We start from the raw sequence: 72,089 nt of genomic DNA on the forward strand, positions 1-72,089 counted from the left end.
ATTGCTTAAACCCAAGAGTTGGAGGTTGTAGTGTGCCATGATCATGCCTGCGAAGAGCCACTGCATTCCAGCCTGAACATAATGAGATCCTATCTCTAAAAAGAAAAAAAGAAAAAAGAAATCCAACTCTCTTTGTTCTAATCTCATATTTATGGAAGCATTCTTCTAGTCTATAATCTGGCAGATTTAGTGGACCTATCCCAAAATGAAAAGGTTATTCTAGCTGGCTTAGGCATCTAGTCTCAGGTCAGTTAAAACCACCAGTATCGTTTTAAAAGTAAATTTCTGCTGCAGCCAAGGTCAGGCCTGCAAAAGTCAGTGGACCAGGGTCTAATTCCCCGTGCTCCACAGTGGGGCCTCCCTGGGAAGCTACCCTGTTATGGCCTTACCCTGTCTCCTCACACACAAGAGTATATGCATGGGATTTTCTGTATATGCTTTCATTTGGAGACTTGTCTCAGCCACTCTTCTCCTAGGTGGGCCATTTAAAATATTCAGACAATTTCATTATGAGGTCAATTTTGAGCTGGACCTAGGATTTGCCTTCCTATTTGAGAAAATAGTAAAAGCAGCTGAAGACATGTTGCTGAAAGCTAGGGAGACAATAAAAATATAGAAATCTAACTCTTGCATTCACAGTCTTTTATTTTGAAAGCAAGTGCCTAATAAAATCATATCACCAACACCAGAGCTTTGCATGTGATAAATATTTGATGAATGAGTAAATGAATACACCAACAAGCAAATATAAACAAAAGCCATCCATGTAGAAGGAAAATGAATTTTACCTAGTGTGGGGTAGGCCCCTCAGTGAGCCAACCTTATCTTTTTGTGCACTTTTAGATTCAGACTTTTTCACAGACGAGTGACACACAGTTCCTGTGGTTAGAAGCAATTCACAGACTTCTAGTGCCAGACTTCATACGTTAAGACACATGAAAATATCTTCTGAATGAAAAGAAAATGAAGAAAAATCCTTTCTTTACAATATGTACTTTTGTGGGATTGTTATATCCTTTTAAGAAGCCGGGTTTTTTGGTCTGATACATATACCACACCTAATTCTCCAATAGCTTAGTCAACACATTCAGGAATTAGAAATATCTTCAGGAAATCATTTAGTTCATCCCTCAACCCCTATCACACTGCCCCTCCACCCCCATTTCTATAAAGAAAAACACCTAACCTCTTATAAACACAGGATTCTGATTGCATCGTAAAGGCCTCCAAGGAAAGAGATCCTATCACTTTTCTTAGTAACATTTTCCAAGGTTTTATTTATCAAAGTGAAATTAGAAATTATTAATTTGATCCCAGGTATTGGTGTTTATAATCATCATAATACATTATCATTCTATTGATAAACTAAAAATAATTTCCTTAATGTATTCTTTCTAATCTGAGTCAAATCTAAAATTAATCATCTATAATTATCAAACCTAATTTAATTAAAACTAACTGTTCACCATCTGGTCTTATTTGTATAAATTTAAGAATCTACCATTTCATAAGAAATTCCTCTATTTAACCAATTATGTTAAGCATCATTACTATGTAATTAATCTCAGTTCAAATTACATTTGTTGTCACTCGACAGAAAAGTAATTTATGTGATAAAAAAGCAGTTGACCAACTAATTACTTTGCCAATTGGGGTCTTTTATCTTAGTGTTTCACCTTTTTATTTTTTAAAAAGGTATTTTGTTAGAAAACATTCTTTTTGAAATATGAGATTAGCTTTTATCATTGCAAAGTAAACATAAGAAGTAATATTTGGAATGAATCATCATTATGTTTTGCAGTTTCAAGACCTTTATCTAGATAAATTAGTAAGCAGGGAAATAAATTAGTGGTAAAAACAGGCCACAAATTTAAAACCAAATGCACTAAGTGAAGAAAATTCATAAGGAAGTAGGAATTAGGTAAGAATGTATGTATTCCCAAAAGCAAGCTTTCTGCAGTATTCTTGACTGCAAGCTACGTTCATATATGTTTCCCTCTTTGTGACTGATAAATCTAATAGAAGAGATGAATAGTTACTGATTATGAAAAAGATACCTTTATAAATAATTCCTATTTCTATGTGTTTCCTTTTGAAGCCTTCAGAAAATCAATGATGCTATCGTAAGGAGTCTTAAAAAATGTTTGGTTGTTCGCCTTAAATCCTGTCATGTAAGATTTTGATCATTGAAGGAATGAGTGAATTTCTGAGTGAAAAGAAACAATTTTGAAGACAACACTTCCTTGCTTGAGTAGGAGCTGGGCAGAAAAACCAGAGTATGGCAGAAAAAAATAAAAGCATTTAGGATTCTTCCTCTGGCTCCAACCTTGCTCTAGATAAGTGGAGCCAAAGAGGGAAGGAGAGGAGTAAGAAATGGACATATGTCCAAATCTAAGAAACACTTTGTAGGATAAAGAAAGAACTTCTTTCTACAAACAGAGCTCAGTAAGGAGTCAAGTAATATTGTGTTCCTCTATTTGTTCTGTTCTTATTCTGTGCTATAAGCTGGTACAAGTGTACTAGGCATTCAAAAGTTGCCAAGTTTCTATAGAGGAGGAGGCCATGTAACAAGAGGGGCTATTAAAAATTTTTTTACCAACCTGATTAAGAGCAACCAAAAATATGGTGGCGAATTATTGTAATTTTAACACTGATTTTTAAGTCTTAAAATTGTGGGCTGGGTGTTAAATAATAGAATTAATCAATGTTAAATCTTCTGAACGTGATCATTGCACTGTGGTTATGTAAAATAGTATCTTGTCTTAGGAAATATACACTGATGTATTTAGAGTCAAATGGGGCACAATTTTTAAAAATTGTATATGTATATATGTATATTGTATATGTATACATGTAAATTATATATGTATGTGTATATATGGCGCACGCTATCTCTCTCTCTCTCTCTATATATATATATGGCAAAGTGCCAAAATATTAGCCATTAATGAACCTGGGTGAAGGAGTTCTCTGTGCAGTTCTTACAATTTTTTGATCATTTGGAATTATTTCTGAATAAAACTTTAATAAATAAAGAGTATAACCTCAAAGAGTTGTCTGCATCTGAAAAACTAACAATTAGTGATCAGTGTATTGGGCTAAATCATGTTAGATCTTTAGGTTCTGTGGTTAGAGCAGTTCTCATCTCCCTTTCTCCTAGCCAACCCCACGTCCCAGCCCTCCTCCATAGAGTGTGGAGAGCTTCTTAGCATGCCTGATGAAACAGAACTCTAACCAGGAAGGTATAAGCTATGAGAAAATTTGATGCAAAGAACACAACAGCTGATGCTCTGTCCCTAATGGGAGCAGAAAATGTTCAGTTTTTTTCTCTGAACACGCATCTCTGCAGTGAAACATAGACCCCCACTTTTCCACCGGCTTCCGTGAAAACCAGATGGCATCTCTCGGATAAAATACACATGACTACAAAGGTGGCATGTGGGTCAGCGCCAAGATGATCACTTACACGGCAGCTGCAGATGGTGGTCCACCACATCCTGAGGCAGGAATAATGAGAACAACATCCACTTCATCATCATCTGAATATCCAAACAAACACCAGGGGAAAGTTAATGAACACAGCAATGGGGCATGTCCCAGGAGAGGAGAGGGGGTCGGCTGGCTTACCTGAGATGAAATGAGAACTGCAGCGAAACATATGCAAAATATTGAATTTGGCTTTTAATTGAGCATCAAGGATGATGGATCTATAAAAAGAATATTGTAAAATGTAAAGCACTATAGAAAAGGAAAATTATTTCTGTCCACAAAGCTGAGTAATGAAAACAAATGTGTTTCTTAAATGTTGCAGCAGTGGGAAGAACTTCTCTAAGATTAATAATAAAACACTTTCATCAGGACAGATAGGGTGGATTTAATGTACTTTCAGAAACTAAAATGGCAGTTTCTATAATGTATAAAAGTAATGCAATGGGTAGATGAAACGTTATTGAATTAGTCTTGGTAATTATAGCTGATTATTTTCAGATAGGAACTACAATATGACAAACTAACTACATGAGTACCAGGACCATAGTAAATGATGTAGTTTACATTCTCCAACTTGCCTGAAATTCCATAATTATGTGCATGCTTGATTTCCAGTGTTATTTATTCACATCTTTCGATTATCAACAGGCAAGTAACTTTTGCTGGGCAGAAAGAACAAAGGGATTATAGGGTGAATGGATGGAAGAAGGGCAGGAAGGATGAATGGCTGGGTGACTGGATGGACAGGAGGACGATGAATTGAAGGTGGTTGGGTGTTAAAGTGGATGAATGAAAGAATGGACGGGTTGATGGGTGAATAGAAGGATAAAAGGGTGGATAGATGAAAGGATGAAAAGATAGATAGATGGAAGGATAGATAGAAAGAGGCTGGGTCTGATTAACATCGGCCCAATTAAAAGCCTTTGGATTTTAACAAAGCAAAATTATTTAATAGAATACAGTTCTCAAACGGTTCATTGTTCCTATAATAATAAAATTGGATTGACAGTCAACTCATTGACTCTTTGTCAGGGGAATGGCCATTGGTTTGGCAGAGGTTCTACTTTTATCTCAATAATATTTCAACTTCCATTTTCCTTTGTTTTCTTTCAGTTACTCAAAAAATGTGTCTAATACAATATTGATATACTGCATTTGTGAAAGTTTTATACCTGTATTTTAACTTATTTAGTTGAAGTGATCCATCTGCTTGTTTATTTGCTGTTTTTATTCAACAAACATTGAGTGTCTACTGTGCCAGGTAGTGTGCATGGAGGTATGATTGTAAGCATGTAGAATCATTCCTTGCCCTCACAGCGCACTAATCAAATAATAATTTAAATACATGCTTAGTGACAAAGTGTAGTCAGCATTATGATGAAATGCCATGTTGAAATTGAACAAAGTTTCTGAGAAATCAGGATGAAACATTCAACTCACAGTTAATCTACTGTTGTGTTTTTAACTAAGCCTGTCTTTGGTGAGCTGAATTTACACACCACATTGAAATGCTAAATTGCTTCTGTTTTCTAAAGTTTTGTGTATTACGGAGGTGTCTTCCATAATTTTGTGATGGTTTAGGCATGTATTTTATTATTCACAATCATGAAGCCATCTTAAGTATTTTGGTCCATGAAAGCAAATATGTTACAATCAGCTAAGTCAAGTCCATATTGTTATGGAGAACTGAGGGGTTCCAAGATGGCCTAATCTTGTAGACAGGTTCAGTCTACAGCTCCCAGCATGAGTGATGCAGAAGACGGGTGATTTCTGCATTTCCAACTGAGGTACCGGGTTCATCTCACTGGGACTTGTTGAACAGTGGGTGTAGCCCATGGAGAGTGAGCTGAAGCAGATCAGGGCATTGCCTCACCCGGGAAGTGCAAGGGGTCAGGAAATTCCCATTCCTAGCAAAGGGAAGCCGTGACAGATGGTACCTGGAAAATCGGGACACTCTCACACTAATACTGCACTTTTCCAACAGTCTTAGCAAATGGCACACCAGGAGATTATATCCCGCGCCTGACTCAGTGGGTCCCACACCCACGGAGCCTTGCTCACCCCTAGCACAGCCATCTGAAATCTAACTGCAAGGCAGCAGCGAGGCTGGAGGAGGGGCATCAGCCATTGCTGAGGCTTGACTAGGTAAACAAAGCGGCCAGGAAGCTCAAACTGAGTACAGCCCACCACAGCTCAACGAGGCCTGCCTGCCTCTGTAGAGTCCATCTCTGGGGCACGGTGTAGTTGAGTAAAAGACAGCAGAAACTTCTGCAGACTTACATGTCCCTGTCTGGCAGCTTTGAAGAGAGTAGTGGTTCTTCCAGCATGGAGTTTGAGATCTTGGAACGGACAGACTGCCTCCTCAAGTGGGTCCCTGATCCCTGAGTAGCCTAACTGGGAGACACCTGCCAGTAGGGGCTGACTGACACCCCATACAGCTGGGTGCCCCTCTGAGCCAAAGCTTCCAGAGGAAGGCTCAGGTAGCAGCATTTGCTGTTCTGCAATATTTGCCATTCTGCAACCTCCACTGGTGATATTCAGGCAAATAGGGTCTGGAGTGGACCTCCAGCAAACTCCAACAGACCTGCAGCTGACGATCCTGACTGTTAGAAGGAAAACTAACAAACAGAAAGGAATAGCATCAACATCAACAAAAAGGACATCCACACCAAAACCCCATCTACAGGTCACCATAATCAAAGACCAAAGGTAGGTAAAACCACGAAAATGGGGAGAAACCAGAGCAGAAAAGCTGAAAATTTTAAAAATCAGAGTGTCTCTTCTCCTCCAAAGGATTGCAGCTCCTCACCAGCAATGGAACAAAGCTGGATGGAGAATGACTTTGACGAGCTGACAGAAGTAGGCTTCAGAAGATCAGTAATAACAAACTTCTCTGAGCCAAAGGAGGATGTTCAAACCCACCGCAAAGAAGTTAACAACCTTGAAAAAAGATTAGACAAATGGCTAACTAGAATAAACAGTGTAGAGAAGACATTAAATGACCTGATGGAGCTGAAAAGCATGCCACGAGAACTACGTGATGCTTGCACAAACTTCAGTAGTTCATTTGTCAAGTTGAAGAAAGGGTATTGGTGATTGAAGATCAAATGAATGAAATGAAGCAAGAAGAGAAATTTAGAGAAAAAAGAGTAAAAAGAAATGAACAAAGCCTCCAAGAAATATGGGACTATGTGAAAAGACCAAATCTATGTTTGATTGGTGTACCTGAAAGTGATGGGGAGAATAGAACCAAGGTGGAAAACACTCTTCAGGATATTATCCAGAATTTCCCCAACCTAGCAAGGCAGGCCAACATTCAAATTCAGGAAATACAGAGAACACCACAAAGATACTCCTCAAGGAGAGCAACTCCAAGACACATAATTGTCAGATTCACCAAGGTTGAAATGAAGGAAAAAATGTTAAGGGTAGCCAGAGAGAAAGGTCGGGTTACCCACAAAGGGAAGCCCATCAGACTAACAGTGGATCTCTCAGCAAAAACTCTATAAGCCAGAAGGGAGTGGGGGCCAATATTCAACATTCTTAAAGAAAAGAATTTTCAACCTAGAATTTCATATCCAGCCAAACTAACCTTCATAAGTGAAGGAGAAATAAAATCCTTAACAGACAAGCAAAAGCTGAGAGATTTTGTCACCACCAGACCTGCCCTATAAGAGCTCCTGAAGGAAGCACTAAACATGGAAAGGAACAGCTGGTACCAGCCACTGCAAAAACATGACAATTGTAAAGACCATTGATGCTAGGAAGAAACTGCATCAACTAACAAGCAAAATAACCAGCTAACATCATAATGACAGGATCAAATTCACACACAACAATATTAACCTTAAATGTAAATGGGCTAAATGCCCCAATCAAAAGACATAGACTGTCAAATTGGATAAACAGTCAAGACCCATCAGTGTGCTATATTCAGGAGACCCATCTCACATGCAGAGACATACATAGGCTCAAAATAAAGGGATGGAGGAAGATCTACCAAGCAAATGGAAAACAAAACAAAACAAAAAAGCAGGGGTTGCAATCCTGGTCTCTGATAAAATGGACTTTAAACCAACAAAGATCAAAAGAGACAAAGAAGGCCATTACATAATGGTAAAGGGATCAATTCAACAAGAAGAGCTAAGTATCCTAAATATATACACACCCAATACAGGAGCACCCAGATTCATAAAGCAAGTCCTTAGATACCTACACAGAGACTCAGACTCCCACACAATAATAATGGGAGACTTTAACACCCCACTGTCAACATTAGAGAGATCAACAAGACAGAAAGTTAATGAGGAGATCCAGGACTTGAACCCAGCTCTGCACCAAGCAGACCTAATAGCTATCTACAGAACTCGCCCCCCAAAATCAACAGAATGTACATTCTTCTCAGCACCACATTGCACTTATTCCAAAATTGACTACATAGTTGGAAGTAAAGCATTCCTCAGCAAATGTAAAAGAACAGAAATTATAGCAAACTGTCTCTCAGACCACAGTGCAATCAAATTAGGACTCAGGATTAAGAAACTCATTCAAAACCACACAACCACATGGAAACTGAACAACCTGCTCCTGAATGACTACTGGGTAAATAACGAAATGAAGGCAAAAATAAAGATGTTCCTTGAAACCAATGAGAACAAAGATACAACATACCAGAATCTCTGGGACACATTTAAAGCAGTGTGTAGAGGGAAATTCATAGCACTAAATGCCCACAAGAGAATCAGAAAAAATCTAAAATCAGCACCCTAACATCACAGTTAAAAGAACTAGAGAAGGAAGAGTAAACACATTCAAAAGCTAGCAGAAGGCAAGAGATAACTAAGATCAGAGCAGAACTGAAGGAAATAGAGACACAAAAAACCCTTCAAAAAATCAATGAATGCAGGAGCTGTTTTTTTTTTTGTTTTTTTTTTTTTTTGAAACGCTCAACAAAATTGGTAGACTGCTAGCAAGACGAATGAAGAAGAAAAGAGAGAAGAACCAAATAGATGCTATAAAAAAATGATAAAGGGGATAGCACCACTGATCGCACATATATACAAACTACCATCAGAGAATACTATAAACACCTCTATGCAAATAAACTAGCAAATCTAGAAGAAATGGATAAATTCCTGGACACATACACCCTCCCAAGACTAAACAAGGAAGAAGTTGAATCCCTGAATAACAGCCAATAACAGGCTCTGAGATTGAGGCAATAATGAATAGCCTACCAACCAAAAAAAGTCCAGGACCAAACGTATTCACCAGAGGTGAATTCTACCAGAGGTAGTAAGAGGAGCTGGTAACATTCCTTCTGAAACTATTCCAATCAACAGAAAAAGAGGGAATCCTCCCTAACTCATTTTATAAGGCCAACATCTTCCTGATACCAAAGCCTATTAGAGACACAACAAAAAAAGAGAATTTTAGACCAATATCCTGATGAACATCAATGCAAAAATCCTCAATAAAATGCTGGCAAACTGAATCCAGCAGCACATCAAAAAGCTTATCCACCACGATCAAGTCGGCTTCACCCCTGGGATGCAAGTTTGGTTCAACATATGCAAATCAATAAATGTAATCCATCATATAAACAGAACCAAAGACAAAAACCACATGATTATCTCAATAGATGCAGAAAAGGCCTTTGACAAAATTCAACAGTCCTTCATGCTAAAAACTCTCAAGGACGTATCTCAAAATAATAAGAGCTATTTATGACAGACCCACAGCCAATATCATACTGAATGGGCAAAAACTGGAAGCATTCCCTTTGAAAACTGGTAACTGGCACAAGACAGGGATGCCCTCTCTCACCACTCCTATTCAACATTCTGTTGGAAGTTCTGGCCAAGGCAATCAGGCAGGAGAAAGAAACAAAGGGTATTCAATTAGGAAAAGAGGAAGTCAAATTGTCCCTGTTTGCAGATGACATGATTGTATATTTAGAAAACCCCATCGTCTCAGCCCAAAATCTCCTCAAGCTGATAAACAACTTCAGCAAAATCTCAGGATACAAAATCAATGTGCAAAACCCACAAGCATTCCTATACACCATTAGCAGACAAACAGAGAGCCAAATCATGAGTGAACTCCCATTCATAATTGCTTCGAAGAAAATAAAGTACCTAGGAATCTAGCTTACATGTGATGTGACGGACCTCTTCAAGGAGAACTAAAAACCACTGCTCAACCAAATAAAAGAGGACACAAACAAATGGAAGAACATTCCATGATCATGGGTAGGAAGAATCAACATCGTGAAAATGGCCATACTGCCCAAGGTAATTTATAGATTCAGTGCCATCCCCATCAAGCTACCAATGACTTTCTTCACAGAATTGGAAAAAACTACTTTAAAGTTCATATGGAACCAAAAAAGAGCCTGCATTGCCAAGACAATCCTAAGCAAAAAGAACAAAGCTGGAGGCATCATGCTACCTGACTTCAAACTATACTACAAGCCTACAGTAAACAAAACAGTGTGGTGCTGGTACCAAAACAGAGATATAGACCGACGGAAGAGAGCAGAGGCCTCAGAAATAACACCACACATCTACAACCATCTGATCTTTGACAAACCTGACAAAATCAAGCAATGGGGAAAGGATTCCCTATCTAATAAATAGTGCTGGGAAAACTGGCTAGCCATATGTAGAAAGCTGGAACTGGATCCCTTCCTTATACCTTATACAAAAATTAATTCAAGATGGATTAAAGACTTAAATGTTAGACCTAAAACCATAAAAACCCTAGAAGAAAATCTAGGCAATGCCATTCAGGACATAGGCATGGGCAAGGACTTCATGACTAAAACACCAAAAGCAATGGCAACAAAAGCCAAAATAGACAAACGGGATCTAGTTAAACTAAAGAGCTTCTGCACAGCAAAAGAAACTACCATCAGAATGAGCAAGCAACCTACAGAATGGGAGAAAATTTTTGCAATCTACCCATCTGGCAAAGGGCTAGTATCCAGAATCTACAAAGAACTTAAACAAATTTACAAAAAAAAAAAAAAAATCAAACGACCCTATCAAAAAGTGGGTGAAGGATATGAACAAATGCTTCTCAAAAGAAGACATTTATGCAGCCAAGAGACACATGGAAACATGCTCCTCATCACTGGCCATCAGAGAAATGCAAATCAAAACCACAATGAGATACCATCTCACACCAGTTAGAGTGGCAATCATTAAAAAGTCAGGAAACAACAGGTGCTGGAGAGGATGTGGAGAAATAGAAACACTTTACACTGTTGGTGGGACTGTAAGCTAGTTCAACCATTGCGGAAGACAGTGTAGCAATTCCTCAAGGATCTAGAACTAGAAATACCATTTGACCCAGCCATCCCTTTATTGGGTATATACCCAAAGGATTACAAATCATGCTGCTATAAAGACACATGCACACATATGTTTATTGTGGCACTATTCACAATAGCAAAGACTTGGAACTAACAGAAATGTCCATCAATGATAGACTGGATTAAGAAAATGTGGCACATATCCACCATGGAATACTATGCAGCCATGAAAAAGGACAAGTTCATGTGCTTTGAAGGGACGTGGATGAAGCTGGAAACGATCATTCTGAGCAAACTATCACAAGGAGAGAAAACCAAAGAATGCATGTTCTCACTCATAGGTGGGAATTGAACAATGAGGACACTTGGACACAGGGTGGGGAACATCACACACCGGGGCCTGTCATGGGGTGGGGGTAGAGGGGAGGGATAGCACTAGGAGAAATACCTAACATAAATGACAAGTTAATGGACGCAGTACACCAACATGGCACATGTATACATATGTAACAAACCTGCACGTTGTGCACATATACCCTAGAACTTAAAGTATAATAAAAAATATTGTTATGGAATAACAATATTGTTATTGTATATGGAAATCTAGTCTAAATTGTTAAATGTACATATTGCTTTTAATGTCTGACCCTTCTTTTCCCCTTGAGACTGAATCTGGGTCATTTTACAGCTTTTTCCACCTTGCCTTCAGAAGACTTTTTTTGAGGCACCTGATATACAAAAAGTTTTGAGAGAGCTTTTTTCTCTCCCTAGAATTTAAGAACATTTCCAACCATTTTACTCAAATTGTTTTTAAGTCCAAGCTATAGTTCATCTTTGTTTACATTAACTTAAAGAAATTTTTTAAGACCAATGTTTTTCCAGTTGCAGCCTCTCTCCCACCAACCCCAAACCTTACACATTACTTTCCACTCTAGGATTCAGCCTGTAGATTCCAATTTACTTAAATGTACTTTTTAATGGCATGTTGGAAAGAGCTCAGGATTCAGGATCTGGAATCTTGGGTCAAATCTATTAGTAATTCCACTAGTAAATGTTTATTAGTTGCTTACCTCTCTATACCTCATATGTCAAATGTAGATAATATCAATTCTTTCACAGAGCTATTGTGATAAATAAGGTAAAGTCTATTCTAATGCTATGAAAGTAATATGCCAATTTAGGCATTTAAAATGTAATTATCAGTTGATTGTATTTCTTTCCACTGCCTTTGCCCACTTTGGTTAAAGCAATTCAGCAGCCTTTGATGGAGTAGCACAGTGCCTGCCACATCCCAGGTACTCAAAAATGTTAACTTCCCTCCTCCTTCCCTAATAAAAATTTAAAGTATCAACTTGAATGTAGAATAAACAAAGATTAATGGTTTTACTAATTCCCTTAGTACATCCCCTGGCTGCAACTGTTTTCCTCCTTGCAGGCAGGCGGATAAATACAGTGTTTGGCTTTAGCTAAGCAGGATAGTAGCTAGCACATACAGCACCTCAGTGTAAATATCAAGAGGTCTCATTGTCCCAGCTCAGCCCTGCACTAGGGTGCTTGACAGGATTTGAGCATCACTAGCACTTAGATGAGTTCGCTTTGTTCAGTGCACTAACTGCACAACCACAGAAGGCAGCCCTGTAACCACTCTAGCAATGGGAGATTGGAAGCTTCTATCATTCAGCTATCACTATCACATCATTCATGCTGAAAATATTGGCCCAGCTATTTCTAATGATACAGATTTTTCACAGTTTCTTCTCTTCTACATCTGTTGACTTGAAACTATGAGACTCATATATATTAGTCTTGTAAGACAAGCTCGTTTGCCTCATCATGGAACTGTATCTTTTAAGATATTTTTCTTTTCGTTTTATACTACTACAGCCACCAAAATGGTGCCTTATAATTGAGCCAGAATTAGCTGAGATTAACAAGTGTGCTTTTCACTTGTTCTTATAAAAAGGAAAAATATTCCCTATATTAAAATAACACAATAATTTGCAGGGAAGGAACATTACACGGGGACTTCTAATTTACAAACTTCCCACTGAAAATACTAACTCATGTGTCTGTTTGGTCTGTGCCAGGGGAAAAAGTTTTTGAGAGGAAGGAGATATCCATCCAAGTCCTTTAATTACTTCCTCTTGCCCTTCCCCACATGATCTGAAGTTTCTTGGAGCTATGGCAGAGTGAAACATTCTTAAACGGTCATATCTCCTTATGGAAAAAGATAGTTGCTATAGGAGCAGCAGGAATGAATGCGATTCCACTACAAGGCTTACCTTTTTCAAGGATTCACCAAAACCCAAGCAGGAAATATAGACTGAATAGACAGGAGATGTGAACTCTTAGTGCTGATGTATGCTAGGTGAGGGGTAGGCAGGTGGGCAGATATTCCCAAACATGGATAGCTCCTTTTGAGCATGCCCTAGGGACGTGGAGACAACACAGCCACTGTCTGAGTCTCCACAATTCCTTCTTCTGATGTTCCAAGGAACAACAGTAGAAGCACAAATGGTCCCCAAACCTCTGCATCGAGACACTGTATGGAGTGGTTAGGGTCCCAGACTAACCTGCAAAAACTTGGCATTTCAGTTACTTTTGGGTAAAGCAGCCTTAACAGGGTGTGCTGGGGAACTTAACCACCATTTATAGCATTGTTTCTATGGGAAAAACATGCTGTGCATTTTAAAAACTAATTTATGAGTGGATTTCAGAGCACAGCACAGGTGTAGATCAGAATTTATTTTTAAAAATCATTCCCATTCACGGTGGAATTAAATAAACACTTAAATATGATTACAAATCTTCTTGTTATTCCTTACACATTTTGTCTGTCAAATTTGTTTTTAGACATAAGTTTAACCAAAATTGCTAACTTTTGGTTCTCAGCATTTTCCTTCTAATTAATATGAGTTAATATTTGCAGAGATAATTTACAGTATTTTAGTTCATGGAGCCCTTTGACATATTTGAAGTCTTCACAACAACAGTGAGAACTGAGTGACTATTGTTTTTTCCCATTTTGTAAGTGAGGAAACTGAGGCTCAATGAATTTGGCTTACTTGGGATAATATAGGATTAAGCGAATAGAACGGGAAGTCATCCCAGGCCTGATGGCAAATGCCATGAGGCTCTTTCCACAACATCCCACTGTATTGTACAAACCTTCTGATCATTACAGAGCGAGAGAAATCAAATAGTGCTGCTTCACTAAAGGAAAGTCCTTGATGACTTTTTCCAACCAGAAGACTGTTAACAGGTTGCTTCATTAACTAACTGGAAGCCTTCCCCTTTCCTTATAATCAGCACTTGGCTCACTCTTGCACCACCTCCTTCCCTTAGCAATCAGCAGCATGCCTTTGATGCAGAGCTTGGGCATTTTCTGAAAGCAGAAGTATGTTTTTGATAATGAACTATTCAAAACGGCATTTAAACCAAGAACTTTGGGTTTTTAAACAGAGTCTTAAAGTCATTTACTTCCCTTTGAGCAATATCCACATCCTTCTACAGTTACCAATAGACAAAAGAAAATAGAAACATTTGCCTTCAGCAAATGTACTAAGAGGTCGCCCACAGACATGGATCCCAGTGTGGAAACCAATTGAAACAAAACAGACTAGAGTAAATGGATCAGTAGGGACACTGAGTATTATTAGCATGGTTTTGTTTTAGTCCTGAATCTAGTGTTTATTTCATGAGTAATCAATTGCTTTTTAAAAAATGTTCAAGAAAGGAAAATCTATAAGCAATTATAATAATCTATTCCATTATTTAACATTATTTAATATTACCATCAACAAGCTCTTTTTCATTACATTTATATTTCTGCAAATAAAACCATATTTCTCAATCTTTTTATCTATGAGACTACCAGATTAGAAATTCAGAGTTCCTCTTTAAATAAATACTTGATATTCCTTTTTTAAATGTGAGAACTTTTTATTATCCTCCCTTCATCTTCATTGACTGTTGTCTAGCATATAGCAGACATTTGATAAATAGTTTTTGATGGAATGAATGTTGACATTACTTATTAATTCAGTAAGTATTTGTTCATATCAAACTGTCAGTTCATACTACAAGAGATATTGGAGGCAGAAAAAACAATAAGGAAGTTATTGTTACAGAAGCCGCGACAAAGTGGTGACAACGATAGCCAATGAAGGAAAGAGATATTGCAAAAGCAGAATTAGCTTGATAATAGACTCTAGGGCCTAAAAAAAAGGGAACAATCTAAGATAATCAATCTTTTTGAGCTTCATTGACCACGATAGGGAAAAGTGTTAGGAAAGTGTTAGGTTAGGAAACATAGGATGAGAAGCAGCTTTTACGATGGAGAGATAATTATTTTTCAGACCCTTAAGCTTGGAGTAGTAGTGGGACATCGAGGTGAAAATCTGGCAGTGGACTTTAAATGTGAAAGCGGAGCTCAGGGAAGGAGGCAGAGTGAGGCAATGATGCGGTGAGGCCTATCTTTACTGAGGTGTCTGCTATCCTGAAATTGCAGAAGATGGCCGTGGGAAAGAGCGCAGAAACAAGAGCAGTAGTGACACTGATGCTGCAGGGCAGAAGGAGGGAGGAGGGCCAGGGAAGGAGCAATCTGAGAGGCGGGAGGAGAAGCAGCAGAGCCAAGGGGCGTGGAAGCCAGAGGGAGACAAGCTGCCCAGGAGTTGCTAGGCAGCCGGCTGACAGGGAAGTGAGTGAGAAAATGCCACTGGGAAGGAGACCCAGGTGGCCTCTGCAGAACTGTCTCAGGAGATGATGGAAGCTAAAGGAGAAGCAAGGAAATCAAAGGTGAGGAGGTGAAAGGACCATGTGAAGACTCGGCTCTTGGATTGTTCAGAGGTTCCTGGAAAGAGCTGAGGGCTGTCTCAAGGATATTATTCCAGAATCCTGAGTCATATTCATCATTCTGAAGGTTTGCTGTCTTTTTTTCTTTAATCTTTTTTTTTTTTTTGAGACGGAGTCTTGCTCTGTCACCAGGCTGGAGTGCAGTGGTGCGATCTCAGCTCACTGCAGCCTCCACCTCCCGGGTTCAAGTGATTCTCCTTCCTCAGCCTCCCAAGTAGCTGGGACTACAGGCACACACAACCATGCCCAGCTAATTTTTGTATTTTTAGTAGAGACAGTGTTTCACCATGTTGGCCAGGATGGTCTCCATCTCTTGACCTCGTGATCCTCCTGCCTTGGCCTCCCAAAGTGCTGGGATTACAGGCACGAGCCCCCGCACCTGGCCTTTCTTTAACTTTTTTGAAAAGTCTTTTACAATCCCTTTAAATCTCTCTTTCTTCCATTCTGTGACTGGATAATTGCCACATTTACTATTCTTTTCCTGTAGCATTTCTAAAGTTCCTTTCTTCCTCCTCAAGATATTCTTCTGTAGTTATTTCCTCCCTTGAATATTGCAACATTTTGAATATTGAACATTTTATCTACTATTTTCTTCTGCTCTAGACTATTTCCTATGACTATCTGCTTACCTCTTTGGAGATGGATTCCACTTACAACTATACGCCTATTTAAGTCTGGTTAGTTTGTATACTAAATCTTCTTCTTAGTCCTTCACAGTTTAGCCTAAAAGCTCTAAAAAGTGATAAAATTTATTATTGACCTTTCTAGTTGTTGTGTTTGCTTTCTAGACTTTACAGAACCAGCATAATTGATATTTACTAGGAATTGAGTTTAGGCAAATATAACCTTAGAGATGCAAGTAGTAAGCTTTGTGGCATTGCACATTTTTAAAATTAGCTTACTTTCTCTCCTTAAGAATTGTTTGTAGACAAATAATACCACAAAGTAATATTATCTAGTTTTCCATGTAATGTTTATCCATTTTTTAATAAAAGAATAGCAAACATGGCATTCTGGAAAATAGAAATGTGGCAATCTATTAGTTTTGAGCTTTGTAGCATATAGTTTCGCTTCTTTAAAAGACGCATGTAATGCGCTCTTTACATCCTTTCACATTTTTTCATCTTTCAGTGACACCTTTGTCCGTGTTACCAATCTCGTTGGCAAGAAAACCATCTGCAGCATGACGGGTGGGATGAAGGTGAAGGCTGACCAAGACGAATCCTTGCCATGAGCCACCATGTTGGCTGCCCAGGATGTGGCCCAGGATGTTGGCTGCCCAGGATATGCAACAAGCTGGGCATCACTGCCCTACAGATCAAACTCCAGGGCGCAGGAAGAAATAGGACAAAAACTCCTGGACCTGGGGCCCAGACAGCCCTCAGAGTCCCTGCCTGCTTGGGTATGAAGGTCGGGCAAATTGAGGATGTCACCCCCAACCCCTCTGTCAGCACTTGCAGCAAGGGGGGTCACCCTGGTCACCATCTGTGAACAGGACTCCTCAAATTATTGTTCTCTATTAATAAGTGACCTTTATGTAAACTAAAAAAGGGATGCGTTGTGTATTATAGTACCAGGAAGATTGGGATTAATATTTCTACTACTGAAGTAGTTGGCACTTTGATTTTCCCTTCTTTAAAAGGAATATTTGAATTTTGTTTTTAAATAGTAACTTTGATTACTATTTTGTCTTTTGCAAGCACCCATGATTTTTCTTCAGTTTTTGGTCAATTTGACCAAGACACAGATAATGATGATTAGACATAGACAACCCTGAAATACTAAAAGTATGATATGGATAGTGAATACAGTATCTTAATAAGTACAAAAATGGCTAGATTGTACAAAGAATGCCTGGATTGTGCCCATATTATATAAATTCAGAAGTCTTTTGTAAATTTTTTCTCTGGGGAAAATTTCACAAAAGCACCCTCTTTCTACTTTGGATTAGCACTTAACAATTGTAAATGTTGATCTTTCACTTGTAAAGAGTAAAAAATCTTCCTTCCTTTTCCATCTCTGGAAACAGAAAAGCGTTTTTTTAAAAATCAGCTGCAGAATATATTCCAAGCTAGTTAAAGATACAAGATTTTCTGAAGAGTAACTTGCAGCCAGGGTTATCATTGGTTCGTAGTTTACTCTTAGCATAAGCTAATGAATTTGAAATAAACCTGGCCCAAACATGTTAGGAGACAAAGCTCTATTATAACCCAGCTCTAAGCTATCATTTATTCACTGGGAAAAAAAAAAAAAAACAAACAACAACTCAGGAAGAAGCTTGCCAACGAACCAGATGTCACCATCAGTAGACAATTATGTTCCACAGCTTGGCACCTGGGGCCCACAGTCATCATCCAAGAAGGAGGAGAAATAAAAAGTAGAACATTCTGGCAGACTCCAAACTGAAAGATTCTAAATGGCTCATGGAGAAAATGGAGGCTAAGGAGCTGCTTCTTTAATTCTCAGGAAGGAGACCCCAGAACTGAAACATGATCACTCTACCTACTGAGGATGTCATGATCCTGGCAGATATAGCAGAGTCTACAAGGGCCTGGAGTGCTCCCAGGGGCTGGCTCTGGAGCTGGCATGGCAGCATTTGTACACTGGAAGATTTACCACGTCACAGAGAAGATCTCATCTTTTAGGATGAATTACCGACCGAACTGAAAACGTTTCCTTCTTTGGCAAATTTTAAGGATTGAAAAGGACTTAGGATTTAGAGGTGATTTCGGTGAAGTACTGCCCAGAATGTACTGGACTGAACTGCATAAAATACATTTTCAAAATCTGCCTTATTCCATAATTAATCTATGATTAAGAAATTGGAGATTTACATGGAGAATCTCATCAAGGCCTCCTTTTTCTCACCTGAGAAAAAAATGAACTCCCTCTTTTGAAATGCATTTCAACCCAAAGTAGACACTTTGCAATCCTCAGATGGTTCCAAAATGAAGAGCCTAATATGTCTTTTCAACTTTTATGTAATCTAGGAATTAAGGATGTAAACGAAAGTTGAAATAACCAACTTTTAATAAAAGTTTTCTGAACATTTCTTTGTATATAAAGATTCCACTTAAACGGAAACTGCCCATGTTCAGACAAAAATAAAATGTCTACATTAGATTTATTGGTTCAGCCTGTAACTAAACAGAACAACTAAAATATTGGTTAAGTAGAAACTGCTTTTTCCATTTTTCTCTGCCTTTATAAATCACCAAATCCTGCCAAACACAAAAGAGATTGTAACTTAATTTAAAGATTATGTTTATTGTTATGTTTAAAGATAATGTTTATGTGTGTATGGTTATCACATATTTCCATGGTCAAAACTGATTTTTATAAAATTGAGGAAATATTTTTATTAGTTTTGAATAGTTATTAATGTTTTGTTAGGATAGAGCTAACTGGCCCACTTAAATTAGTCTATGAATCTACAAATAGTTCTTCTCCACAAACAAACCTTACCAAATATCTTAAACTATATATACTACATTTAGGGCAAAGGGCAAGATTCTTCTTTATGTATGATATCTATAGTGCTAATTAACTAGTTAATTAATATATATTAAGTGATATAAACAAATTACATATTATATAATTTATTACATAACACATATTTAATTGTACATTAATATTTGCCTAGAGTTTTGGGTTCCAGAGTCTATCTTTTAGACTTTTAATAGTTTTGATCATTCTTTCGTGATGAGGTAGCACATTAATTTGTTCTGGAAATGTGTTGCTTTTAACGGAGTGGTTTACTGATGTTTTGCTTTGGGAATCATTTTATTAAAGGTTAAAAACAAAACTATGAGCACATGTCCCACTGCCACCACCACCTCCTACTTCCTCTGCCTTTGGCCCTTCTTACCAGACTCTCTGCGGACATTACCAGAAAGAGCTTTCCTATGTATTTAAACGATACACATGAATAATGGCATTCTAGTTTGCCTCTGATGTGAACAAACAGTACAATTCTCTGACGGTTATAAATGTTAGTGCTACCAGCCCGTGTGTCACTCTTGATCAATGGGAAATTGTTTTCCTAGTGACAGGAAACAACAAGCTGAGAATCAGAAGTGGTCTCTGGCCATGCCACCCTGAGTGTGCCCAATCTCCTTGGAGAATCAGAAGTCCCCAATTCTATTGCAGGATTTGCATGATCGGATAGATAGCCTCTCTGCATCTGAGTTCCCTCAATTTTCATGAATCATTGTTATTCCTGTCCCTGATTCTCATCAGAGAGATAATAAATTCCATTCTCAGGACTGTGGAGAGCTACGACCCTTCTGCAGACCTGTGCAAATTGAGAAGGCATTAGCGACAAGCAACAAAGCAGTCCCTTTGTCTTGTTGCTGAAGCTTCTGCACTCCCACACTCTTTCTGACACCTATCTATCCTATTTCTAAAGTGGCAGGAAAAATGCCTGGAGTTAAGGGCCACACTCATTGCCAGCTCCAGCTGAATAACTTGGAACGGACGGAAAAATAAAGAAGTGATTTCTGTCTTCCTCAGCTCTCACAGGAGGTCTATGGTACTCTCTCAAGGTCAAGGAGAGAACTGAAGTGGGTGGAGAATTTCTGCAGAACACTTCAAGGCCCTTTGAAAACTGAAAGGGACATACTTCTATAATAGTCCATGCCGTACTGTAAACTCCTCTGCAAAGTTTCTTGACAGAAATGATGACTTTGATTCCTAGAGCTCAGATAAATTATCAAGACACAGTAGGAAAAAGGGTAAAATAAAAGAGAAAAATTTTCATCATTGATGTCAGCTTTTAGAAAATATTTGATTTAAGGAATATCTACTCTTAATTTGAGGATCCCTGGTCAATTTCTTTCTATAATTTATAATCCAAACTGATACTTGCAGTTCTGCTTCTATATAGCCCAACATGTCTTAGTAGGAAAGAGGAAATCCAAAGGAAAGTTCGCATAGCACTATATGCTCCAACGTTTCCTGGCATTAGGAAAGAGACTTTCTCAATTTTTCAGCTTCTTACCCTGCAGAATGGAAGCAATTAGTCAGCATAAATGCAGGGAATTCTCCATAGCATTCCCTGCTATGTAGAAAGAAGTAGAAATCAAGAGACCTGGCTTTGTTTCCAACTCATTACTAACCATCTGTATGCCATTGGGAAAGTCATATAACCTCCCCAGATTCTAATGTATTACTCTATAAAATAAAATAAGTGGCTTATTTATTCATTTGAAAACATTTGCTAAGCACTTAGTAGACTGAGGCACTGTGCTAGGCTCTGGAAATAAAAAGCTAAATAAGACACTGTCCTTGCCTTCACAGAGCATGCAGTCAAGAAGGAAGGGACAGAAGCATAAACAAGTGCAGGAAAGGGTAGATGTTGTCATGAGAAAGTTGAAGAGACCCAGGACAAGCAAAGGAGGCATATTGGTTGGAGTGGGCAGAAAGTAATTTCTAGGGTTTGTGCATCTAAAGTCAGGACTTTAAAAAAAAAGAGGATTTGTCAAGAGGACCTCAGAAGAACAGTGAGTTGGAGGATGCCAAAGGAATTTCCAAGAACAAGAATTACTAAGAGGAAAAACACAGGGGTATAGAACAGTCTGGCCTGATAGGAAAACCACAGGGTTCAGTGGAGACACAGAAGTTAGGAGCCAGATGGTGGAGTATACTAAGGAGTTTGGCACAGGTATGACCTTTAGTATATAGGCATGACCTTGAGTCTATGGCATAAGCTTCAATCTATAGCCATAACCTTCAGTCTATGGGCATAGACTAGAGGCATGGCCTTTAATCTAAGAGTGTAACCTCTAGTCTGTGGGCACGACCTTTCAATATGGTCAAGCAGAGCAGATTTATATGATCACTCTTGCAAAAAATATGGAGGATGCTGAAAGGGACAATTAAAAGGGGGCATTGTCTTAACTTATCCGCAAACCCTTCTAGGAGAAGCTGCCCCACCCACTGCCCCTGCTGAACGCAAATGCGCTATATTGTCTACCATGTGACACCACCCTTCACTACACATGATTGGGTCAGGTACAGGTACCTAATGCAAGCATGGCAAATCTTAGCTCTGGATGAAGTGACTTAAAAAGATGAGCTATATTGAGAGTCCACACTTGGGCAAAACTCAGAGAGCAGTATCATGAGTATTGATAAGGTTCTAGAGAAATGGGAACCCTCAGGCACTATGGGTAGAAATGTAAATTGGTAAGCCGTTCTGGAGATTAAGTTGGCTATATTTAGTACAATTAATTATGCATATATCCAGCAATCCAATCTTGTTTCTGTATATGTAAAGCAGAAGATGAATGCGACTAATTGTGACATTCTCCCTTAACAAGTCCATAAATGGACACATACAAGGTTGCTTGTTGTGGTATTGTTTTGAGAACAGGGAATTGGAGGCCACACAGACATCTACCACTATGAGAAAGGATAAGTAAAATACGATGGATGCATACACCAAAATAACCTGTAGCGAGCAGAACTAGATGTGTACAGAGAAACATGAAGTGTGAAAACAGTGTTGAGTAAAAAAAAAAATAGAGCTATAATATAGCATCATTTATATAGATTTTAAATGGAGACCTACACAAAGCAACACTATATATTTTTCAAAAACACATACTAGCCAAGGATATATATCACACATATGACAGTCAATGCTTTTGATGGAAATGGAAGTGGGAAATAGTCAGGATAAGAGAGAGAAAAAAACAAATAATTAATGTGGCCTTGTTTAAACGAATTATAGTGTGTCTGAGTAGAATGAATGCAATTCCATATACTTGTGGTCAGGAAGGAAAAGTAAAATGTGAGTTTACAGAGTCATATTGTCTCTTTAAAAACTAAGAAACAAGGCAAAAGTTTGCATTTCTAATGAGTTAGAAAGGGGTGTGGCTAAGTCACATTTATGATAAGATATCAGGATGAAGATCTGCAAATTTGCAAATTCTTGCTTCTGGTCTGCAGAACCTTTTTAAAGGCAGAACCACCCTTTAGCTCCCATTTTCTTGAGGTCCAACCATTTTGTAGCTTTTGAATAGTTCTCTTGTTCCTGCACTCAAAGGAACCAATATATATATTTTTTAACGTACCAGGAACATGACCAGAGTCAGAGACACCTGTCAGGACATTGCTATAACCATCCAAAGAAGTGTGAATAACCCAGCAGTGGGGGTGGGGGTGGAGGTCGGCACTAGAGATACAGATTCAGGGATCAAAAGATGAGAGAAGATTGTTGAAGTCCTATGTGAATGAGTGAGATCATGGTTATAAATGTGGAGAGGAGGGGAGAGTGTAAGACTTGTGTAAAGAGGAGCCACAGAAGAGACTGAAGAAGAACCAGCTGAAGAGAGGAACCAACAAAAGGGACTGAAAGGGAACAGCTGGAGAGGGAGAAGCTCTAGGAAGGAATGCCATTATGGAGACCAAAAAAGACGAAAGGAGCGGCCAATTTGATTATTTACTGCTAAACCATCAACTAAGTTGAGAAACAGAAAGGTTCCATGGAACTTCCAATTGCAAGACCATGGTGACCTTTCCCAATAAAGTTTTTGTGCTGTGGTAATAGCAGGAGTCAGTCCAGGGACTCAAGAGTAAATGGGATGCCACTCTGGCTAGTGCCCAGGATGAAGCTGGTTTATCCCTCCCCAAAGGGCAAAGCCCAGCCCACTGGTTTTCCTATGACAACACAAGGGAGAAAAACAACTGAGAGTAAATAGAATATAGTGAGATTAAATTAAATGAAATAAAGATGCTTTTTAACATAAAAATGACATCAAAATTATTTTAAGCGTAACTGGGAGATGAAGCATTGAAGACAGTCAATGTAGACTGTCCTTTATGGGTTTTGGCTAGGAAAGTTGCACTTCAGGTCTAAGCCTCTTCCAATTCTAATAGTCAATAATTACAGCTCATAAACTATAGTCCATGAACATAAAAATAACTTGATGTTAAAGAGCTAAATAACTTACTTCTCTATTTTAGGCTGCTTGTTGTAGAAGGAATCTGTGCTTATTGTAAATTTAAGCAATGCAGAAATATATAAAGTCAAAATTAAGTCCTCTCTTTCACATCTACCTCACCCTAATCTCAATCCCCAGAGACACCATATTTTCCAGGCACGTGCAAACATATATATGTACGTAATTTTTAATATAATGGATTAATTATATTTTTTGGACATTTTGTCTATAGACATGAGTGATACTAAAAAAATTAAACAATCAGTGTGATGGGGTAGCAGCTAATCAGAATGGTTGTCAGTGCTAAGCAGCTGGGTTGAGAGGTGTGCCATATTAGATTTAACCAGACCCAGCAGAGGAGCAGGAGGCCTGGCATGGTGGTGGGAGCTGCACCTCAGTGTCTAGCCACAGCTACACGGCCTCTGAGTTTTACTCTGACTCTCCAAGATTTTTCTATAAGGCACATGATATGCTTTAATAAATTCCCCTTTTTACTTAAACTAGTCAGAGTAGCTTGTTTTTTGCAAGCAGAAACCACAGAGGAATATAAAAAGAATTAAAAGTCAGGTTCTCATCCCATTTAAACCCAGAATTTTGATCACCAGCAAATTTTGTGATCTGTAACGATCTGCATGGCAGTAACCAAATCCCAAAGACTGGTATCTCTCTTTCCTCTTTTTTTCCACATAAAGAGTTGACCTATGGCAGCTGTTGAGTGCCAGACCCTAGGGGGAGATTGATCTATAATCAGGACAGCTCTTTTGCACAAAATAATTTCCTTCCTTTAAATTTTTCTTTAAATACACATTACCTTATTTTAGATTTTTTCTTTTGTAGTTTAAAAAGAAAAAGCAATCAAGAGAAAAATAAAGTAAGATCTTCATTTGCATATGTCTACTCTGGAGGAAAAATATACTCTTTTTTCATTTCTTTCTTGATTACATCAGCAAAAGGCATTTAGATGACAGTGTTTTCAAATTAGTGCTTCAGGTCCTGATTATTTTTGAAGTCTTCATGAAATATTATTTAAAGAAGGAAGATTTCTAAATTCTGTCAAATATACCAACTATGCATAAGTTAATGCTAAGAAAATAAACATTTTAATTTTTGATGTAATATAATACACTGAGAATTGTTCTATACATGAAATAAGAAGGAAGGGAGCATTCCAAGTGCGGAAATATATTTCATATGTTCGTTGTCTCTGGTTTGATATATGCATAACTATATTGCATTCTAGGAGCAGCTAATTTCCATATAAAGTGTAGCTCCTTTCAATTTTACTATGTCTTGTGTACAGAGGAAGCTTTGATTTGTGTGCCCTAGGCTAGATCAGAGAATGCATAATTTTCTTTAAGTTCCTTTCTGTCATGCACAATTGGTGAGTTCCAGCACTGATTATAACATGGATGTTTAGAAAGACATTACCCAAAAGGGAAAAAAATAAGATAAATTGCATCAAGAAAGGCTAGCAAAATCAAAGAAAAATGATCAGAGAGAACCTGATGGCAATCCTCCCGAATTGTACACATTTGGGCATTGAGGGGCAATGAACCTTGGCCTATTGCGGTGATTATAACAGCTATTTCAAGCCTAATAGAAGACATGAAATTCTACACTCATATCAAAGCATCTGCCATCATTTGGTCCTTCTGTGATGGCTACTGCACATTGGTAACCATCTTCTTTGTAGAACTGAAGGTGGACCAGCTGAGCTCACATGAGGTGTGACTTGTGCAGTAGCAGAAGACCTCACCTCCAAATATTTCCTCACTGACATTCATGAAGTTTTATCCTTCAATTCCTTTTGATGATGTGTGCTTTTGAAGTGGATTAATGAATTCTGTTACCTGGAGGAATAAAATCAAGTACTCATCCAGTATCAGCCTATGCTATAACCTAATTATTTTACCCGATTACCATTTAATGGAAAGAGAGGCAAACTAGGAATGGGGAGTTCTGAGTTCTAGTCCCTGCTCCGTGGCTGTGCACCTCTGGGAAAATCACTTCTCTCCTTTAGTCTTTGTGTTCATCTTTAAAATGATGAGATGATAGTAAAGGTCTCTCCTAGTTAGGAAATTCTGACTTCGTGACTAGATTATTACCATTTTAACTTAACACCCTAAAGGAATGGAAAAAAGAAGCAAAATTTTGATGGATTTGGGAATGAGAGAAGGAAAATAGGAGGTTAAGTCATTCCCAGGCCAAAAGTGAGTAGAGATTTGTTAGGGAAGAGATATAAGCATTGTATTAAAATTGGGGAAGAAAACAAACTTTTGATTCTACACCTGAGTCACATATTTTTGAAATATTTGTGTAATACTAAAAACATTGGATTTGATTTGCTTTTTAAAAAACTTATATTGACGTGGATTTATTAGTATAATTATAAAAATATATTTTTTATAATTATACTAATAACAACCTGATTACTATACCTCCTACAAGATAACTATTGTTAATAATTTGGAGTTTCTTCCTGCAGACTTATTTTTATGCCTATTACCATTAGTAAGGTTTTTTGTTTGTTTGTTTTTTGTTTTTTTGGTGTGCGCTTTTATTCAGCTGGTCTCAGGTCAGTGTACAGGTAAGCCCTGGCTGCTTCCACTCACTCCGAGGGAGACCAAAAGCCTTCATACATCTCAAGCTGGGGGACAAAAATGTGGGGCCACAAAGGCTGATCATTCAAAATAAAATAAAATAAAATAAAATAAGTATTAAGGCAAAGATGAAAAAACTTTTGCATTACATAATTTACACGAAAGCGATGCTATCACCTCCCGTGTGTGGACTCGGGAGAGGACTGGGTCATTCTCTTCAGAGAGAAGTGGGGTGGCTTTTAGGAGGGCAAGGGACTTCCTGTAACAATGCATCTCACGATATTTGGAATGACGATTACAAAAAGAACAATGTACAATCAAAGTCCTCGGCCACATGGTAGATCTTTGGGGGATGCTGGCTCCAACCAACCGCTGTCACCTTCACCGTTCCAGTTTTTAAATCCTGAGTCAAGCCAAAACAAACAAACAAACAAAAACAAAAAACAAACAAAGCCATGCCAATCTCATCTTGTTTTCAGCGCAAGTTAGGTTTTGGTAAGAAAGGGTGTAATGCAAGTAAATCACAGTCCACCTAGAAGCATTTGCAGTGGACGATGGAGGAGCAGGACTTGTCCTACTCCTGCTTGCTGATCCCCACCTGCTGGAAGGTGGACCTCGAGGCCAGGATGGAGCAGCCAATCCACACGGAGTGCTTGCGCTGGCGGGGAGCAATGATCTTGATCTTCATTGTGCTGGGCGCCAGGGCGGTGATCTCCTTCTGCATCCTGTCTGTGATGCCAGGGTACATGGTGGTGCCACCAGACAGCACTGTGTTGGCGTACAGGTCTTTGTGGATGTCCACCTCACACTTCATGATGGAGTTGAAGTTAGGGTCATGGATGCCACAGGACTGCATGCCCAGGAAGGAAGGCTAGAAGAGTGCCTCAGGGCAGCAGAACCGCTCATTGCCAATGATGATGACCTGGCCATCTGGCAGCTCACAGCTCTTCTCCAGGGAGGAGCTGGAGGCCGCCATGGCCATCTCCTGCTCGAAGTCCAGGGCTACATAGCACAGCTGCTCCTTGATGTCATGCACGATTTCCCGCTGGGCATGGTGGTGAAGCTGTAGCTGCTCTCAATGAGGATCTTCTTCAGGGAGTCAGGTGCTGGCCAGCCAGGTCCAGACGCAGGATGGCGTGGGGAGGGTGTACCCCTCCTAGATGGACACAGTGTGTGTGACCCCGTCACCGGAGTCCATCACGATGCCAGTGGTACTGCCAGAGGCGTACAGGGACAGCACGGCCTGGATGCCACATACATGGCTGGGGTGTTGAAGGTCTCAAACATGATGAACTGGGTCAACTTCTCCCGGTTGGGCTTGGGGTTCGGGGGGCCTCCGTCAGCAGCACGCGGTGCTCCTTGGCAGCCACACGCAGCTCGTTGGAGGTGTGGTGCCAGATCTTCTCCATGTCGCCCCAGTTGGTGACGTTGCCATGCTCCATGGGGTACTTCAGGGTCAGGATGCCTCTCTTGCTCTGGATCTCCTTGCCCACCATCACTCCCTGGTGCCTGGGGCGCTCCACAATGGAGGGGAAGACTGCCCGGGGGGCCTTGCGCATGCCCGAGCAGTTGTCAACGACAAGTGCAGTGTGGTGATAGCATCATCCATGGTGAGCTGGCAGCGGGTGTGAACTGACGACGCAGCGGCGAGGGCGAGGCTCTGTGCTCGCGGGGCATAGGCGGTCTCAGCAGTGTAAGGAGGTTTATATATATTTCTACAACATCTCCCCTACCACTACAGAAACTTGCTCCCTTTCTTTCTTCCTTCCTTTCTTTCTTCCTTCCTTCCTTCCTTCCTTTTCTTTTTTCTTTTCTTCTTTCTTTGTTTCTTTTCTTTCTCTTTCTTTCCTTCCTTCCTTCCTTCTTTCCTTCTTCCCTCCCTCCCTTCCTTCCTTCCTTCCTTTTTTTTTTTTTTTTTGACAGAGTTTCACTCTTGTCACCCAGATTGGAGTGCAATGGCATGACCTTGGCTCACTGCAGCCTCCACCTCCCAGGTTCAAGTGATCCTCCTGCCTTAGCCTCCCTAGGAGCTGGAATTACAGACGTGCACCACCAAGCCTGGCTAATTTTTGTATTGTTAGAAGAGACAGGGTTTCACCTTGTTGACCAGGCTGGTCTGGAACTGCTGACCTCAGGTGACCTACCTGCATTGGGCTCCCAAAGTGCTGGGATTATAGGCGTGAGCCACCATGCCTGGACTCCTTTTCATTTAATACTATAGTAGTGTGATCCTCTTTACCTATTACATAAAATACATCAGGTGAACATCCTTGTACGTGTGTTTCTGACACACTTTAGCAAGCTTGTCTGCAGGATAGATTTCAGAGAGTGAGATGGCCTGGCCAGGCACACACACTTTAAAGCATGTCAGCTATTACCTGCCTTAGCCCTGTTTCCTGAGGGCTTGTGATGAGGTCTTATGCCTACTTTCTGAGGAGCATGATCCCAGGGAGCAGGAATGAGAGATAAGAGTGAAGAGGGGAAGGAGGGAGAGTCAACACTAAAAGGCCTTATTGAGCTGGTTGCTGCTTTTATTTTATTTTATTGCCATTATTTTTTAAATAAAGTTTTCATAGTCTTTAATTGGTTATTTTGCTGGTTATTAGTTAATAAATTGGCAACGCAAGGAGGGGCCATGGGCGAGCCCCCAGCCAGGCTCCCAGGTCCAGGCTCAGGCAAGGATGGATGCTGCTTTTAGTTGCCTGGTTGCTTAATCCCACAGGAACTTCTGTGAAGCCAAAGGAAATATGTCTCAAGACTGTCAGAGAAGCCATATGAAATGTATTTCAGGACCATTCACTGTGGTGAGGAGGGGAGAGTGGGAAAGGCAGAAGCCTTTATCCATCAGGTCTGTCTCCCACTTATCAAAGGTTTGCCCGTGAGTTGTTCATTCTTCAGCACTCTGGTTTTTGCACATGTGTCAGCCCTTGAACACGTTCCTTTGGAGTCCATGTGGGTCATCCAAGAAGCCTGGGGGTGGGGCAGGAGATAAGTCCACTTGCTTTTGTGTGAAGCCCACCTGAGTCCACATTAAACCACTGCAGTCATGACTGGAATGAGACATAAGTGTTGTCAAGGAGATCTGAAGTGGTACATAAAAGATTTCAGATACACAAACAACCTGTCTCACAAAATGATACCAATTTACACTTTCATCAATCATGCAAAAGTGGCTTCTTTCTTTTCTTTAACAACAGTGGATCTTGTCAATAACTTGCCAATATGGTGGGTAAATATGGAAGTGTTTTCTTCTGTTGTGCATTTCTGTGCTATTGAGGTTGAATATCTTTGCAAATGTTTATTAGCCTTTGTATTTTGTCTTTTGTGAATTGTCTACTATATTCTTTGGCTTTTTTTCTATTAGGTGGTGCTTTAAGGCTTTTTTTAAACAGAGAAGACTATTTTGTGAAGTTCATGTTCATGAAGTTTTGTAAATACTTTCCTTAATAATCTAAAATATGAATATGCTGTTTTCCACTTGCCCAATTTCTAATACTTAGTGTGAACTGAAGACAGTAGTTAGTCACATATGTGTTCTTTATATTAGCAAAATTACTGTTTTTTTCAGTATTAGACTCAGAGCACAATATTCCATAGGTAATAGCATACATGATTTTTATTTAATTATGAAAGCATTTACTTACAAATGCTTTCCAGAACAAAGTCACGCTTTAAGCTCGTCCTTTCCTTTTTTGTCCCTTGGGATAATGATTGCATAGTCTCTTTTTTTCCTTGCAGAGAAGTCTTTTATCCTGTCATAGTCAACTTCATTCTTATTTGCTACTTGTTAAATGGCTTCTGAAAGAATACAAGGACTTTTCTATAACCTGCTCATGATTTCACTTCAGAACTAATAGTGCAACTGCCACATACAATCTTGTCATTCAGCTATCAACCAACCAAGGTCTTCTTGGTTTTATCCCTTGTTTTACAAACCTAACTTTTGTTCTTTTCTGCTATTTCCATTGTGATTATAAAGGATTAAGGGCCTGGAGTTTCAAGGGATGTACATTCATTGCAGTAATATTGCAGAAGATAAAAACAGAGGAAGCTACAATATGTTTTTATAAGTCTGTGTGTGTGTGTGTGTGTGTGTGTAATTCCAAGTATATTATGAGATGAACCTGATTTTCTAATTATTGGTCAAAACAAAACACTAGAGTAAATAATTATACGGGTACCATTTTTTAAAAGTAAGTACATTTCTAATAGCATGCGTCGTAGGTAAATCTTTCTTTGATAAATAGCATCTGTGACTATTTCCTTTTCATGGCCTAAAGAGGTTGGTTTTGACTCAGGGAAAGATGACTCTACCTCTAACTCCAGGTATCACCTTACTTGGTGTAAGGGTAATTCCATCTTTCTTATCTATTTTTTGTTCAGGAATGAACTGTGTCCTAATTCTGACTAATAAGACAAAAGGGACTTTATGCTGAGGGACTTCCAGGAAGAATTTCCTTCTTCCTGACAGGGAGCCAGAGGGAGAAACTTTCTCTCTTTTTCTCTGTGTGCTGCCATGTCTGGATATTATGCCTAATATGACTGTAGTTAATTCACTGGCAATTTGCAGATGAAGCCAATACTGAGAATAACAGAATGGGGACATGAAAATAACCTAGGTTTTTGACGATGTCATTGAGGCTGAAGTCTATGCTACTTCTAGATTTCCTGTGCAACAATACATCTTCTTCTTGCTGGAACCAGATTGAGTTGGGATTCTTCTGTATTACAAACCAACGCACCTTACTAAATCAGCTTCTTTCCACACAGGGACAGAGAATGTAGGCTCAGTCTGAAGGAATATATAGGCACCCTTTTTCTTTCAAGGTTCAGAGAGCCCATTTACTGAATCTGGCATATCACAAAGCTTGCAGAGAATAGAGTTTTCACACTTTTTCAAGGTAAGACCACAAGACTCACATTCTGTTACTTACGGGCTATGTTACTTGGGCAAATCACTCGAAGTCTCTGAGCCTCAGTTTTGGCATGTTTTTCAGGTGTGGTGGCATGCACCTGTAATTCCAGCTACCTGGGAGGCTGAGGCTGCAGTGAGCAGAGATTGCACCACTGCACTCCAGCCTGGGCAACAGAGCAAGACTCCATCTCTCTCTCTCTATATATATATATGTGTGTGTGTGTGTGTGTGTGTGTATGTATGTATATATATAGTTATAAAGTGTTTCCTCAAATCCAAGATTCTGTCAATTGTAAGGCCCTCTGTTAAGAAACAAAAAAATGCTGCCAATTAAACTATGCCTTAACATTGTGAATTCGTCATCTTTTGACTTTGATTTTTTCCCCATGTATTCCAGGGGACTTGGCAATACCTCCTTCAGTTGCACTGTTTGGCATGTGCTGGGCAGTTCTGCTGTATGTATCTGTGTGGGGGAAGCAGAACATAACTCAGCTTTGTCCACTTGTGGGGTCTTCCTTTCTTAAGTTCCATGAAGTACTTGGTGGTTGCTTTGCAATCAAATGGAGTTATGGTTATTTCTCCAGCAGTGAATATTTGCTTTATCAATATCAAATTTATGCCCCACGTTTTGTTTCTATTCATTTCTCTGTACACAAAATCTTTTTATTTCAATGTCAAATTATGCTATAATCTTTTAAAATACATTCAAAAACCACAAACTCAATATGAGTAGTAAAACCGCACACTATCAGCAGTAAGATGTCAAATGTAAAAACTTGTGTCTTAGAATTAAAACAGGGTATTTATGAAATGACTGTGGTAGAGATGAAAGAGGCAAGTAACAGGGATATATTCAAGCTTTTCTATTGTCCACTTTTTGAGGGAGAAGGTTCAAGTAATTGTATAAAGATGTTTAAAACGAATGTAGGTAAGTGATAGAATAAAGACAGTTTAAAGAAAGATACCGGTTTTTCTTTTTTCCTCTACTACATTAACAGAGACTCAGAAAACGAACAATATTCAATTTGGTGCAGAAAAAGAGAAACAGACATTTTCATTTTCTGCAAGTATTAATTTTTATAGAAAGAAGATCTGAGGCCCGCCTTACTTTCTTTTTTGTCTGGATATCTGACAGAATAATCTCTTTAACCTAATTTCTTGCTCTAATAGAAAAATACAGAAAAGTAGAGGTAATGAGGTAGAGAAAATATTAATAACTGGCACTAGGATTCTCAGGGAGAAAACAGTCTTTGGAAAGGTGCTCTCAGAGATGTTTGTAACAGAAGGTGCTCTCTACCCTCACCCCAGGATCTGGGTGTTGGCAGGTGCCATGGCTTTGAAGGGAGGGAAAGCTACTCTTTGTGAGGCAAGACGAGGGATGTTTTACTTCTAAAGGAAGGAAGAAAGTGGCAGAAGAGAGACAAGTGGGGAGTAAGGGAGGAAAGCCAGTGAGATGGAAAGCTGCAAGGACGTAAGAAACTTCATGGTGGCGAGGAGAGCACAGCACTTTGAGAATGACCACGACTTTTGTTTGTCCCAAGTTGTCTCCCTTTCCTCTCCTCTTTCTCCAGGAAATCTTCACTAAAGTCAGCTAAACCCACCAACATTTTCTATCAATGATTTTTTTATTGTAGCTTTCGAGGAAACTGGGAAAGAGCCCTAGGACGTGGAAGAATTGCCACGCTGTAAACCCAATGCCAGATGAGAGCAATTGGGAGGTAAAGCCAAGCACCCCCTGCCCCAGTCCTGCCCCAAGCCCTTCCTGGAAAACCTGCAGAAACTGGTGGGGATAGCTTTGCTCTCCTGCAGGCTGTGCATTGGGCAGGAGGGCAATTTATTCGTTCAATACTTACCGATCACCTACTATGCACTAGACATCATTCTGAGTAGCAGGAAGGAAGGAAGGAATGTAAACAAAGGAGCTCACATTTCTGTGAGTCAGATCATAAGCAGAGACAGACAATAACTATGATCTAATGTTCTATTTTCACAGCTGCTATGAAGAAAAATAAGGTAGGATAAGAGAGTAGAGATCGATGGAGTTGAGAGTGAATGCCTTTTGGGGGAAGTATTTTAGGCATGGACGGCAAGACAAAGGCCCTGCGGCAGAAACCCCCTAATGTGTGTAGAGGAAGGTCTGCCAGAGGTTGTGCCTGACTGACGTGGGGAGGGGAGAGTGGTGGGAGGCAAGGCCAGAGAGAGGCAGAAGCCAGTTCGCGAGGGCCTCCTGGGAAGAATACGGCCATTGGGTTTTATTCTGAGAGTAATGGAGGCATTTTTTTTTTTTTTTTTTTTTTTTTTTAGGGGGGGGGTCCCTTTTTCACCCCGGCGGGGGTGCAGTGGCCGGATCTCAGCTCACTGCAAGCTCCGCCTCCCGGGTTTTTACGCCATTCTCCTGCCTCAGCCTCCGGAGTAGCCGGGACTACAGGCGCCTGCCACCTCGCCCGGCTAGTTTTTCGTATTTTTTAGTAGAGACGGGTTTTCACCGTGTTAGCCAGGATGGTCTCGAACTCCTGACCTCGTGATCCGCCCGTCTCGGCCTCCCAAAGTGCTGGGATTACAGGCTTGAGCCACCGCGCCCGGCCTAATGGAGGCATTTGAGAAGAGAAGCAACAGGATTTGATTTCCTGTTGCAGAAGATAACTCTGGTATTGTGTGGCGAATGGGCTTAGGTGACATGGGTGGAAGCAGGAGAACCACATGAGATGATAAAATGATGAGGCTGGCATGGATTAGGGTGAAGGCAGAGAAGGTGGTGGGAGTGGATGTATTCTGAATGAGAAATTGACAAGACTTGCAGATGGATTAGATAAGAGATATGAGAGAAAGAAGAGAATAAAAATGACACCTAGGTTTGTTTGCTTGGTTTTTTAAATAAATAATTTGTGATTCAAATTATAATTTTAAGAGCAACACTTGTTCACTGTAGAAAATTTAAATAATGCAGAAAAATTTAAAGAGAAAAATAAATTACTCATAATTCCAGAATTGTAGACACTTTAGTATACAACATTGTGTGTGTGTGTGTGTCTGTGTCTGTATGTGTGTGTGTCAGTATATATGTGTATATATATATGGATATACATAGATATAGATGGATGGATGATCTGAATTTTCTAACTATACTTGTAGTTAGAATATATTTTGAGTATATTATTTTCTAGATTGCTTTTTAAAACATTTTATTTTAAACTATTTTAGACTTACAATATTAAAAATAGTTGCAAAAGTACTAGAGTTCCCATATTCCTAGTTCCCATTTCACCTAGCTTTTCAGGACATTAACATCTCACATACTACAATGATCAAAACTAGGAAATTAACACTGGTATAATATTACTAACTACACTACAAGTCTTACTCAGATTTCATCAGTGTTTTCCACTAATGTCCTTTTTTTCTGTTCCAGGATTTCACATTGATTTTGTTGTTATTTTTCCTTAATCTTCTCCCATCTGTGAGAGTTCCTGTTCTTCCTTGTGCGTGGCACTCGAAGAGTATTGATCAGTGTTTTTGTAGATGTTACTCAATTTGGGGTTTATATTTTCCCATAATTGAAATGAGGTTGTGCGTTTCTGGCACAAATGCTTCTGTGTCCTTCTCAGCACACATCATAGGTTCATGATATTGATACGATATTGATATGATATTGATATGATATCCATGATGTTGAATTTGAACACATGGTGAAAGTGGTGTCTTCTGGCTTTCTGTACTATAAAGTTACTATTCTCCCCTTTGCAGTTAAAATACATCTTAGGGGTGACAGTTTGAGACTATGCAAATACTGTTTCTCCTCAAATTTTCACCCAGCAATTTTAGATTCTGTCAGTGGATAATGTCTGCAAAAATTATTACTGTGCTGTTTACTAATTTGTGGTGATTTTCTATGTCTACTCTGATTTTCTGTTTTCTTATTTCTTCTATATTTACTAATTGAAATTATTCTGTAAGGAAGAGCTCTTCCTTTCCCCCCATTTATGTATTCATTTGATTATTCATTTAAATCAGTATAGGTTCATGGATATTTATTTTATTATAGTGGTTAAAATCCAATACTGTCAGTACTTTCACCAAATTTATTGAGATATAACTGACAAATACAAATAGCATGTATTTTAGGTGTACAACATTATGTTTTGATAGATGTATACACTGTGAAACGATTACCACAATCAAGCTACTTAACATATCCATCACCTCACATAGTTACCATGTGGGGGGTGTGTGAGTGTGTGTGTGTGTGTGTGTGTGTGTGTGTGTGTTGAGGATACTTAAGATCTACTTTCTTAGCAAATTTCAAGTATACAATACATTCTTGTTAACTATAGTCACCATCTCCTACATTAGCTCTCCAGGACTTATTCATCTTATAACAGAAAGTTTGTACCCTCTAACCAAAATCTTCCCATTTCCCCCAATTCCCATCCCATGGCAATTATCAATCTATTATTGGTTTCTGTGAATTAGACTATTTTTGGATTCCTCCTACATGTGGTAGCATGTACTATTTGTCCTTTTGTGCCTGGCTTATTCATTTAGCATAATGTCCTCTAAGGTCATCCATGTTGTCACATATGGCAGGATTTTATTATTTTTTAAGCCTAAATAATATTCCATTATATCTTCTTTATCCATTCACCCTTCAGGAGATACTTAGGTTGTTTCCATATCTGGCTGTGGTGAATAACGCTGCAATGAACATGTGGTTGTACATTTCTCTTTGGGATAGTGATTGTATTTTCGTTGTGTGATAGTGATTGTATTTTCTTTGTATATATATACCTAGAAGCGGGATTGCTGGGTCATATAGTAACCCTATTTTAAATTTTTGTTAGACACCTCCATGCAGTTTTCCATAATGGTTGTACCATTTTGCATTCCCACTAATAGTGTACAAGGGTTTTCTTTTCTCCACACACAAAATATAACACTTGTTATTTCTTTACTTTTTAACAATAGCCATTTTAATAGATGTGAAATGACATCTGTTTTGATTTGCCTTTCTCTGATGATTAATGATATTTAGCCTTTTAAATATACTTGTTAGGTATTTGTATATGCTTTTTCAAAAAATGTCTATTCAAGTCCTTTGGCCATTTTAAAATCAAGTTATTTGGTTTTATTTGCTATTGAGTTGTATGGGTCCCTTAATGGACATGTGGTTTGCAAATATTTTCTCTCATTCTATAGGTTGCCTTTTCATTTTGTTGACTGTTTCCTTTGCTGTGTAGAAGCTTTTAAGTTTGATGTAGTCCCACTTGTTTATTTTTGCTTTTGATGCCTGTGCTTCTGGTATCATATCTAAAAAATTATAGGCCAGGTACAGTGGCTCATGCCTGTAACCCCAACACTTTGGGAGGCTGAGGTGGGAGGATTGTTTGAGGCCAGAAGCTTGAGACCAGCCTTGGGAACATAGGGAGACTGTCTCTATCAAAAAAAAAAAAAAAAGATTTTTAAAAATTACCTGGGTGTGGTAGCACAATCCTTAGTCCCAGGTCTTCAGGAAGCTGAGGGCTGATATATCACTCTACATATATTTTTATTTTGATCCATTTAACCACTTTATGTCACTTGATGGGAGAATTTAATTTGTTTACATTTAAACTAATTGTTGATAAGTAAGGATTTATCACTGCCATTTTGTTAATTGTGTTTTAGTTGTTTTGTAGATTCTTTGTTTCTTTCTACCTCTCTTGCAGTTCCTTTGTGGTTTATGCATTTCTATAGTGATATATTTTGATTCTATTTATCTTTTGTGTATCTACTATAGGTTTTTGCTTTGTGTTTTCCCTGAGGCTTGCTTAAAACATCTTGTTGTTATAACAGACCATTTTAAACTGATAACAATTTTGATTGCATACAAAAACTCTACACTTTTATTCTTTCCATTTTATGTTTTTGATGTCACAATTTATATCTTTGTATATTGTATATTCATTTAAAAATTGTTATTTTAATACTTTTATCTTTTAACTTTTATACTGGAGTTATAAAGTATTTACAAACCACTATTACAGTATTAGAGTATTCTAAATTTTACTATATACTTACCTTAACGATGAGTTTTATACTTTCAAATGTTTTCATGCTACTAGCTAGAATCCTTTTGTTTCACTCTGAAGAATTTTCTTTACAATTTCTTGTAAGGTATTTATGAAGGGTAGATTTGCTGGATGGAGTATTCTTTGTTGATGTTTATTTTTCTTTCAGCACTTTGGATATATCGTCTGACTCTTTTCTGCCCTGGAAAGTTTCTACTGGGAAATCCACTGGTAGCCTTACGGAGGTTCACATGTATGTGCTGTTTTCAAATTTTTCTTTGTCTGATTTGTGAAAGTTATTGTAATGTCTCAATGAAACCTTCTTTGGATTAAATCTGTTTGGAAACTTCAGGCTTCATTTACCTGGAAGTCCCTGTCTCTCCCCAGATTTGGGAAGTTTTCAACCACTATTTCTCTAAATAAGCTTCCTTCTCATTTCTCTTTATTCTCCCTCTTTCAAATTCCCATAATACAAATGCTAGCTCTCATATCGGTGTCCCATAAATTCCATAGGCTTTATTCACTTTTTGATTGTTTATTTTTCTCCTCTGTATAACTTTGAATAACCTGTCTTTGAGTTCACAGATTTTTTCTTCTTGATCAAGTACGTTGTTGACACTCTCTGTTGCATTATAAACATTTCACTCATTGTATTCTTCAGCTTTAGAATTTCTGTTGTGTTCTTTTTTATGATTTCTATTTCTTTATTGAGCTTCTCATTTTGTTCATGTATTGGTTTTCTGATTTTGTTATCTGTGTTCTTTTGTAGTTTGCTGAGTTTCCTTAAAACAATTATTTTGAATTATTTGTCCGGCAATTCATAGATCTCTATTTCTTTGAGGTCATTTACTGGAATATTAATGTGATCCTTTGGTGGTGCCATGTTTCCTTAATTTTTTAGGTTGCTTGAAGTCTTGTGTTGCTGTCTTCACATTTGAAGAAACAGTCACTTCCTTCAGTCTTTATTCACTGGCTTTAGGAGAGAAACACCTTCATCAATCAGCCTATCTAGGGATTATCAGGCTCTCTCAGACTTCTATGAATGTGCCCACTACACACATTCTGTTCCTTCATGAAGGGAAAGTCTTAGGATTGTATGCATTCATTCACTCAATCCCACAAAGCCAGGCTAGGTGCTGAGATGCTACTGTTTGTTTCTCTAGGGCAGTGCCCTGAAATGCTCAGGTGTATATGCCTTCTCTCAATCCGACAGAATTGATTCAGCTGTCTTCACAAGACATTTACACTGTCTAAGGGAACATGCTCAGGAAGCAGGCCTGAGGGTGATGAAACATGCAGAACTTTTGGAATTTCCATGGACCAGTTGGGAGCGAGCCCACAGGCAAGTTGTCCCAAGCTGCTTGTAGGCAGGCTTCCTGATGAAACCACAGAGCAGTTAATAGGTAAGACCTTTCTTACTTGTTCCCAGCCTCTTCCAGGTTCTCAGTTATGCTGATTACCTTAGTAACCTGGGTAAGGTCAGGAAAAATGTGTGCTTCTTTGGCAGCATCCTGCACAGCTGGGGAAGCTGGACACTCACTATGGTATCATCTCCCCTTGTGAGAGAAATCTTGAGCCTAGGGGATTTCTCTTGGCACTGAGCTGGACTGCCTTGGGGGAAGGATAATCTGCATAAGTGATACTTTTGTGTTTACACTCTCCATTGCATTTATTCTCAAATTATTTGTCCAATGATGTGCTGAAATCTTTCCACTAGATTCACAGACTCCCACAGAGGTAGTCTCATCCATAAGTAATTATCAAAATCTATGCTTCTGCAGGAGAATAATGATATTCCCCTTGGCCAGCTTGCTGATTCACTCTATTATCTATTTAATTGCTCAAATTATTCCAACTTTGGCTATTAGGAGCTCCTTTAGGTTGGGTAGTGTATTTTTCATAAGTCCTTAGACTTCTCTTTAAAATTATGAAATATTATACATGTAACTAACAATATGTAGAATATTTATGATATAAAAAACAATATGATGAAAGTAAGCGTACCTAACTCCTCAATATTTTAACCTTAGTAATCGATTGAAGATACGGGAAAATGAGAGAAGAGAAATGAAAAGAAAAATCAGTAGTTTTGTTTCAGACCTGTTAAGTTTGAGTTGCTTATTAGATACCAGTTAAGGGTACTAAAGAGAGGGTTGGACATATAAGTCTGGAGCTCAGGATGGTGGTAAAGTCTAGTCAATAAAACCTGAGAGGGTTCAGGCTGACATCTATGTTTCAGAAAGAAGAAAAATATCATGCAGAATCCCACCACTCAAAGGTAAATTCTGTTAACTAACATTTTTTAGTAGCTCCCTCCAATGCATGTTTTTACGTGGCTAAGATAAACTGTATGTACGGTATTGCATTCTTTTTTCTCACTTAACATAGTAGTAGAAACATTTCCAATTTGTTAGTAATATCCAAACATATTCACATGCCATAATTTATTCTTAGCATTAAAAAAAATTTGCCCCTATATGTCTTGGTTTTAGATTCTTTTCTCTGAATTTTCTTGTCCTAAGAAAAGCTAAGAGGAGCTCTTCTGACTTTCATAGTCAATATCCTGTTGCTCACCAGCAAATTTCTAAGGCTAATTTCTAAGTAAGCTACAAGTTACAGCTACCCATTTAAAGAAGTCTGTGGTTTTTTAAAGAGCAATACCAACTTCTAATGAGCATTTAACTCTACAATATGCTGCTTACATAGAAATACAGTAAAAGAAAAATCAGGCATCCATCCTGATGGGAGAAAAAAGTTACATAACCCTAATGTATCAGGGACTTTTTCCCCTTGAAAATCTTAAATTTTTGTCCTGTGGAACTCAAATCATAAATTTTGAAAACCAAACAGTAACAATAAACTATAAAAGCCACAAAACCTAAAATAATTCATTCAAAAATGCAGACTGGAAGATGAAATGACAGTCTCAGAAAGCAACTGCTTTTATTCAAGAGCTCTAACAGTTGAGAAACAAGATCAAATCAATAAGATACAGAAGTGTAGTAATCATGCATGCTGTTTAATTAAACATGCATGCTGTTTTAATTAAACTTTGATTTTCTGTGAAAATCAAGTTGAGGTGGGCCAATCCACCTGTTAGTAAAAAATGTTATTTATTTCTGAGGATCTTTTATCCCAAGTGCCTCTGCTTCTGTATCAACTCTGTGCCCAAATATTCCCAAAATGTTAATGATCCTACTTAAGGTTCTTAAGGCTTCTGTTTAAATGCAACTATATAGAAAAAAATTAAACATTTTCTAACTTGATTCCATACTCCTTTCCAGTTATTCCCTAGCAAGGATAACATATTCAAAAATGTTCTTCCTGTGCTGGCCACAGTGGCTCATGCTTGTAATTTCAGCACTTTGGGAGACCGAGGCAGGAGGATCACTTGAGCCCAGGAGTTTGAGATCAGCCTTGGCAACATGGCAAGACCCCATCTCTATAAATTTTTTTCTTAAAAATTAGCCAGGCATGGTGATGTCTGCCTGTGGTCAGGTGGGATGATTGCTTGAGACCATGAGGTTGAGGCTGCTGTGAGCCGTGATTGGACCATTGCACTCCACCTTGGGTGATAGAGTAAGACCCTGTCTCAAAAAAAAAAAAAGTTTCCTTTAACTTTTTAATTTATTGCTAGTCATTCAGTCAGCAAGGACCTGAAAGAATGAAGCCCTAAAGAGAAAAATTTACAAGTAAAAAATTTTTATCAAATTAATCCATGATGTGGTTAAAAAACAATCAACAGTGCAGAAAGGCTTGGACTGAGAAGAGCAGCTAAATTTTCACTGAGATCTTTGAAGAAATGTCTGGCACATCCAGAAGACAGCTGAGTGTCCTGTGGCAAGGGAGAAAACAGTAAAAGGCAATAAATAGGGAAGACATGTTATAGTCAAATTTCACTTACTTAGTCACTTTGCCTAAATCTAGCTCTAAAAGAGAGAGAAACAAGGGAAGTTAATTTGTAGTTGTTTTATCTATTTAGTTCAGTCTTCCCTAATTAGGTCTGTAAAGTATTGTTTCACTTCTTCTATCACTCTCAGGTCAATGTACTAATCTGCAGCAAATTTATCATAAGGCAGCCAGGCAGGCCAGAAGCAGAAGAATGACCATGGTTACTCAGTGGAAACAGGTGGTGCTCTAATTCCTTTGCCAGGGTAGTCTCATGAAGGTCCAAGGGGCAGTTGAGCCTTCATTCTCACTTTGTATCAATGAAATGGAACAAGGTAGTACAAGGTGGGGATAATTTGCACTGTACTCTTTTTTGGCAGAGTCAGCCAGGCACAATGAGGAGCTGAGCCTCATCCCCTACCCCAAGATGGAAAGAGAACAGAATAGTTAGTACTCTGATTCCTCTGGAAAGAATTGGCGCAGCATTTTTCGAGTGCTGAAAGAAAAGAACAAGTAACCATAAATTCTATACCCAGCAAAAATATCCTTCAGAGATGAAGGGAAAATTGAGACATTTTCAGAGAAAGGAAAACAAAGAGAATGTGTTGCCAACAGGCTTTCCCTTAAAGAGTGGCTAAAGGAATTTCTCTAAACAGAAAATAACAGAAGAAAACTGTGACTTCGGAAAGAAATAACAATGAAATAGGCAAAATAGATGTAAATACAATAAACTACCCTTCTCCTTATGAGATTTTTCAAATTATGTTTAATAATTGAAGAAAAAATTGTAACATCTGATGTGGTGCTTATATATGTATAAAATTACTTAAGATATGGTTGTTTTTTTTTTTTTTAAGTGGGGAAAGTAAAGAGACCTACATGCAAGTAAGGTTACACACTTTGCTTATAGTGGCAAAATACCAGTTGACTGTGATGTGTTACATATGTATATTGTAATACTTAGAGAAACCTCTAAAAAACTATACAAACAAATATATACAAAAGCACCACAGATCAAAATGTAAGTCAAAAATTTTTCAAGTGATTCACTAGAAGGCAGAGGAACAAGAATCAGAATGAATAAACAGAAAATAAATAATAAAATGATATACCAAATCCTAAAATATCAATAACTACTTTAAATGTGCGTGATCTAATAGGCCAATGAAAACAAAGTTGGGCAGTGTTTTTTTTTTAAATTCATATGGGATAGAAAATAATGAAGATTTTTAAAAGATGACCCAATTATACCCTACCTATGTGAAATTTACTTCAAAGTGAATACATGGATTATTTGAAAATAAAAGAATGGAAAACAATATATCATGCAAAGTAATAAAAAAGCAGCAGGAGTGGCTATATTAATATTAAAGTTGATTTTAGAGTGAAGGAAATTAGTAGGAGTAAGGAATATACATAATAACGAAAAGATTATCCCACCATGAAGACTCGTAAACACTAAATATGTATTCACCAACAACAGAACTTCAAAATACAGGAAGAAAAAACTGATAGAGATGAACGAAAAGCACACGTGGCACATGAATGGCTGTTATTTGAATTTTTAACCTTATTAGAAAATAATGCAGTAATGATAAATTGCAATGTTGTCTATCACCATGGAAGACTTAACAAGCCTTCAGCTTCCTCATCTGTAGAGTTAGACAGCAATTATGATTTGGACTTGACAAGAAATGAAATATGCTAACCCCAAGTGTTGCTCAGTAATTTCCCATGGCCATACCAGATACTTTCAATTTTTACCTCTTATTTATTTGCCAATAATTTATGGATTACCTACTTTGAGGCAGTAGTGATGCAGTGGTGCCTAAGGACGTGGGATAAGTTCTATGGAAGCATATAACAGTAGGAACAACACAAAGAGATAAAGAGGATCCTATAAATTAACCGTAGAATATACGAGAAATGCCTAAGGGCCAGATGGCAGTAAGAATGAGGTCTATGGAAAAAATGTCCACCTGGAACAGAGAAATACTCTGGTAGGTGAGGAAAATAGATTGCAGGCAAGCTTTTGAGTTCTATTCCTTTTTGTATTGCACATGACCTGGAGTGAGTCCCAGCTCCATCACTTCTGTGAAAGAGCCAGCAACAACAGCAGCAGTTCAAATCATTTAGTGCTGGAGTGGAGGAGGACTTACATCATTTCAGACTGCTTCAGGTGAGGAGCTGATAGAGAAAGCTATCTGTAGGATATCCAGCATTGTCATGTCCTCCTCCATATCACCAGTGCTAGCCGATTACAATCAAAGGAGTTGACCACCTAATACTGTGCTCTTTTTTCCTGTAGGCATTTTATGAAAGACATGGTTGCTAGATAAGATAGTACCCAATATGAGTTCTGACTACCTAAAGCTCTTTCTCTGGAAGTATATCCACTCCTTCCTTCTTAACCTCAACAGGAGAGACACAAGCTAGGGCTTGCACTATACCAACAATGATGTATACTGAGACACATTACTCAGAAGATTAGCTGATGTCACCAGAGGAAAGAAGGAAAAGTTCATGAACAAAAATTATTAAACCCTGGAAGAGTATAGCCAATATAAAAAGGAAATATAGTATAGTGAGTAAATGCTTCCATACCAAATAAAATAATAAAACAGGAAGATCAGTAATTTAAATGAAACGTCATCTTCATTTTCAAAAAGATAAGGAAGAATTTTGGTAATCAATTGGTAATCAGTTTGGACAATGACATACTGAAGTCATGTCCAAATTGATGTGTAAAATACACAAATTTATGACAAGAAATCATAAAGATGAACATAAAAATATTAGATATGACAAAATTAATAGATAAAATTAGAAAGACAATAGATGAGCTAAATAGCACTATGATTACAATTGGTGCCAAATGATCAGATTGAAGAACTAACCCTAGAAGACAGCAGAGAGAGATGCAAAAATGGATTGTTTTTTAAAGTTAAAGAGATATAGAGGATAGAAGTAGAAATACCAATTGCCAATTTAAAGGAGTCTCAAAAGGAAGAATGATAAAGAAAAACACAAACAACAGGGAGAAAATAGTGATAAACCTGTCAGAAATAAAGATGGAAATCTCAAATTGGAAGTGTCCATAGAATTTCAACAGGATAAAGATTTACCCATAACTAGACTCATTACAATAAAATTTGATACTCTCACTTTAGAGTTAAGTTTAGTAATACCTAAAAGCTTCCAGAAAGAGTAGATCACTTCTAAAAGAACAAGAATTAGATGGATATCTGACTTCTCAACAGCAACATTGAATATGAGAGGACAATGAACAAATATTTTAAAAATATTAATGAGAAAGAACTTTGTACCTAGAATTAATATTCAGCTTAACTATCATTTAAATGCAAGAATAAATAAAGAAGTTATCAGGCATATCGGGCATAAAGCTTCAAACATTGCTACATAAAATCTTTCTTCAAAAACACTCTTTTTTTTTTTTCTGTCACCCAGGGCCATGATCTCAACTCACTGCAAGCTCCGCCTCTTGGGTTCAAGTGATTCTCCTGCCTCAACCTCCTGAGTAGCTGGGATTACTGGCACCTGCCACCATGCCCAGCTAACTTTTGTATTTTTATCAGGGACAGGGTTTCACTTTTTTTGCCAGGCTCAACTCCTAACCTGAGGTGATCCACCTGCCTTGGTTTCTCATAGTGCTGGGATAACAGGCGTGAGCCACCGCGCCCGGCCTGAAAATACTCTTGAAGAACTACAACAATAAGAAGAGAAATAATTTTAAAAAGATGTTATAAGAGATATGGGGCTCAAAGGGATCAAGTAACTTAGAAAATATATTGTCTAAAAAAGAAAAGATCAAATCAGACAAATAAAAAATAAAACACAAATGAACAAAAAAAAAAAAAAAGAAAGAAAGAAAAAGAATGTGCATAACCCAGAACTTGCATTTTACATGATAACATCTGGGAATTAGGATTGATGGAGATGCCAAAGAAGATGATAATGTGCTAAAGCACTTATCCTGCTTGAGGACAGAGATATGATAGATAGATAGATAGATAGATAGATAGATAGATAGATAGATAGATACAATTAAGAAATTAAGATAAATCTTAAGTAAGTACAAACATCAGAATGACAAAATGAAATGTATAAACTTTCAACCCAAAAGAATGAAAGCTGAACTATCCAATGGCAGGCTCTGGGAATGGAGAAAATAATAACACATAGTAAATATAAAATATGAAGTAAGGTCATAAGAAATAAGCATTATAATTATAATTAAATAAACACGAATATGTTAAGCTCATTTTGAAACAGCGACTCTCAGATTGGATTTAAAAATAAAATCCAGTAATACACTATCTATAAGAGATGTACTTTTATAAAAAGAACATGGAAAAGTTGAAAATAAAAGGACGTGAAAGATATACCTAGTAATTATGAAAGCTAGCAAGTTTCGTATGTGATGAAATAGAATTCAAGAGAAATATAAATCTTAAGGAACAAAAAGGAACATCATCTTGACACAAAAAACAATATGTTGCGGGAGGTAGCGAAATTGAGATAAGAAATATAGCTAAGTTAGAGATAAGAAATATAGCTAAGTTAGAAAATTTGGATATAAAAGGAAGGGAAAGACTGGATGGTAGCTGATGAGAGAAATGGGATTGTGGAGCATAATTTTAGTATATACTAGCATAGTTCCTGAGAAGGTGGTAGGACCTGAGATGCAGAACATAGGAGGAGAGACAATAGTCCCACAGTAAAAGGAAAGAAAGGGAAAGACGAGGCACATGCAGGTGGGCCTACTGATTTCATGGTGGAACAATGAGGCCCTTCTGTTCTGTTGACCCAGGGTGGGGCCTCACATGGTTTTCAACCCTGTATTTAGTCTGCAGACAGATGAAACTGTTACCAGAAAGAGGTCGAGATCCAGACCCCAAGAGAGAGTTCTTGGATCTTGTGCAAGAAATGATTCAGGGCCAGTCCATAAAGTGAAAACAAGTTTATTAAGAAAGTAAAGGAATAAAAGTAAACCCTGAGGGCTGCTGGTTTCCCATGTTTATGGTTAGTTCTCAACTATATGCTAAACAAGGGGTGGATTATTCATGCCTCCCCTTTGCAGACCATACAGGGTAAATTCCTGACATTGCCATGGCTTTTGTAAACTGTCATGGCACTGGTGGGAGTGTAGCAGTGAGGACAGCCAGAGGTCACTCTTGTGGCCATCTTGGTTTTTGTGGGTTTTGGCCAGCTTCTTTACTGCAACCTATCAGCAAGGTCTTTATGACCTGTATCTTGTGATTTCTCCTATCTCATCCTATGACTTAGAATGCCTTAACCATCTGGGAATGCAACCCAGTATGTCTCAGTCTCATTTCACCTAGCCCTTATTCAAGATGGAGTTGCTCTGGTTCAAATGCCTCTGATAAAACTTGTGCCATCTTTCATACATCTAAGATGTTGAAAGATGATCTCTACGAGTCTAAATTACTCCTGCACTGAACAACAAGCAAAAGAATAAAAAACAAAATTTCACATTCCACAACCAAAATGCTTATCATATCTCAATAAACACATAAAGCTTGACTTTTATTTCTTATTCGTATAATATGTACATTTTTTCATAATGCTGGTCTCTCTGATATATTTAAAGACATAAAAACTAAGTGTATAAAATTCAGGCTAAGTTAAGAAGTATAAAATATATACAATTCAGATTTCCAATCCAGTTTGCAAATCCCAGAGATGCAGCTAAGCTTTGAAAGTGTAGATACGCATCTGAACTAAGCCTTTGAAACTTCTGTTGTTTGCTATCTCTGATGGAAATGTCTGCTTCAGGAATGTGCCTTTATTACACTGAGAATGAAAACCATCAGTTATAGTAAGTGGTCTGATGTCTTCATGAAGGACTTTAAAATACGTGAAAGAAAATCTTGCCCACTGAACCACAGTAATGATGTGTCCAGTACCAGTGCACAACAAGGGCCAGAGAAAGGGAAAGCTTGAGTCTGGCTTCTCTGGTCTAAGAAAATAATGGAGATTTTTTTTTTTTTTTCCTGGAAACAAAAAACTGGTGCAACATGTGCCTGGAGAAGAGAACAAAGGTTGCTATTTTTTTCTTAATGACAGCTCTGGGTTCTGAAATTGAGCACAGCAGGTAGGAAGAGCGTGTATAGATTTCAAAAGATATCTAAATGTTACACAGCCACTTTCCTTATGAATGAGCAGCACCAAATGTGTTAGCAGTTATCTGTTTTTTTTTTTAACCAAAAACAAGACATTCTCACACACACACACACACACACACACACAAAAAACAACAACGCTTGCTATTCTTGCCTTTGTCTGCCTTGGCTTTACTGTCAGAAAGGAGAGATTTGTCCGTGATGGAAGTTGGGGGCTATGAAGGGCTAACCTGTTTGTCTATTCTGATGACTTCCCACCTTCAATTAATTCCCAGCCTCAGGAGATGCCTCTCTCTTCTCCTCTCTTTGTTTTTATAATTGTCATTACTGTTTGCTAAAGGTCTCCCTGCGTGCTCTTTACTTCAATACACTGTTTCGGGACTATTATGGATTCCTCTACTCCAGGACATTTCACAAATAAATCATGGAGATTGAGAAGTCTGTCTCCCATGCCCGATGCTATTTTATGCATTTACAAGAAACTCTAAAGGGAGATTTTTTTTTTAAAGCATTGATCGAATGTGCAAAGTGTAACAAAAAGATAGATAGGTGATATTTTTTAAAAGATGTTTGTGACAAGGCAATTTGATCAGCCTAAATTAAAGATTAGATGTAGGAAAAAAAGGAATTTGTAAAAGTAGGTACAGAATAATTCAAGGAGGATGTGAAAGTCCCAATTACTGCTCGATATTAAAAACCAGAGGCTAGACCCCAGCCGTGCATCAAAAGACTGTATTGATAGCTGATGAAAAAACAAAGATGAATATTCAATGTGATGTCATCATGAATGGAAATGTAAATGTGTCTCCAAAAGACGTAATTCCAGTCATTAGGCATCTAAGAAAAGATCCTTTCCTTGACTTATTTATGTCTAAATTCACGGACAGATGACAAGTTTTATAGGATGGAAGAAACATGTCAAATGCTTTGCCAAAAGACTTAGAGGGGAGGGGTTGTGAGTGGTGAAGGAATGAAAACCCTTCAAGGTTAGGATAATAAAGCAAATCATCCTGTTGTGGAAATACATAAAAGGAGGTTTCTAAATGAGGATGGATTTATTTTGCCCCCAGTAGATGAAATTAGATCATGAAAAATTCTGTTTAGATAAGAGTGAGGTGAGTAACAATGAAAATATGAGGAAATAGAAGTAGAATGAAGTAGCTACTAAGATCACTGAAATATAGGAATGAAAAGGACCAATCATTTCTACCACAGCTTGATAGCCACATTTGTGCAATGGTCTCTTGCTATTACAGTTAGCATCACTCCCTCATCCACCCCCAAAAAGAGTAGGAGGGAAATCTGAACACCCAAGACATTTTTACAACCCCTGGCAATTTTATGACCTTTGTGTGCACAGTGTTACTTATTTTGCTCTGCGTTACAGTGAGAAACTCTGGTCACGTTCAGTTGAATTTCTAACCTGAAGTCTGTGCCCTCAGAATTGTGGAGATCATTATTCTGGGCTGGCTGTCTTTGGCTGTGTTGGTATTATCTACATCTAAAAACCAAATTGGCATGGAAGTGGGAATAGAAAGATTGAGAAAAGAGGTGGTGAGAGGGTGGCTCAACAGTTGAGACAGGTTTTTTGAGAGTAAACCTCAAAAGGGCTTCTGGCCAGCAGGATCCAGAGCAAAATTCTCTTATAGCCTGAGGCTTTTTCAAAGGGCCGGGTGGGGAACTGTGCTTTGAAGGAAGATTCTATTAGGGAGGGGCTGGAGAAGTGCTGGCTCTTCTGTTAGGGCCATTATGCTCTGTTGAAGCTATGGGCAGGGATGACATTCGGGGTTTTGGCCAGGTGGTCAAATAGAAACTCAAAGCTTAAGATGGGGGCGTGTTGTGAAGATGGCGGCACTCTTGTCCTGTCAGTTTGAAATGGTTCACAGTGGAAAAGCAATGGGAGGAGGGTTATCTGATCTCTATATAACCATCTAGCATACTTTGGCCTCCTGTATGTTACCCTATTTACTTCTTCGTCTGTAAGCTTTCTCAGATGAGGTGGACAGATGGTATATTGGGAGACAGGCTGAAATGAATGGAAAAAGAAGTGGGTAGTGCTTCAGTAGAAGGTGAAAAAGATGAGACCAAAGTGGACCTGATTCCCAGCCTCCCAGAGATCGTATTGGCAGCATCTGTTTGTTTTTAAATCAATTTTCTTCTTATTTCTTCCTCAATAAGGCTTTGCTGAATGTTTTCACTTTAGTGTTTAAGTGAAAAAAAAATAGCACGTGGTTTATCTGGTGCCTTACCTTAAGGAAAAAATACTGCCTTTAATATTTCCTCTGTGTTAACTGACTGGTTTAGCTCTTGATGTGATGAAAACAGATTATCCAAAGACCCATTCCACTAAAAGCAGATTCCATTGATGTTGTGTCCACCCTAATGATTCAGGAGCTCAGTTTGCCTCCAGCAGAGAAACACCCAAAACAAGAAGGAAAAAAAAAAAAAAAGATAGTGGGAATGAGAATACAATTGTGGTTGCTACATAATGGCTGAGATTTCTTATAACACTATCACAGGAAAACTGCTTGCCAGGGTTATGACAGTAATATCAAGATTTAGCTTAAGACTAAACAATTACAATAATTTCTCTTCTTCCCTCCTGTTACTCCAACCTGGGAAGCCAGCTAAGTAAACACTATCATTGTAAAGCAGATGGAACTTTTCCAAGGAGAGTAAAGCTATAGAGATGACTAAAAAAAGAACGAAAAACGAAAAACAAAAAAATCAAGGGGCAGGCACCACGCAAGGGCAGGGCTATAGTTTCAGCAGAGGAAACATTTTCTTATTACACTCATGGAACTGCAGATGCTTGTCCTCACAGGCTGGTCTTTGGTATCCTATCTGAACATGATGCAATTATAAACTGTGCATAAAACTGTGATTATGACCCTGAAAATGGGTCTATCTTCTTAATATCACCCATCAATTCTACAATGCCAGAAATCTCTCCAGTAACTGGTCTTGTTGAGCACTGAATTATTTTTCTATGATTCATTTGCCACCTATATTAGTTTCCCAGGACTGCCATAACAAGTACCACAAACTGGTGGCTTTAACAACAGAAATTTATTGTCTCAAAGTTCTCGAAGCTAGAAGTCCCAGATGAAGGTGTCGCCAGGGTTGGTTCCTTCTGAGGACTGTGAGGGAGAATCTGTTCCATGCTGCTTCTAGCATCTGGTGGTTTGCTGGAAATCTTTGCCATTCCTTGGCTTCTAGTTGCATCCCTCTAGTCTGTGTATTTGTCTTCTCGTGGCATTCTGACTCTATCTATCTTTTCTTATAGTTCTCCCTCCGTGCATGTCTCTGGGTTGAAATTTCCCCTTTTTCTAAAAACCCATATTGGGTTAGTGCCAATCCTATCTTATTTTAATTTGATTAACTCTGTAAGACCCTAATTCCAAATAAGGGTCACATTCTGAGGTTCTGGGGGTTAAAAGGTAACCCCCTTATTTTAGCTTGCTATCCCTGCTACTGGGACTACCAGAAACATTTTCCAAGATTGGACCTGGAGACAGTTGAAGGTATCGTTTACTGTGTCACCTCACCTGATATTATAAATGTAATGCAATGTATATCGTGAACTTGAAAGCATGCATATTACAAGTGGCCTGATAAGCCATATCTGGGGGCTTGAGTTTACAAGGGAGGAAGATGACATCCTGAGTTTTAAAGATGATTGCATGATAGCATGATGACAAAGTTGTGTGTCCACCACAAAGTCACTACTTAGGCATCAGATGTAGTTAGTCATCTGTTTAATACTGCACATAACCCTCCCGTACTTGGGCCATGTTCAGAAGCCAGAACATTCATGGATTTGATATAAGTATGAAGATCTTTGGCTTCCACAAGTGTGCCTCATCTGGGTAGCAAATTTCTTATGTGTGTCCCAAGGCCACAGGTTGACATTTTTCTTTTATCTCTTTACCCACCAAAGCTCAGCCACAATAAAAACACCACTGTGGAGACTTTTATCAAATAATTCAAGGATTTAAGAAAAGGGAAATCGTGTAACTCGGAAACAGACTACTGAAAGGATTATTTGTGGGGTCATGAATATGTATTTCATTGACCCCTTACCTGTCTGTGATAGTAATGTGTAACTGGAATTCAACAAGTGCACTCTGCAGGCATGTGGAGGTGCATGCTCAGTGGTTTGGAAAGCTTAGTAATAAAAGTCAAGTGGTCTTCTTTATAATTGTGGGACGAAAGGGCTATTTCTTGAGAAAAATGGCAATTTTCACTTCTATTTTTCTTTTCATGAGTCAGATATCTGTATCATGTGGGTTTAAAAAATATAGAGAGAGAAGTAATAAAAAATAATATTACTAAGAGAAGAAAGCATATTTCAGTGTCGACTTTTAAATCATATTGCAACACATGCATTTTGTTTTTATTATAAACATAAGGCCATTATTTCTGGCAAAAGGAACAGAATGCTAACTATTTGTGATGAGACTTGAAAGCAAATAAGAAGGACTCAATTGTACTACCATTCAGTGAAAATTGGTTGCTTCTCCAGAAGGACATAAAGAACTTTTCCTGCAGTCAGTTAGAAAGTAACTTGAAATTGGTAAAACACATAAAACAACTCTCAAGTTGAATAGCGGGAGGTTGAAAGTTGAGTTTGTACACCACTCATATGACACTTAGAGAAAAAATTCAGTAAGTACCAAAAAATGCCTTTGTCTCAGTGGTAATGAAAGCAGAAGAAGTCATGCAAGGCAATAAAAGATAAAAGACTATGCTGGGGAGAATTACAGGAAAGAGTCTCTGGAACCACGGTTTTTCAGCAGATTCATTCTGATACTTCCCTAAGGCTGCAGAAATCTCCCTATTGTCCATGTCACTCCTGAGCACAGAGGCTGAACAATAGTTACCAAAACTCTCTGCTCCTTGACAAGAGGGAGCTATAGTAGCATTATTGTTTGTTCCTGTGGCAGGAGAAAAGACATGATAACAGGGAGGCCTGCGTGTCACTGGGTGATAACAGGAAAAGCTGTCTATCCAGGGGAAGAGCTTGCCCATTGCTTATTATTGAAGAAATGAAGAGTGGCCAAGATGTGGGTCATGTCTGGGGGAAGATAAAGTGTTGGAAGCCTGGCGTGGTGACTGAAGATCAGAATGAGAGCTAGGTCAGGCTCCATTATTACCAGCCCTGTGACCTTGGGCAAGTCACACAGTGGTCTGAGTCTTGGTTTCCTTCTCTATAATATGAGCATAAACCACTAGACTAGAAGTATTGATGATATTGGGATGATGCTGATTTGCAGGGACACACACACACATAAATTACAGTGTCAAAATGAGAGCAGAAACCATTTTATGACTAGCTGGACTAGTGCCTGTACCCTGTAGTAATCTGGACTACCGCTTGTTGCTTAAGCTCAGGTAAACTGAATGGGTCTTCTCCTTCTGCTGGAAATCCAACGCTTACTGACAGCCAGTCCCTGGAGACCAGAGCATTCAGAGTTCACACACACAGAAAAGAAAGCTAGAGAAATGCCAGCCCACTCTCCCAATCCAGTCATTGGACAAGCTTGCCACACAAGGCTGGATGCAACAGGTCAAAGAGAGAGGATTCGTGTAATGCACATGTCTTTTAAAACACGGTTACCCCAATCACCAGTAAGCATAGTCCAGTCAGAATGGAATTTGGAGACAGAGGCAGGAGATGGAGGGGTAGGAGGTTTCTCTGCTACCAACTGATTTCAAAGGTCTATGGTGGTAATCAGATCAGAGTGAGGTGAAATCCCTTTCGTGAACTGTAAAGTTCTCTAGAGATATCATAGGTTCTATTATTACTATTAGAGTGAGGCAGAAGAGAGATTTTGCTAATGAACCACCGCAACAAATCACTATGACAGAAACATGCTTGAAATGTCTTTCAGCCTCCCACTTTTAGGAATGCCAATCCAGTCTTAGTGGTGAGCCTTTAGAAAACGTTGAATTTTCAATTCTATTCAACAAACCATAAGTAGGAAGTGATTACTTTAAAGCCCAGCTTCCCACATTGACATTGATACTGGTATTAACTCTGACATGTAAAATTAGAGTGCTGTGGTTCAGGGACCTGCCTCTGTGTCTTGCCTGCTTGAACTCAAAGGCAAGCTAATGTGATAAACCAATAGAGAGACACCATTTGCAGAAAAGAGTAAGTTATTAGTTCTTTGGATACTTTACTCTGAGGAGCAATTCCAATTTGCTATTCAAGTTTAGAGGTGTTCAAATTTAATATTTGAATACTAAATTCCCAGTTTCTCCCCTCTCTTCGTTCTCCCTCTCCTTTGTTATCAAAGAGACTTCAAGAATTAGAACCAACCCAAATCCTGAGCAATACAGAAGTAGGTAAGCATATTGCGCTGCATCCATTCAACTGGGCACTGTGCAACCAAAGGTGAGCTGTTTGTGGTGCTACAGACTAAATGAGAACAGTATCTTATAAAGTGGTAAGCAGGGTTTGATTTTTCCAATAGCTTTCTGGAAAAAACTCTAAAATTATATGTCTATGCACAAATGTTAATAGTAATTATCTATGAATACAAAATATTTATTTCCTTCTTTTCACTTTCCTCCATGTTCTATATTTTATAAAGATATATAGAATACGTTATCCTCTATGAACAGACACTTCTCAAAAGAAGACATTTATGCAGCCAACAGACACATGAAAAAATGCTCATCATCACTCGCCATCAGAGAAATGCAAATCAAAACCACAATGAGATACCATCTCACACCAGTTAGAATGGCAATCATTAAAAAGTCAGGAAACAACAGCTGCTGGAGAGGATGTGGAGACATAGGGACACTTTTACACTATTGTAAGCGATTCCTCAAGGATCTAGAACTAGAAATACCATTTGACCCAGCCATCCCATTACCGAGTATTTACCCAAAGGATTACAAATCATGCTGCTATAAAGACACATGCACACGTAGGTTTATTGCGGCACTATTCACAATAGCAAAGACATGGAACCAACCCAAATGTCCATCAGTGACAGACTGGATTAAGAAAATGTGGCACATATGCACCGTGGAATACTATGCAGCCATAAAAAAGGATGGGTTCATGTCCTTTGTAGGGACATGGGTGCAACTGGAAACCATCATTCTCAGCAAACTATCACAAGAACAGAAAACCAAACACAGCATGTTCTCACTCATTAGATGGGAATTGAATAATGAGAACACTTGGACACAGAGTGGGGAACATCACACACTGGGGCCTGTCGTGAGGTTGGGGGAGCGGGGAGGGAGAGCATTCAGAGATATACCTAATGTAAATGACGAGTTAATGGGTGCAGCACACCAACATGGCACATGTATAAATATGTAACAAACCTGCACGTTGTGCACATGTACCCTAGAACTTAAAGTGTAATAAAAAAATTTAAAAAGAATATGTTATTCTCAAAAATAATTAAGTGTTATCTTAGAAATAATAAATTTTAAAAGAACATAATTTTTTTATTCATTAAAGCACAACTTCAATTCTAAGATATATCTTGGGAAATGAGGCACCTCAAAACCATCATGTTTTTCAGATTAATATATAAAATATATGGTCAGTACCTATAAAGTAGGCCTACTTGTTAAGGATAGGGTCAGAAAAGTGGCTGTGAGACGTGAGGTCCTTCTGGAGAAGGCTGAGAGCAGCCTGACTTGAACACTGCCAGCATGGCCCCAGCGAGAAGTAACGCGGTCCTCAAGTAAGAGTCTCCCTGTGCTCCAAGAAGCATGCATTGTGGAAATAATTCATTATCTCACCTAACAGCCAGTCCAGAAATAGTGGGATCTGCATGACTGGTTGATTCCATCAGGAACACAAGGTCATCCCGTCTCTGCGCTCTGCCATCCCCTGTGCTTGTAGCAAGCTGGCTGCAGCAGCTCCAGCCATGCTATCCAGATGTGAAGCTCCAGCCATTCTATCCAGATGTGACACCCTCAGAGAAGAACAGACTGTCTGACTGTTTGGTTCTGTAATGAGAAAGACTTTCTCAGAGGCTCTCCAATGGGCTTTCTCTCTTGCCTTGTTGCCTGGATTGGGCCACTTGACTATTCTGTGTCACTGAAAAGGGCACTAGGATAACCCTTAGACCATTCTCACCAGCACCAGGATAGGCCTCTGCCCTGGAGGCATTGTTCAGCTACATGGGAGACTGGAGAATGCCTAAACAAAAATAGGGTTCATTAAGAATGATGAAGAGGCAATTGATTCTAGGTGGGTAACCCAAAGTGTCTAGCACACTCCACTGAACATGAACTATTTAGATTCTTATGGCAAGTGGGTAAGATTTTCCTTTATTGGTCTGACTTCTTCCTTGAGCAGTCATCAGAGACTGTATCTCTTGATCAAAGGTTGCAACCCCTCTCAAAACAGCCGTTTTCCCACCACTCTCTTCTACTGGGTTCCAAAACCTACTCTCTGCTCTTATTTCTCAGACCTGTGGATGGCTTCAGCAGTTTCTAACCCCACAGCATTGCCCCATCTCTTTCCATACAGCCAGCCCGCAGCTTTGTAAATTATTAAACACTCCTTAAATTATTCTGATTTAAGGCTGTGTAATTAATTTCCTGTTAGAAAGCTGATACGGTGCCCATTCATACTGCTCACTTGTACTACAGCTACCTACCACAGGGAAAACTATAGACATCAATAGCCTTCCAGACTGTTTTTCTTGCCTTTACACATCTACATATGTGTATATGTATACATGTAAACAAGTAATTGTTTTGATTTTAATAAATTATCATGTTTTTTATATATATATATATATAGTTCTGTTATTTGCCTTTTTACTCCTACTCTGTTAGGAAATATTTTCATGTCAATGTGTTTTGTTTTATCTTGCTCTTTATAGTGGCTGAATATTATTTGTGAATATGAATTATCATAATTCATTAACCTCTTATCAGTAAATATTTAGCTTTATTTATAATTTATTATTATACGAACAATGTCACAATATACATTCTTATACATACGTCTTTATGCATATGTGTAAATATTTCTTTAAGAGGAAAAATTCCTAGAAATGGAATTGCTGGGTCCAAGGACATTGCTTTTAAATTTTGATTGAAACTAGCAAATTGCCTTGCAAAAGAGTGCCACTGATTTCCACTCCCACCAACATGGAAGAGTGGAAGAGCGGGCCAGTTTCTTTATTCTTGCTTACATTATTCATCTTTTTCAATTTGGGCATTCTAATGGATGAAAAATATCACATTGTTGTTTTGATGTACGTTTTCCTGATTACTATTGTGACTGAGCATCTTTTCATATGTTTATTGGCCATTTGGATTTTTTCTTCTGGGAATTGCCTCTTCAGATCTTTTGTGTATTTTTTCTATTGGTTTGTTTGTCTTTTCTTTTGGATATAAAGGAGCTTTTAATATGTTTTATACATTAATCTTTTGCTTAGTAAATATGTTGCAAAAATTTTCTCCTGGCGTGTCACTTATCTTTTAATATTATTTATGTTATTTTCTGGCATACAGAATTTACTGATTTTGTAAAGTCAAACCAGAACTCTTTTTCTCTCTCTAACCCCAAGTAAAATTAAAAAAAAGAAATTTAACAGGTAAAGTCTCCTAATCCTCTTGTGTGTTTATTTTTTTAATTAGCATAATTTAAAATTGACTGTTTTCCTTGGTACACAGTACTATGAATTTTCATAAATGTATAGATTTGCATAACCATCACTTCATTCCAGATAAGGAAAAGCTCCATCACCCCAAAAATATCCTTGTGCTATTCCTATTTAGTTACATTTTTCGTAACCCCAAACCCTTGGCACCTCTGATCTGTTCATTACTATTGTTGTATATTTTCCAGAATATCATTTAAATGAACTCATTGAGGATATACCTTTTGAGACTGATTCTTTCACTGGGCATAATGTCTTTGAAATTAATTTGAGATGTTGCATGTATTGATAACTCTTTCATTTTCATTGCTGAGCAATATTCCATTGTGTGGATATAGTTACAGTATTCATCCACTGAAGGTCATTTGGGTTGCTTCCAGTTTTTGGTGATTATTAATAGAATGATTATAAATATTCATGCATAGGTTGTTGGGTGAAAATAAACAGAAATTTTTAAATTTTGACATGATCCAATCTATCAATTTTTTTCTTTTATGGATTGTGCTTTTATTGTCATCTCTAAGAACTCTTTACTTAACCCCTGCTCACAATGATTTTCTCCTATGTTTTCTACCTAAGGTTTATAATTTTGATATTTACACTTAAATCTATGAACCATTTCGAGTTAACTTTTGCTGTAAGTTGTGAAGTTTGGCTCAAGTTTTATGTATTTTGCATACGGATGTTCAATATTTCTATTTTGTTGAAAAGACTGTCTTTTTTTCACCAGATTACCTTGACAATTTATCCAAATCAATTGGCCATAATTGTTGGATCTCTTTTTTTTTATTTTCTTCTGTTTATTTATGTGTTTATATTTTCACCAATACCACACTGTCTTGATTAGCATAGCTTTATAGCAAATCTTAAAATTAGGTAGTGTGATTCCTCCAATTTCATTTTCTTTTCCAAAACTGTTTGACTTTTCTAGTTCCTTTGACTTTACCTACAAAGTTTAAGACCAATTTGTATCTCCAAAAATTGCTGCTGTAAATTAGTTTCAGGAGTATGAACATCTTTACTATGTTGAATCATTCAATCCATGAAGACAGTGTACTTCACCATTTATCAAGGTCTTTGTTTACAAATATTTTTTATCAGCATTTTGTAGTTTTATTATTCAAATCCTTTACATGTTTTGTTAGATTCATACTTAAATATTTCAATTTTTTGAATCATTGAAATAATATATTTAATCTTTTACCATTAACTGTTAATATATGGATTATATTGACAAATTTTCAAATATTGAACCAGCCTTGCATTCACAAATAAACCCCCTTGGTCATGTTGTACTATTCCTTTTATGTATTGCTGGATTTGACTAGCTAATATTTTGTTGAGGATTTTTGTGCCTATGTTTACAAGGGATATTGGTCTATAGTTTTCTTTTTCTTGAAATGTCTTTATCTGGCTCTGGTATCAGGGTAATACTAGACTCATAAAATAAGAAGTAGTATCTCTTCTATTTTCTGGGATAGAATGTGTAGAATTGGTGGTGTTTCTTTCTTTAAATATTTGGTAGAATTTGCCAGTGAAACTATCTGAGCCAGAAGATTTTTTTTTTACAGAAGGTTTTAAGATACAAATTTAATTTCTTTATTAGTTATAGGACTAATTGGGTTGTCTATTTCACCTTGAGTAAGTTTTGGTAGTTGGTGATTTTTAGGACATTGATCCATTTCATGTACGTTGTCAAATTTATGAGTATAGAGTTATCAATAGTATTCAATTATTATTCTTTTAATATCTAAGAGGTGTAGTGATATCCCCTTTTTCATTTCTAATGTTAGTAATTTGCATTTTCTCTCTTTTTTCTTTTGTCATTGTTACTAGAGGTTTATACATTTTATTGATCTTTTCACAGAACCAGCTTTTGGTTTCATTAATTTTCCTTGCTGCTTTTCTGTTTTCTATTTCATTGATGTTGGCTCTTCTTGTTTTTATTATTTTCTTGCTTCTCCTTGCTTTGGATTTCTATTGCTCTTAATTTTCTAGTTTGTGAAGGAGAAAGCTGAGATTGATTCAAGACAAGTCTTCTTTAATACTATAAGCATAAAATGCTATACATTTTCCTCTTAGCTGTATGATACACATTTTGATATTTTGTGTTTTCATTTTTACGAAATTCAAAATATTTTCTAATTTTCCTTCAGAGTTCCTCTTTGACCCTTGGGTTGTTAAGATATGTTTTGTTTAAAATCCAAATGTTTGGAGAGTTGTCTTTATCTTTATGTTATTGGTCTGTGTTCTATTACTGTCAGAGATCATAGTTTGTACGATGTTGAATATTTTTAATTTGTTAGGATCATGGTCTATCTTGGTAAATGTTTCAAGTATACCTGAAAAGAATGTTTAATCTTCTGTCGTGTGAAGTGTTCTATAAATGTCAATTACATCCAGTTGTTTGATGATATTGCTCAGCACTGCTATATCTTTTTTGTGTGTGTGTGTGACAGGGTCTCACTCTGTTGCCCAGGCTGGAGTGCAGTAATGTGATCTCAGTTCACTGCAACCTCTGCCTCTTGGGTTCAAGTGATTCTCCTGCCTCAGCCTCTCAAGTAACTGGGATTACAGCCATACGCCACCACGCCTGGCTAATTTTTGTATTTTAACCCTCACCATGTTGGCCACGTTGATCTCAAACTCCTGACCTCAAGTGATTCACCTATCTCAGTCTCCCAAAGTGCTAGGATTACAGACGTGAGCCACCACGCCCAGCCTGCACCCCTATATCTTAACTGATTTCTGTCTATTGGTTCTATTGATTATTGAGAAAGGAGTACTTGAGTTTCAAAATATAACTGTGGATTTGTTTATTCTTCTTTCAGTTCTGTTGTTTTTCTTTCATCTGCTTTGCAACACTGATGCCAAATATAATCATATTTAGGATCATTATGTCTTCTTATTAAATTGACTATTGTTTCATTACATTATTTCCCTCTTTATGCCTGGATTATTCATTTGCCAAATATTAATATATCCACTACAGCTTTTTTTATTAGTGTTTGCATGGTATTTTTTAACCTTTTCACCATATATTATTATATTTTTGCATAACACTATTACAAACACATTTCTTATCTACCTATATTGTATGTCCAAAGTGTGTTTCTTGTAGCCAGCATATAGATGGGTCACATTTTAAAAAATTCATTCTGATAATCTGTCTTTTAATTGATGCGTTCATACCATGTGCATTTAATTTAATTATTGATTTACTTGTATTTTGAACTACCATTTTATTATGCATTTTTTGTTTCCTCAGTTTTTCATTCCTCTGTTTCCCCCTTTCTGCCTTCTGTGGGGTTATTTAAACACATTTCTTACTCCATTTAATTTATCTATTAACTATATTTTTTGTATCTTTGTTATGAAGTAAATGTTTGTGTCCCCCAAAATTCATATGTAGAAACCCTATCCTCCACTGTGGTGGTATTGGGAGGAAATTATCTTTGAGAGGTAATTAGGATTAGATGAAGACATAAGGGTGACGCCCTCAGATGGTATTAGTGCCCTCATAAAAATCATGAGAGAGCATCCTTCCTCTTTCAGCTCTACACCATGTGAGGAAACTATGAGATGTCGGCAGTCTGCAACCTGGAAAAAGGCCTTTATCAAAATTTGGCCATGATGGCACCCTAATCTCAAACTTCTGGTCTTTAGAACTGTGAGAAATGAAATTCTGTCATTTATAAGCCACCCAGTTATTGTTTCTTTTTATAGTAGCCCAAACTAGGACAGTAGCTTTTTTAGTGGTTACTCTACAATGTACACACTTAACTTTTTACAATCTACTAGAATCAGTGATTTACCACTTCAAATGTAATGTGGAAATCTTACCATTATATAGGTTCCTCCTCCATTGTATGTTGTAGTTTACAAATTATACTTACATATGTCAAAAATATCATCTTTTAATAAATGTTCAAACGTTTTTATGTACATTTACTTCTTTATCAACTTTATAATCAGTTAGTCTGTGTCCTTAAAACATTCATCTGGGGTTTGATTGGAATTTCAATGAAGTTATAAATATTTGGGGGAAAACGACCACTGCTAAATAAAATGCCTGGCATCTGGTAAATAATTATTGGATGAATGAGAAATTTGTACTGTTGAGAGTTCCCATAGTGGAAGATGTTATGCCTTTCTATTTACTTACATATTTTAAGTTTTCTTTTAAAAAATATTTAGTCTAGTCTTATGGTAATTAATTTACACATGAGTGGTTTCAGTTGAACCAACTATAACGATACTGTGACTCCCTTGGCCATAACTGATTTGTTCAGGGATGGACACTTGACCCAAGCTGTGACAATCATAGCTCTTATAAGAACTTGAAAATTCAAGAAAAGAGAGAAATAGTTGTAGTTTCTCTGAGGTGCTGGATGCAGTAGGATGTGGGGGTCTGCTACTGAGGGCAGACATGGCTCTGTTTCACAGAAAGGAAGACAAGGGAAGTAGCAATGAGAGAGGGAGCCCTGAAAGCATTCATTCTTCTGCTGGTTCTAATATCCCAGGACCCCAGCTGAACCCTTGCTGCTATGATCTGAATGTTGGTGTCCCCTCCAAAACCATATGTTGAAATACTAATTGCCCCAAGATAATGGCATTAGGAAGTGGGGCCTTTGGGAGCCGATTAGGTCATGAAAGCAGAGTTCTCATGAATGAGGTTAGTGCCTTTATAAAAAAGACCCCAGAGAGCCAGCTAGCCCCTTCCATCATGTGAGAACACGTGAGAAGGGACCTCTATGAACCAGAAAGTGGGGCTGTCACCTGACATTGAATCTGCTGATGTCTTCATCTTGGACTCCCCAGCCTCTAGAACAGTGAGAAATAAATTTCTATTGTTTATAAGCTACCCAGTTTATGGTGTTTTGCTATAGCAGCCTAAACAGACTAAGACACTTGCTCTTCCTGCAGTTAAGAGGGTGACAAAATTGTCCTTTTTTTGCTATGTTTATCAAGCTGGGTTTTTGTCATTTAAAACCCAAAAAAGATCTAACTATCATAAATGTCCCTAGTGATTCAAAGAGGATTATCTCTAGGCTGCCAAGTAAATATTACTAGAAACACTACTTTCATGATTAGGTAATGATTATTATTATTATAATCAACTCAGTATTGCTATGTAAATTATAGCTTTTAAAGTATTTAAGGTACTCAAAAACTAGTTTCGAAAGTTGTTTAAACATTTTCCGTGCAATCTTGCCCAACTTAATTAGCCTAGTAAATTATAGTTAATATGAATCCATCAAAGATAAACTTCAGGCTAGCCTCTGTCAAATTATCTAAAATTATGTATTAATTAAGTAGTAAATTTTTTCAGGTGCTAGATTAAGCTACCATAATTAGAAATCAGAGATTTTCTAGAATACGAAAAGTCTTACAAGCTTTTCAATAGTAACAGATCAGACTGCCAAATGACTTACTAGTGATACCATCATTACAGCAATGTCATTACTCTAAATAAAATGCTAAGAAAACTTTTAGCAGTTAATGCTTTAGGATGGCAAAGAAGAGTCCAGTGAATTACCTATAAAAATATATGAATGCTCATTAGTCCCTTTTGCTCAAATCTACGTAACTAGATCTTGTTATTTTCTCATAAAATACCTGCCTCATCTTAAAACCACATTCACTCAGACTCTGAAGCCAATCCTATTCTTGATCTAGTTTAAGGGGAATTTAAAAACCCCTCACCAGCAGCATCAAGGTTCATGGTTAAGTCAGTTTTAAGGTTATTCTTGCTCTCATCTTGTTTCATATTTAAGGCTCAGCTCTCGACCTGTCAATGGTCCAGTAAAGTTCCATGGCCCTTGAGGATGAGGAACCAGCCTAATCCCATTGGTCTTAGATCCAGAGCCTTGTCCCTGAACCCTGGTAGTTGCATCTGGGTGCTATTGTTATGGGACCTTTGGGGTGTTGCTTTTCCGGCCTGAAACCTCTGGCCTGTGGTGCCTTTATCCAAGTTTTGCTCAGGCTTATTGGGCTCATTCTGCCCACTTGGCCTGGCAGGCTGCACTCGGCTCACGCTACTGGCCTTGATCGCATGCCTGCCAAGGGTGAATCAGTCATGGAGTGGTGAGGGGTGTGTGAGTGAGCATGGGATCCAGTCACTGCACAGACACCTACCTGGCTGCTGCAGCTGGGCAGGCCAGCATGGGCGCCGGCTCTTTGTCTGGCTGTGAGGGTGCGGATAGAGCAGGCACACCACAAGCATCTTCCATTGTTGGCAGCAGGGAACACAGTGGAACCCATAAGTTTGCCAGGCACCACACACCTCCAAAGACAGAGTCACAGCCCTGGCTCAGGGAGCTCCCAGGTCTGGGCTCCCCAAGGGTCTGCAGCTCTTCTCTCCTTCTCTTCACCCACCACATGTTGAGCAAGGGGCATATTTAAGCCCTGTTTGTGTTATAGCTCTTTCAGCTCCACCATTCCATGGGTTCTGAGTTCTTGTCCTGCAACCAGGAAGAATGAGGTACGCAGATAAGTGGAGGGTGAACAAGGTGAAGAGGAGCTTTATTGAGCAATAGAACAGCTCACAGAGACCCACAGTGGGTAGCTCCTTTACACAGCCAGGGTGTCGCAACAAGTGTTCAGCTCCTAGCTCCGAGGAGACCCTGGAGTTGGAAGCTCCTCTCTGCAGACAGGTTGTCTTGTTGTCTTCCCAGCTCTCAGCAGAAAGGAGGCCCTGGAGTGGGTCTACAGGTAGGCTGTCTTGCTGCCTCCCAGCTCCTAGCAGAGAGGAGGCCCTGGAGTGGATTGCTCTTTCTGCTGCCAGTTGTCCCGATGTCTCCTGCTATCAGCAGAAAGTGCTGCTCCTCTCTGCAGCTAGCCATCCCACTGTCTCCTCAGCTCCGGCTGAGCCTGGGGCTTGTATGAGCCTCGGAGGGGAGGGAGTGTGAAAGGATTGGGCCATGGGAAAGGCACCGGGAAAAGCACCACAAGTTCCCACTCTGGCCTGTGAGACTGGCAACCCAGCACCCAGCCTTCAGGCCTTCCGTGGCCTGAAGTTGGGACCTCACGGGGAACCCCCGCCTTCCACCCAGGAGTCTGTCTGCCTCCTGCTGCTATTCATGGTGTCTGGGGCTCTGCCTGATGTTCTGAGATCTGAGTGGGCTCAGAGAACAGGAAGAAGCCAGGCAGCAGGAGGAGGCACTTCTGAGCCTGCCAGATCAGGGGGGCCTTCCTGGACCCCCAAAAGTGCAGGGATATCTAAGCCTGCCACTGTGGTTTCAGCAGCTGCAGCTGCACCTGGGGTGGGGGTGGGAGTGGGGCTCCTGCCTGCTCCGTGGAGCAGGAGGCCTGGGTCTGCAGTCACGATTTTGGTGGCTCAGCAGCACCCCAGGAGCTCCCATCCCAACTCATAAGGGGTGGGGCTCCCACTTGTCCCCAGCTCCACAGAGCATGTAGTACCAGCCTCACCTCCCCACAGCATTTAACAAATTTCATTAAAATTGTTTACCCAGCTGGCTTACCTGCTAGACTGTGAGCCCCTTGAAGCAGGCACAGAATTCTGTTCATCTTACATTGTAAGTGCTTACGAATACTTCTGAACCTTCACAGTCAGTCAATGTGTATAATAGTAAAGTTGAGGTATAATAATACTTAAAAAATTTATCTACTAAACAATATATTACCATCCCCAGTTACTCAGAAGACCTGAGAGACATTTTGTTGATCAGTAATCTTGTACCACAAAATTCTCTCCCTCTACTAAGCCCCGTGATATGCAAGAAAAAGTTACAAGACCCCACTATTTTACTCCATCTAAATTTGTCTTGAATATTCAGAATGATGCCAACATTCTTCAGGCCACGATAGTACCAAACTCAAGAGCAATACTGAATTCTTCCAACCTACTTCAGTGCATGTCTTTGATCTTTGGCTCTAGAGCATTCAGCAGTTTTCATAATGAATTATGGTATCCTGGATATTACAGTGATAATGATAAAATAGTCATGCTAAAATATCAACAACCATTAAAAATATGGGAATGTATGGTATAAAAGTTAAGATCACATGATCTGGAGTCACACTCGTGATTAAATCCTGGATCTGGCTGTGTAATGTTAGGCTAATATTCACTTAATTTCCATAATGGTGAGTTTTGTCCTCTTACTATGGGGACACAATTAAATGTTTAAAGTGTCAAGCATAATGTTAGGCACATAGAAAGTACTTATAAAAAAAGTATTTGCTTATCATTATTAGCTACTATAAGCTTGTAGGAGAAGCAACATCTCTTTTTTTCTTGTAATTTATTAATCAAAAACTGTTTATTGAACACCTTACTGTGTGTGAAACACTGAGCTAATTATTTTGGGGAATACGAACCTGTAAAATGCAATGTCTGCGGACTAAAGTTTGTAATTCAAAGGAGGGGTAAGTCATGGGCCAAAAACTAGACCCAAGAACAGAAAACAGGAAGTGACCCAGGAGAAGCACATACAAAATGCTTCGCGAGTTTAGTGGATGGAGGGTCAACACACAGGTCTCAGAAAGGAGGAACCCTGGGCATCCATGCTGCACATTCTCGCACATTCCTGCTCAGTGCAATGATGTGCACGTAAGAGGTGTCCCATAAATGTCTGGTTTTCTGTCCCTTACCCAGGATGTTCTGAACCAGTAAAAAGTAGCTGCTCTTAAAAAAAAAAAAAAGCTAATCTGAGTAATTTAAGGGATGTTTTTTGCTTCTGCTATTTATGATTCTACCGCAGTGATGTTTAATTGTATGGTATTCTTTAAGAACGTGTAAAGGGATCCTTGCAAGTCTGCCTAATAGATGCTCATTAATTCAGCCAAGCTAAACGAGCTATAAATGAAACTGACAAATGCTATTATCCCACTTGCTATATTTTTCTTTTTAAAATCAGCAGAATATAGTTTGAGGCTCTCTAAACTTCTGACACTGCACTGGGAGCCAAAGGGCCACAGATAATTAATGTGGAATAGTGCTGAGTCCATTTCTCTTTCATCTTTAATATGTAGTAAAAGCCACAGGAATATCCAGTCCAGAGGTTTGAAATCAGTAGCCTTAATGTCCCTTAAAAGGCATCAGATGTAATTATCCTCATCCCTATCCTCCCCTTCCTTTTCTGTAGGCAAAAGTGAGGAAGTGCCTGGGTCAGTCGAGGAGAGTTAGCTTCCTGCACTATGTCCTTTAGAGAGAGGTGAATCTTCTCTGCCTGTAAGGGTGGGAAGAGAGGTTCTTCCCAGAGGTTTGTGCTCTGGGGAATGAAGAACAAGGCTGACTATTTTGGTGATTGAAGCCAACATTATAAAATCTGCATTGAGTTTATATCTGATCAGAGTTTATAAATGACTATGTATCAAATTTTGAGGGCTTTAGAGCCAGCCCTGAAATCCTTAAATGCCAGGGCCTCGAATGACACCATTCAGCCTTTATTCTTTTGAGTTCTGCATATCTTGTCTTTGTGATTATCCTTTTAAACACAAATGCCTCCACGAGAGACAAAACGTTGCAGAATACTGTTATACTTTAGCAAGAATTGGTTTGTCAATATCCTTCTCATCATCATCATCATCATCATCATTGTCATTCACAGCCCTCACTTATTGAGTGCCTGTTTTATTCCAGGCATGCCATATCTGGGATAGAAGTGGTAAATACACAGAAGCTTAAGCACAAATTAAAAAATCATTCATAGCAGTTATACGTGGGGAAGACAATTTTAAATTATTTAGCAAAATTCTTCAAGTCAAGTAAGTTGTTTTTATCTGGTCAACTTCTAAGTATCCAGTTCCTTACATTAGCACAAAATAGCTAATATTTGGGTTTCAAATGTACATTGTGCTTTTGTTTAAATGTAAATGTGCCCATTATTCTGGGAATTCGAGATTACTTCTAAACAAACGATAGCATTGCACTCTCTGAAAATGTCTATTGGATGGGAAACTGTCTGGGTTCTAAAACACTTTCTTTTTTATTTGTATAAATTTATGGGGTACAAGTTCAATTTTGTTTCATGCATAGATTGCATAATGGTTAAGTCAGAGCTTTGAGGCATCCATCTCTCAAATAACATATATTGTATCCATTAAATAATTTCTCACCTTCCACCCACCTCCACTCCCTAACAACCTTTTCCTGGATGCCAACCGGCTCACCACTCCACTCCACCATGGCAGGGAAGAGCATAATGTCTTTGAAACTGATGCAACCTCCACTCAGACTTGGGCATCCATGCTGCACCTTCCTGGATTCCTGGCTGGGTGAGTTCAGGGTGGGAAGAGAAAGTAGGGAGATGTTCACACTCTCCCAGGAAGAGTAAGTATTACAAATGGAGTACTATTTTGTTCTCTCTCTCTCTCTCTCTCTCCCCCCCGCCCCCATCTCTGTGTGTGTGTGCATGTGTGGAAAATATATATATTCTTATCAAGAGATACATGCTAAGGTACAATTTTCTGCTTTTGTCACCGATCCTTGTGCAAAAATCTTAATTAGACTGCTACTTTATAGAGTCACAACTGGACTATCCAGGCCCACCACAGGATGTCCGCTGGTGTTACTGGCTGTCTTGGCACTTAGGTCCCCATCTAAGCTGCTTCCCATGTGCACCAGAGACTCTGCCTTTTCTGTGATTGTGTGATGATAGTTGAGTTACTCTATAACTAATAGTAATTTGTTTTAGTCACCTGTGGCCACCAATACAGATTTGAAATTCCAATGCACTCAGTTGAAAGTGGCACACTTACCCAGCACAGAGCCAGAGCCTTCTCTTCCCTTACTTAAATTGCACTTGCTTCCAGTCCCAAGCACTCCCACCTCCCTTCCCTCATTTACTTTTCTTTTTTTTCTCAAAACATGTTTCACCATCTGACATACTATATGTTTTATTTATTTATTGGTTTGTTTTCCATGTTCTCGCCAGACTAGAAATGAGCTCTCAAAGTGAAGAAATTTTTTTCTTGTGTTGACTATTTTGTGCCTAGCATTAGCATAATATCTGGCACATGACAGGTACTTAATAAGTAATTACTGAGTCTAATAAATAGGTAAAATCGTTCCATAATCATTTGATGAATGCAAAAATAGTAGGAGAAAGATGGGAATTTTCAAAGCTACAGAAAAGCACCAAGAAGAAAATAAAAACACCCTCAGCCAGACATGTTAATATTGTGGCATGAATATACCCAATGTTTTTGCTCAATTTTTCCTTGATTAAGATCACGCTGCACATTTTGGCTTGTAATCTGTTTTTCACATGTAAGCAGTTTCTCATATAATAAAATTTTCTTCTACTGCATGATTTTAATGGCTATGTAATATTTTATGGTATAGCCATACCATAAGGTATTTAATTAGTCACTTGTTGACTATTGAGTTTTTTTGTTTGTTTTGTTTTGCTTTGCTTTTTGAGACTGAGTTTCACTCTATTGCTCAGGCTGGAGTGCAGTGGCACGACCTCAGTTCACTGCAACCTCCGCCTTCTGGGTTCAAGCGATTCTCCTTCCTCAGCCTCCTGAGTAGCTGGGATTACAGACCACCCGTCACCAGGCCTGGCTAATTTTTGTATTTTTAGTAGAGATGGAGTTTCACCATGTTGCCCAGGCAGATCTCGAACTCCTGACCTCAGGTGATCCATCCGCCTCAGCTTCCCAAAGTGCTGGGATTACAGGCGTGAGTCACCACTCCCAGTAGACTATTGAGTTTTATTATAGGAGACTTCTTTGAAAATCCTCTTTGCTGCCATGTATCTAATTCTCCTCTATAAGAAGCATATGGAATAAACAAACTGAGAATAAGTCTCCTTTCTTAAATAAGATGTGTCATAGACCGCATAACTCTTCCTAGAAATAAGCAGCATAGAAGCCATAAAGCAAGTGCTGGTTAATATTGAGGGTCAATGTGATTGGATTCAAGGATGCAAAGACCTGTTCCTGGGTGTTTCTGTGAGGGTGTTGCCAAAGAAAATTAACAGTTGAGTCGGTGGACTAGGAGAGGCAGACCCACTCTCAATCTGGGTGGACACCATCTACTCAGCTGTCAGCACGGCTAGAATAAAGCAGGCAGAGGAAAGTGGAATGAACAGACTTGCTGAGTCTTCTGGCCTTCATCTTTCTCCCATACTGGATGCTTCCTGTCCTCAAACATTGGATTCCCAGTTCTTCAGCTTTTGGACTCTGGGACTTACGCCAGGGATTTGCCAGGGGCTCTCAGGCCTTTGGCCACAGACTGAAGACTGCACTGTCGGCTTCCCTATTTTTGAGGTTTTGGGATTTGGACTGGCTTCCTTGTTCCTCAACTTGCAGATGGCCTATTGTGGGACTTCACTTTGTGATCATGTGAGTCAATTCTTCTAATAAACTCCCTTTTATATATACATCTATCCTATTAGTTCTGTCCCTCTAGAGAACCCTAATACACCAAGAGAATGTCCGCAAAAAGTTTGCTTGTTTGCTTGATTGTTTACCTTAAATTCTTTATAAAAGAGGGCAAAACCTGCTCTTGAATGTCCCAAATGAGATAAGAGAATTTCCCACAATTTCTGCCTGAGGAAAACAATGTCTTCTATAAAGGGGATCAGATCAGACTCCTTTCGCTTTTTGCAGTGGCTACCCAGAGGTTGACCAGGTGACTCAGTCAACTTTGCCAAGGTCACCTCCAGTGTCAGATGAGGCTTTCTAGGGCTCAGGACCACACAGGGAAATATGGACTCTCACCTTGGGTCAAGGGCAGGGACAATGGGGATGAAATACGCGTTACTAGGTATTGCCAGACACTGTGTCTTACAGGGAGTAGAAAGCTTTCAAAGGGGTCTATGTCTACTAGAGTCCTGTAGTTTTCATCTTGTGTCTATCAAAAAGATATGATCTTACCCAAAGAAGAAATTGTCTCTAATTTTAGCAGCCCTCTAATAGAGTTGCTTCTAAGTTTTCACATTTATAAATAGTGCTGCTTGGTTATCTTTATAATACATTTTTGTGCACATCTATGATTGCTTTCTTAGGGTAAATTTCTGAAAGATGTATTAATAGGTAAAAGGATATTGAGATTTTTGACTTTGAACTGTATGCTGGTGTGTCCTCAGAAAAGTTGTACCACTGTACCTACCACCAGCAGTTGACAAGCCTCTTTTGTTACAGTCTCACCAATATTGCCAGTTATCTTTTAGAAAAAATATTAAGTGTATATTTCATACATATTTAAAAGGTTTATAGACAGGTTTAAACTCATTTCACAGCATCATTTCTAGTTAGGTGTGGGTTTCATAGGCCTCAGAGGGTACTGTAGTGGGACTTGAGACCATGTTACAGATAGTATCTCCAGAGGAGCTTATTAGAAAGCTTTTTCTCTAGCTGCGTGATATATTTTCAAAATATTTCCATTCTAAATATATTTCTGTATACGTTCAAGGAATGTAAAATTCAAAGTATTAAAGTAGTAGGTAGCCAGATGCAGTGGCTCACACCTGTAATCCCAGTGCCAAGGCAGAAGGATCATTTGAGGGTAGGAGTTCAAGACCAGTCTGGGCAACTTAGTAAGATCCCCACATCTACAAAAGAATATATATAATATATAAATAATATATAATATATAAATATATATTTCATATAAATATAAATATAAATATATTTTTATATAAATATATAATATATATTATATATAGTATATTATATATTTATATATTTTTATACATTTATATAATATATATTATATATAGTATATTATATATCTATATTTATATAATATATAAATATATTAGTCAGGCGTAGTGGCACATGCCTGTAGTCCCAGGTACTTGGGAGTTTGCGGTAGGGGGATTGCCTGGCCCAGGAGTTCGAGGCTACAATGAGCTATGATTGCACCACTCCAGCCTGGGCAAGAGAGTGAGACTGTCTCTCTCTCTCAAGAAAAGTAGTAGGTAATTTTAAATGAGAATCCAAACCTGACTATACCATTACATTCAAACCCAAATCTAAAAACTTGGATTTTGTTTTTTCGGTTTTTGTTTTTTTTGAGACAAGGTCTCACTTTGTCACCCAGGCTGGAATGCAGTGGCATAATCACAGCTCACTGCAGCCTTGACCTACTGGTCTCAAGCGAGCCTCCCACCTCAGCCGCCACCCCAGGTTGCTGGGACTACAGGCATGTAGTAGTCCCAGTAGGCTAAATATTTTGTATTTTTTGTAGAGGCAGGGTTTTGCTGTGTTTTCCAGGCTGATCTCGAACTCCTGAGCTCAATGAGCCGCCCGCCTCGGCCTACTAAAGTGCCAGGATTACAGGTGTGAGCTACCACGCTGGACCATAAGCACTTGGATTTTGGGATAAGCATAGTTTCTCTCTTATGGACAATACTGTATGGCTCTTTCATACACAGGTAAAACAGCGTGTATAGTTATATTGCAATTTTCTGGAGAATTTTGCAAAACACAACATTTTTGTAATTACTGCTGAAATACCTGGATTTATTTCCATGGATCCTAAGCCACAAATGCACATTTATTTTTCTGGGAGCATCCCAAGAACTATAAACCCAAGCTTTTAAAAGGAATGTAGATCCTTTTTGTTATCAGCCAGTATTGTTGGGTGACCAGAGAATCATTTTGCTCTTTGTTTGCATTATTGGGGTCAGCAGGGAGTTCAAATTAGTCCAGTTCTATTGCTGCTTTTTGGCATACACCATGCTGGCAATATTTCTTTTTGCCTCATCAGTCCCAGCTTGAATGTTCACATACAGCCAACTCCTACCTGTACCTCCTGTGAGATGGTCTGAGCCCAGTTGAGCCTGATTTAAGGCTTACTTCATCTATAAAATGAGATTTCCCACATCCCAAATCCTACGTGATTGTGTTTGAATCATCAAAGCTTTGATCTCTCTTTCATTGGTTTGGATCTTTGGTGTACCATGTTATCAATCATTAAAGGTATTTTTAATTTTGGTATCCACAGCTACAATTCATTTGCTTTTCCACATTTTTAACCTGTCTCATTTTCACCCAGGACCTGAGTGAAATCTGTCTCATTTTCACCCAGGACCTGGAAGGCTGTTCGCTCCATGGTTGAACTTCTTGGATCTACCTGTTTTGTTTTAGAAAGGGTTAAAAGTATAGAAAAGGTAGGAAAAAGTATAAAAAATCACAGAGAAGTTTAAAAGTGTCTTCCCCTGGTTTGCAATCTCATATTCACAAAATGTCTAACAATATTGTTATTTGAAAAGTGCTGTCCAAACAAACATATTGCCCCT

General features: G+C 38.5%; 1 pseudogene; it reads right to left on the reverse strand.

The window, feature by feature from the left end:
* Window positions 1–24,480: 24,480 nt before the first annotated feature.
* On the reverse strand, window positions 24,481–28,014 carry LOC116275330 (annotated as a pseudogene).
* Between the last annotated feature and the right edge of the window lie 44,075 nt (window positions 28,015–72,089).

This window comes from Papio anubis, chromosome 6 (assembly GCF_008728515.1).
Source record: "Papio anubis isolate 15944 chromosome 6, Panubis1.0, whole genome shotgun sequence".
Lineage (NCBI taxonomy): Eukaryota > Metazoa > Chordata > Mammalia > Primates > Cercopithecidae > Papio > Papio anubis.